This window comes from Chamaea fasciata, unplaced genomic scaffold, assembly GCF_029207755.1.
Source record: "Chamaea fasciata isolate MVZ Bird 193981 ecotype frontalis unplaced genomic scaffold, bChaFas1.0.hap1 SCAF_3, whole genome shotgun sequence".
NCBI lineage: Eukaryota > Metazoa > Chordata > Aves > Passeriformes > Sylviidae > Chamaea > Chamaea fasciata.
In genome coordinates this window covers 2,419,095-2,489,239 of record NW_027094088.1, presented here as the reverse complement: position 1 = coordinate 2,489,239, position 70,145 = coordinate 2,419,095, and the positions used below count along the sequence as shown (strand labels likewise).

Here is a 70,145-nt window from a genome sequence, read left to right as displayed (position 1 = left end):
TCTTTTCTATATACTGTTAATTCCATCCTCTTTTAATCAGTATCTTCTGACTTAGTGCAACAGCTTAGCTTCAGTTCCCTTCTGCAGCGAGGCACCAGGAGGGTGACATGGGGATAGCAAGGCCCCCACCAAACTGTTGCTCCAAGTAGGCGCTTTCTCAAACAATTTGGAACTAACCAGCAGCCAAGGGGTTTTGGATGGTGTGTGATTCTTTGTACAGAGCTAATCAAATCATTAGTGCCTGATGTCTAGCTAAAAGCCACAGGAAAGCTAGCCTATAACACTTCCTATACATGTAAAATTGTTCAGCTTTATCTAAACTCAAATGTTCAGCCTATTCTGTAAATAGTCTCATGTTTGAAAGACCATGTAACATTCCCCTAGTAGTAAATACACCCTGTGATAGTAAAAATATAGCCTAGGTATGTTGTGAGGTATAAACTAAAACTGGTGCAAATATCCTCTGATTTTTTTTTTTGGGGGGGGGGGGATGACTTTGGCTAACAGCTTTCTTCAACATAGTTGCATAAATCAACAGGCAATTGTACTACATAAAGTATTGTCATGGTTAAGTTGAACTCTTCCACTTGAGACCTTCACAAATAAAGTGATGTGCTTTCTAGTAGAGATGTGCTTGTTGGTATAATTCATTATAAATGTGACCTGCTGCTCCTCAGGAGCAGGAGGAGCAGCCAGTGCTGCTGAGGTCAGGAAGTGAAGCAGAAGGAGGTTGTGTTGAGGGTAAAACATCTTTCCCTGCAGAGAGTGCACAAATGAACTTCAATGTCGAGATGCCTGCTACATACTATCCAAACCAATGTTAATATATACAGTAATAAAAGCATTGCAAAACCAGTTGGGCTACACCAGGTGTTTGGTGGTTCTTTGTTTCCCCCTCAGTCATGAATGGGTCACTTGCTGTTCCATGCTGAAGCCTGGGGTTGTGTGACCAGGGTAGAGCAGGCCTAAAACTCCTGGGAAAAGGCACTTTCCTGTGAGCTGAAATACTGCAATACTTTTTTGACACAAGGGGCCAAAAAAAATTTGCCCTTCAAGCTGAGGATGTATAAGATGGGGAGAGTATCAAACCCCAATGAATTGTTTGCTGTTACTGCTTCAGTTTAACTTTGCTTTCGCCTTCTACTTGTGCAGAACAGAAACTTCTGTGTGTTCTGTTCACAGGAATGGGAGGAAATGATGTATTCCGCACAAGAACACAATGCTCGCCCTTCAGGTTAAAGGTTAATTAAAGCCAAGTGCCAACATTCTGTACCCTTTTTTGGCCACTTACCTTACGCTGCTTCAGAGCTGCCCTTTTTCTGTTGGACAAAGGGGTTGGAAGCCCTTGATGAATGTTCTGAGCAGTAGCTGGAAGGGGGAAAGGCACAACTCTCCAGCCCAGGAGACCAGCAGAGCACTCACACGACTCCTGCCAGCAGCAGGTACCAGCAGGTTACACAGAACCTGGCTCCTCCCTGCCCTGAACTCGCTTGTTTATTATTTTATTTGGATTGACTGTTACGGCTTTTTGTGTTTATTAGTAACAAAATCGAAAGTTAAGTAGGCTCTGCTTCAGCAGGGAGTGGTGATTAGAAACAGGCCAAGAACCAGGAGCTGCTATTTCTTGGCTCCTCGCACCTATTTTTGACGAGCATAAACAAACCATGAGAACGGGGCTATTAAAATCACACGGCTTTACTTAGCGAGCTCACGGCACACCATTATGGATTGCTCAGTTAAAAAACTTCCTGACGTTTTGCTAACACAGAACAGACCACTTCAATTAAACAAAACAAAACAAAACAAAACAAAAAAAAAAGGGAAGCTATGTTAAAAAAACAAACCAGAAAAAGGCAGCTGTGCATTCCTTACACAACTCTGGACACCCCAAGCACACCTTTCTCAAGCCATGGCACAAACCCACGCTGCAATCAGCCCCGTGGGCAACTGGACACAGATTTTGGCATCTCTGGAGAGGTGATGGAGCTGGTTTGGTGCCTGCTGCAATTCTTCTCGGCCCTTCCGAGATGGGCTAACGCAGCCTAGGTCTGACAGAGGCAGCACCTGGAATAAAATGATTGGTGCTGTGCTTTGCCTGCAGTCTGACAAAGAAATTCCCATGCTCTACTCCCCCATCCCACCAGTGCAGAGGCAGCAATTCAAAAACCACAACAAAAAAAACACTGTTTAAGACACTGTTTCTCTCTTCTAAGAGGCTGGCACCCCTGAAACACTGGCCTCCAGTTTCCTTTGAAGGGAGATGGTCAAGAAATAAGCAAACAAGTTTTCTAGCCCCCGTGTTATACCTGAAATCACTTGCTTCCCTTCCCAGCAACCAGAATGTTTCTGAGAGAATACAAAGCCCCTGTGCCGTGCAAGGGATCTGGGGAGAGCAGGTGTCTGTGCTGGACGGCTGCCCTCCCCCAGCCCTGAGTGACAGGGCCCTGCCATTGCTCCCCTCGTGCTCTTGGGTTTCATCAGCCGGGCCACCAGCACTGCTCTTTCCCTGCCACGGTTAAACACCACGGGCTGTTTTATTTTGAGTCTCCCTGCCGCCTTCTCAGGCTTTCCAAACCAAAGGAGTAACAATGGAGTCTGATGGTTGGTGTTTGCTAATCCCAGTGTTTTCTCTTCCTGTGCTCCCTCCCCCTCTCGTGTGCCCCTGCTCACCCAGGGAGCAGCCGTGTGCTGCACGCCCCTTGTCCTGCCCCACGGGGCCCACAGCCGCCAGGATGGACTGGTACAGGTGCTCTGCGTGGTTCTCCAGCTCCTCAGACTGTCTGGCAATCAGACCCAGCGTGTCTCTCAGAGCTGGAAAGCAAAAACCGCTGAATGGAGGTGAGGGGAACGTGGTAACTCAGTGTCTGACAGAGCTGGGGGTTCTGCTCGTCCAGGCAGACTTTGGAAGGAAATCAAGTGTTCAAAATCAATAATGTGCTGTTCATCCCATCCCCGTTGTGATGCAGCATTTGCCAGGGGTGGGGACTGACCCAGGAGGCTCCAGGTTCATAATGAAGATGCAGAAAGAGGGGGTCTTAAAGAAAACCTTTGGAACTGTGCAAAAAAGCCCATCCATACTGCAGCACTCGACCTGTGCAGCCCCTCTGGTGACTGCAGCTACAGCCCACCCTTTAGAAACCCCTTTTTCTAAATCACCAGAGCAACCATTCTGCCTGTGCTGTTGTACTGGCCAGGCTGGGATTTTGAGGGCCAGCATCATCTGTGTCCACGAGCAGCCCCACACAAGTGCTCTTCCTCACCTGGTGAGTTCGATGCCATGCAGTCCAGCAGAGCCTCTCCCCTCTCCAGCACGCTCTCAGTCAGGCTCCTGTGCTCGGCCACATCCTTCCTGAACTCCTGGCAAGGCAAGGAGAAGAGCAGCGTTTCTTATTTTTGAAACACACACACACACCTGTGGCAGGTTGTCCAGCCAGCAGTTTCCCTCCAAGCAGGTTCCTGGTGCTCCTAAATTCGGCTTTGCACACCCAGTGCACTGTGGAGCATTCCAGGGATGCCTGGCTTGCTGCCAGAAGAGGGGAGGGAGCAGAGCAAGGGTGACACCCACCAGGTATCGGTGCAGCGACGCCGACAGGCTCCGGGCGTCCGGCGAGGGCGGCACCCAGCTGCCGGTGACATCGGCCACGGTGTACAGCCAATGGATCAGCTCTTCCAGCTGGCAGCAAAACATCTGCTCAACAGAGCATAAAAAAGGGGTCACACAGATCTATGGAGATCTATTTCTGCAGCAGAGACAGCGCAGGGACACGGAAAGGTGAGCCAGTGGCGTTTGGGAAAGCAGCTGTTCCCTGTTCCTCCCCAACCCCAGCACACAAACATCCCTGAGCATGGGAAACCAAGGAGCAACGGGAAAAAGGCCAAAATTAAACTCCTGAACAGCTCCAGCACTCACTCTGTGGCAAGAATTGAGGAATGTCTGCACAGAGAGGTGCTGGAGGCTGGTAGCACCCAGGCTGAAGGAAGAGGTTGGCCTCCACCACCTCCCAGCCCAAGCGATCTCCTCCTCCTCAGCAGAGCCATACAGCTAATTTGCAGTTGCTTTTCCCCAAGGGATTGTCTCGTTCAATTAAGTGCTTTCATTTATTTTTAAAGCGTCTCGGTAAGGGATTATTTTTGTAAGATGCTGCAGGAACCCCAGAGGGGCCTCTGCTAGCACCAAAATCTGCCTCAAGACCTGCTCCTGCTCCTCAGGAGTTTGCCACAAAGCAGTGCTTTTCCCTGGCACTGCAATTTGGCATGACAAATACAGAGAGAAGACCCTTTTAAATCAACAGAGTTATTTCCATCCCAGAGGAGGGGATGAGTTTGCAGCTCTGTGCATGCTAACACTCTTGTGCAAACAGCCTAGCATCGTTTCCAAATTTGTCCCAGCACTGGGGTGGGAAGAAGATGGAGAGGAGGGTGGGAGCACAGTGCTGGGACAAATTTAATAATCCACAAAATAATCAGGAAACCCTTCAGAGCTGCTGCAGCTCCTGCCTGGTGCAGCAGCACTGCAGGATGGCTGGGCTGGGGGACCCAGCCGAGTGCCACATCTCCAGCCAGCCTGGCCTGTGACACGGAGCCCCAGGGAAAGCAAGATGGGCTTCTGCTCCATCAGAAGGAATTATCTGCTCTGGTGAGCCCCCCTGCATAAATTACCACCAGCTGCCAGGCAGGACTCATCCTGCAGAACAGGAAGCTTTAATTAATTAATTGTGCCATAAAGACAGGCACGTTTCATGCGAGATCTTCCCAGAATAAACTTCATTTCTGCTCTCAGCCTACCTTAACACACTGGATCAGGGACTCGCTCTGCTGGCTCTTCTTTGGATGTCCCTTGAGCCGTGGATCATTCAGGCACAGCCCATCCAGTGTGTCCCTGAGAGCAGTTGGTAGATGGAGCCCTCTGGGAGGATCCCTGTGGATCCAACCATCTGATTCCGTGTTTTCCCAGCTGGGCTTTGGGGAGCTGCCGTGTTGCCACAGCCCAGCACAACCCTCAATATTCCCTCTGTCATCCCCGCCTCTCATTTCTCCCAAAGGAGCCAGCCTGGAGGAAAGGGGCTGCTTGCTGCTGCTGTGATGTGGGAGGTTATGGTGGTCATGCCCAGGCATCCTTATAGTTAAGGAAAGATTGGACAAAAACTGAGCCAGTCTTTCCAGCTCCTGCAGTCTGGGAGGCAGGGGAAGAAATTCTTCGTCACCCTCCCACTCCTTCCTCAGGGGGAGCACTCCTGTGGTGGCTAAAAACCTGCTGGTGCTTTTCACCTGCCCTGTGTAGTTTGGACAGGGGATTCCTCTGGAATCCCAGCTTCTTCCATCGGCAGCAGGGCGCCCAGGTGAGCTTGGCCTAGATGATTCCACCCTTACACCTTTAGCAAAACCTCTGGAAGGATGAGAGGAAGGACTCTTTGCAAATGATGCTTTGGCAATAGGTGAAGGTTCATAGTACGAGCCAGCTCCTGAGCAGCCTCTTTTTCCAGGCCTCGGGGTGGAGAACCTCTCTGCAGAGGCCACAAACTCCCAAAGTCCGTTTTCTCTGCTTCCCCGAGCCTGCCCAGCTCGGCCGTAGAAGCTGGTGCACCTGGACACGCCCTCAGGAGAAGCAGAAAAGCTGTCCAGACCTATCCCCGAGTCATGGAGGAAAGGCTCCGGCATCCTCCCCAGCCTGTACCTCGGCTTCAGCGGGTAAGCATAGTCCAGCAAGTCCTCGTACTCTTTGTGGGGGTTCCAGTGGGGTGAGCTGCGGTCCGGAGACGGGGGCAGCGAATCCGGGACGGCACAGGCCCAGTAATCGGCCTGGTAGGAGGAGATCTCCCGGACTCGCCCCACGGCGCTGCGGTAATCGAGCAGAGGGCCCGGGGGCTCCCGCCTCTGCAGGGCCCTGCATTCCGCTCCCCATCGGCAGCACACGTCCTGGGCAGCCGCAGGAGAGGGGACATCCGTGCTGGCTGCCAAGCTCCCGGAGGGCTCCTCGGAGGGGCTCGGCACGGAGCGGCTCCGCGGGGCGCCCCCGGCGCTGGGCGGGGTTTGGGGCCGCAGGAGCTCCGGGGTGGAAGGACACGGGGATGGAGCTCCCAGACTTTGTCTCCGACGGCCAGCACGGGCATCGTGGCGGCTGCCAGCGAGGATGCTCTCCTCGGCGGAGCTGCACCAGCTGGGAGGGCTGGACGCCGGGTCCCAACAGCCCGGTGCCTTCACCTGCTCAAGGACGGGATGGAAAAGGAAAGGGAGAGAGAGAGAGGCATGAAATGAAGCCCAGCACCCAGACAAAAGGCTCCTTTGTGCCGGGATATGGAGATAAAAGCCCAACCCTGGACCTGCCACGAGCTGAGACTGGAAACAGAACTCTGTTGCTGCAGCTGCTCAGAGCAGGGCTTGTTTTTACGGAAAGGCATCTCAAGGGCTTGGGAAGCTGCACGAGTCATTTGGCAGCAAGAGGCTTATTTAAAGAGCACCGTCCTGAGCAAGTTCCCAGCTCTGCACCGGCAATATGGGAATGGAAGCAACAGCTTGGAGCCCAGGCTCTTCCCCATCACACCTCAGCCTGGGCAGGGGTGGGCACACCCTGGCTGGGAGAGATGGAAAGCCCTTGCTGGGACAGCCCTGACAAACACGTCCCCACCTCTCCTGGGACCTCCCCGTGGTGCAGCAACAGCTGCAGGTACAAACCCTCTCACCTGCTCTTCTTCTGAGGAGAGGAAGCAGTGGCCAACTCGATGACCGTCAGCAGCTCTATCCACCAACACCCCCTTCCCTGAGGGGTTTGCTCTTGCTCTGGGAAATCCGGGTGCAGATGCTGAAGACGCTTCTGGGTGGCAGCCTGAGGCTCCCTGGGTAACACCAGTGGCCATGTGTGTGCTCAGTGCCACGCTCTCTGTCCCCTGCAGGCTGGCCTTGGCTCCCTCTGTCCCCAAGAGCCGGTGCAGGCTCCCTGCCAGCTGCGGGAAATCCGACTCCGTGTCTGCGCTGTTCCACCTCCCATGGCCCTCGGCATTCCCGCTCAGCGACTCCTCGGAAGGGGATTTCCCCACACCCACGGCCATCAGGACAGAGCTGAGCCTCGGGGTCTCTGCAGCACACAGCACACACGGCAATCTCAGCACCCCCCTGGTCTCCACGCCAGGAAACTGGGCTTGACAAATAACAGAGTTTAGCACGATGTGGGTGAGACCCCAAAATTCCTGAAGGAGCATCAGGGACAGCAGAAAGAGCAAACCCTCACATCTCAGCTTCTGCTTTCGAGGATGTGACACACACACAGGGAAAATCTCACTCCAGCCCTGGCCACCCCAAGAACAAACCTGGGCTTTACACCAGGCCCCAGAGCCCTGCACTGATGGCCAGTGCCACCAACCCGCTGTGCACCCAGTGAGGTCACTGGGCCCGAAAGAGACACCATTAATTAGGACATGAAGCACCTCCTGGCGTGGCTGAGCCCTGGAGGCTGCTGGGGTGGAAAGCTGAGTGGTTTTTAAAGACACAAACCCAAAACCTTGAAGCAGAAGCCACCCAGAAGCAAGAAGCCGCAATAAAAATTTAGAAGGGGAGGTAGGAGGCTGTAAAACTCCAACCTGGCACTCAGCTCTTCTACCTCAATCCATGAAATTAACTCTTTGGGAAATTAATTAATGGAAATACTTGCACTGACTGGGCTTGGGTGAGGAGCTGCTGCAGGACAACCCATGAGCCAAATGAAGGAGACCCAACACAGCCTCCTCCAGCAACTCCAGCCCAAACCAAAGTGCTTAAAATATATATACAAAAGGAAGAAAAGTTTAACAAGGCACCAAAGCATCCTCTAAAGTTTCAAAGCGAATGTGCTGTAACCAAAAGTCAGGACAGCTTTGTTTCTAAGATGCCATGTTAAATTCAAAGGGATTTGAACATCATTACCTCCACCAGATTTAGTGGTTTGAGTCAGGTGTCAGCCCAGTAAAAACAAGTGTAAAAAAAACCATCAAAGTTTGACCTTCAATCTGAAAAGCATGTGTTAAGCAATATAAAATAAAACTTAACAGGCCATGACCCGTCTTTTATTTTCCCAACTGTGGTGGAGGAGGGCAAATATTTCGAACTTAAGATCATTTGTTATCTTATGGAGGCAGCACGCAGTGATTTACATTTCTACGATGCCACTGGTCTTTAAAAAAAGAGCAAGTGCTGGTTCACAGGTTCATTAAATCTCCAGAAGCTAATTGGATGCTAAAGAGAAACCAGGAAGCCTGCCAATACACAGGAGTGAGAGTAAATCTGCTTACTGCGGGATTTGTAAGGGTATTTAAAGGGACACCAGAGAGCTCACCGCGTTCTCCAAAGTCTCTAATTCAGGCAGCTGATTTCAATTAACTTCAGAGGGAGCTGGATATCCAAACCACACCCGGACACAAACCTGACGGGGGATGCCACACACACACAGAACAATCAGGCAAAACGTCGTATTTAAGAACAGAGAACACTACTGCCACAAAGGGCAACTCCCAGCTACACCAGCGTCCAGAAAACAAGCTTTCTCACCCTTTTCCAACAAGCCCCCAAAACAATTCAGAGGTCAGGTTGCCAGCGGCAGCGAAGCATCCAGATTAAGCAGCAGCAATCCCAAATCCTGGGGCAGGACTGAGGAGGGATGGATGCACGGCCACAGCTTTAGGCACGGTGGAAACTTTCCACTGGCCTCAAAAGCACGGGAAAACAGCCCAAACTCCCAGCTACACCCGAGCCACCAATTGTCCCACAGAAACGATACCCGTGGCCGTGTTTTTAGATAACAGAGGAAGACAGTGGGACCCCTTCATTCGTTTCAAAGGGAAGGTCCGCGGGGATCTCGCCTGAAAAGCGATCCCTGAGCTTTTTTCACGCCGTCGGAAGGGACCTGGCGGCCGGGGCGCCGCACAAAGGCCGGCGGACAAGGAGGGCTCTATCCAAGGAGCGGCTCCCACCGCCCGTGGCCATCGCTTGGCTGATGGAATTTCCGTCTCCCGCCAGCTCCGCTCCGGCCGGGGAGCATTTCTGGGGTTGTTTTGGGGAAAAAAACACCCGCACCGCTCTCGCCCCTCAGGCCTGCGGGATCTGAGGGTTGCTATTTTCCGCTCCTCCCTTTGCCCACTTTCTGCCCGCCTCTAGAAAAAAAAAAGGGCAATTGACCAAAAAGACAAGAAATAAAAGGCAAAGAGGCCGAGGAGGCGCCGCACCCGGGGGGTACGGGGATTCCAAAGGGAACGTGGCCCGGGACCCCCAGGACCCCCCCGGGACTCCCCTCACGCCGCGCCCCGGCCCTCACTCACCCAGCGCCGGCCCCGCCCCGCCCCCTCCGCGCCACCAGCCAATGGCAGTGCCGGGCGCGTCAGCGCGCGCGCCCCCCGCCGCCAGGCGGCCAATGGGAGCGGAGCTCGAACGCGGCCCCGCCCCGCGGCCGGCGCTGACCCCGGCGCGGGAAGGGCGGGGGCGACACGCGCCGGCCCCGCCCCCTGGGCCGCCCCGGTCCCGCCCCCTGAGCGGCCCCGCCCCTCAGGGCCCGGCCCCGGTCCCGCCGGGCACCGGGATCCGGAGCAGCGCCCGGAGGAGCTTGTGCCGACAACAGGGCGGTTCCTTGTACCCCTCCGCTGACCTTCATCCGGCTGAAACTGGCCCTGCGAGAGCCGCCTCTGCCCGCGCCGCGGCCAGGGGATCCCGGTGTCCTCCAGGCACAGCTGCGGGTGATCCCTGTGGGATGCCGGCCGTGCCCTGCCCTCGGGGCAGCTCTCTGGGAAGATCCCCAAGCACACTTTAAAGCAGGCTGCTCTGGGGTTTGTACCTGGCCAGACCCTCTGTGGCTGGAGTGGACAAGTTCCCATATCATGCATATATCCCATATATCCTGACAAGTTCCCATACCGCGCAGAAATACGAGCCTCTCTCCTTCTTGCTGTCCATTGGCTGATCTTGGTTTTGTGTCCGTGTCACCTGCTCCTAGAGATTATTTCTTAGCTAATGCTGAGATTTTCTAGAGGTCAAGTGTCTGATAAAGCGCTTTATGGACAACATTGTTCCCAGCTTTAGGCCAGGAAGGATTTGCATCCTGGCTTTGGTTATCAGTTTGGCAGCAGGGCGAGGGGAAGAGGACTAGCCAAGTTTTTGGCTCATGCTTTGATCCTGGCCACACTCCTTGGCCCTGCAGCCCGCTCCAGCTCTGCCATCCCAGTGCCGTGGTCTAGATTCCCGGTGGCTGTGAACTGGGTTTATTCTGCTGCACCCAGTGGAGCCAGCCCCATTTACCTCCTGGAGGATATCTTGCTTTTTCTCCCTAGGGAAGCACAGTGGGAATACCTTCCCAAGGGCTGCTCCAAGAAGCAGAGCTGTAATGCTGGTTACAAAAAGAAACATGGTGGGTGCTCTCAGAAGAACTCACAGCCAGGAAAAGTCCAGGATCATCTCTGTTCCTGTGTCATGTTTCTGTATTTGGAGTTTCTTTGATGAATGTTACTTACAGCAAGTCTTCTGGCAGGCTGCACATCCCTCACGCCCCGGATGCACCCTTTCTAGAGCTGGCTTTTTATTGGAATTCACACAGGCAAAGCCCTTGTGAAAGAAAAGCCCTTTAAAATGTTGTTTATTGCTCATTTCTCCAGGGAGCCGCTCGCCTGCCAGCAGAGGCCGCGCTGATTTCAGAGCTCGGAGTGGAAAGGCGGAAGCAAACGCGGACGGGTCATGATTCATCCCCAGGCTGCGCTGTTTTTAGCCGCTTTAAATGACTCGGGAGCTGCCAGGCATTGTTCTGGGAGCTGAATAGCAGCCGGCTGCGGGCTCGGCCCCGGCAGGAAAGGTCTGCGTCCTGTTCCGCCCCCGATCAAACAAGTGCCAGGATGTCTGCGAGAACAGCCAAAGTGCTCAGAAACCTCGTCCCTCCCCTTGGGTGTCAATAAACCAGGGGGAGAATCCGCTGGTGATCTAAAGGAAAGGCTGTTTGAGAAATTCTGGGGGACAATACCGATTTGCTTGTGCTGGCATCTGGCCGTCTTTGTTAGGGAACTCTGCTGAAGAGAAGCTGGCTTATTTGATCTATATAATACAGGGTCAACCTGGCCAAACTCCCGCCCAAAGTCACTCAAGGCTGGCACAGAATAACAAGGATATTTTCTTGCTGATTTAGGACCTCAGGATTCTTTCAAACTTGGGTTTTTCCAGCAAAGACAATGGGTTTCTCTGCACCTGTGGATGCAACTCAGCAGTAATCTCGATATCTATGACATGAACTAGACCTTCCTTATGATAATCAGATCTGAGTGCAGTGTACTTCTGATATATGAGAAGTTACCTTTTTTTTTTGATGAGAATATGCATGTTTTTTGCACAGAACTGGATCCATCATGAACACCAGCTGTATGTATTCAGAGTTTTAATTTCCCCCTAACTGCAGTGACCTGCAGCTATGCTGTGTCTTTGGCACATCAGTGTGTTACTTCTTTCTACCCTGAAGGGTTTCACGCTACAAGCCAGACAGTCAGCTCTGTGGGATGAAACCTGAAGCCTGGAGGTGCACCATATGTTCTTGCATAGCATTTGCTCTATCTTCAGCATCAAATTTCAGTCTCGCAAAGCAAATGTTTGGGATGGATGAGACGTCAGCAAATGCAGGGCTTGGACCTCACCTATCTGTCCCCCGACTGATAACAACATTCATTGGTCTTCGTACAAACTGCTCAGGACTCTGGTCTGCCTAACCCTTCTGAAAGGTGTTTGCAGATGTTTGTCCTTCTCAAGGCTAACAACCCTTTTCCTTTCCCCAGAGGTCAGGATTTCCACATTCTGGACCATCTTCTTTGTTCTTGTCTTCATTCTTATTCTTCGGGCCACGTTTCTTGGAAACCTAACACTGATCCAAAGCTCCAGCACGGGCTTGGGCGTTCTTAGGCAGAACTGGTGTGGTAGTCCGGGCTGTGATCCTGTTTACACACCCTGGAACAGGATCTGCCTTATTGACAGCACAGGATTCCTGCTTCTGGCTGCCCATAACTTCCTGCTCCTGCTCCTTCACCTACCTTTTCCCACCAGTATAAGTGCAGGTAATTACTCTTATCTAGATTAATTCTTTCCAGCCTCCAGCTTCTTCTCCGGGTGGGGCTTGCAGATGTTCTCTGCTCTGACATTTGAAGTCACTAATCAGCTACTGGTGGTCCTGGAATTACAGCAGGCTCCCAAGGAATCCAGTCATCCAGCTGGACAGCAGCTCTGGTAATGCCAACATAAGCAGGTTCAAGCTCAGCCATGTTGCTTTAGCTGCTTTATAAAGCCATGAGAAGAAGACTTGCCTGAAGCCTACACACTTCCCATCTCTCCTCTAGATCATCACTGCACTATTACTGAATATTTCCTTTAAAAAAAAAAAAAAGGTAGCTGCTGCTTTTTCTTCCTGACTTTGGAGAACCCCCTGAAAACACGACTTAAGCAAACCCGTGGCAGCTGACAAATGAAATTTGTAAGGCAGGATTAAGGGAGAACAGAGGGAAAAACTGGAGTGACAAGTATTTTAGCGCAGTTGGGTGTGTTGTTCTGCGCTAGCAGCTGGCCAGTTTGAGTCCTTTTACCACTTGTTTGCACAGCTGGACCGAGTGGCAGGATTTAGCTCCGGGAAAAAGGTCAAACAGAAGCTGCACTTCTCCTTTCTGGCCACACGATGTGCCCATCACACCGCGAACACAGCCCGGCAGCAGCAGACGTAGCCACAAAGGCTCCAGGGGTTTGTTTTCCCTCCTTACCTCCAGCCAGGCCCCCTAAAACACTCACACAGCTGCAGACCAGGGCCAGGTGCCGTGGAGCAGAATGGGATGGAGCTGGTGTGGTCCAGATGCTTTGCCTTCGAGGCAGGTGACAAGTTGCTGTGGAAGAAATAGGAGCCAAGTGGTCAAGAGGCAGTGGCAACTTTTCATCTGTGTGAATTATAATGGCCAGTGAATAATTGGAATTAAGTTTACTCACTAAATGTGAGATTTTTCTTCTGCTTTCGGGGGAGGAGGAAATGTGAGCAATTTGTTTTTCATTCTAATTGCTGGGATGTCTTGGCCCTCTGTCATTTGTGTGTTCTCCTGAGCAGAACCAAGAGGTTCTTCAAAAGCAGAGCTGGCATCTGCAGGAACCAGTCATCAGCACAGAGATTTGTAAAAGAAATACTGGGATTAGTACAAATTAAAATCTGTTTATGCAAGTGCCAGAAGGATAGCAGAACTGGGGGCCTAAGAATGGCTTGAATTTATAACCAATGACACCAGAAAAAAAAAATTGGGACTGATAATTTAAGCCATTGCTATGACCACAGGATACACAACTCTTCAGGAAGAGCTTCCTCTCTGAGGACAGAGATTCCTCTCCACCCTCCCTTGCAGCCAGGCAGGAAGAGAGAGTGCAGGAAAGGATCATCACAAAACAACTACTGATTGCTAAAAATTATTAAACAACTGCCCCGAAACTGGGAGGTTTACTGAAGAATTCACAGGAATCATCCCTTGTGGTGCGTTTTGCACACAAGTGATTGGGGCTGGACCAAGCTTGTTGCTTGAGAGTGAAGGAAATCTGTAAAAGAACCAGTGCAGGTGGCTACAAGGAGCTTAAAATGTAAATAAATCCCACATTCCCCTTCTCTAAGATCTCCTAGCATGATTCAAAGATACTTCAAGGCTCATAATGGGGACATAGCAGAGATCTGACTTTTAACAAACCTACACATTTTTAAGGTGACCGGTTAGTGCAGCTGTGCCGCACAACCTGCGTGAATCAAACCGTTCATTTCAGGGCAGAACAAATGGTATTGTCTTCTGTTCAACTCACAGAGCACTTCCCTATAATTCTATCTACCTTAATCAGACAAACTGGGGATTAAAAAAAAGGACTAATCTGCTCGTTGGCCATAATTGCATTTCCTCTGCAAATATTAAGTTAGAACAATAGCAGTGGCTTTTGTAATAAATTTACCTTTGAATGCTTTTCAAGTGAATGAGAGAAATGTGTGGTGCCTGCCTAGAGCTTCGAAGAAAGAAGTGAGGAACATTTTCCCCAAAATTATCTTTTTTTCCTCTTAAAAAAAACCCAAAAGCAAAGCCCCCCAAAAAACCCAACAAAACTAATAAGTTGTAAAGCAGGTGGCCAGATTTGTAGGTGGTGGTAAAAAAAAACAGAATAAAATCATTAACCTTTAATTAGAACTTACCCAACTTTTATCTCTTTGTTGAAATATTCTAGGAAACTCTCTCTTTATCCATAATAATGCCTAACAAGTGCTAATAACGTCTGGCTGGAGGCAGCTGGGACTCAGTCTAAGGCTTAGCTCAGCTCTCATTAAAGACAGGCAATCATTCCACCTTTTCCATGGGTCTCACAAAGCTTCATGGGTTTCAAATGGCAAATCACTATGGCTCTGACAACCACCCCAAAAGTCAGACAGGCTTTTTGGAAACCACCACGTTGATGGTTTTGTAAAGATTCACGTTCCAGGGCATAACAGCAGTCACAATTTGTAAGTCATAAATGGGTAGGTCCTTCAATTTCTGCTTCTTTCTTTTGGTGCTTGCACTTCTTGCAAATTTTGCCCCCTTGTTTATTTGTTCTGGGAGTTTAATGCTTGAAACTAACCAACCTACAGTTACATAGTAGATGTTTTTCCCTGGATTTGTGATGTTATGTGTGTGCATCTCAGGACAGACTCCACCCTCTGCAGATATATAAGCTTTTAATGGAAAAGCTGTATCAAACCCACTTTAGATGGCAAACCCAGCCCTCAATTCTGAGACCAGCACACTGCTGGGATGGGCTGTGTGGCAAATCTAAAATTACCCTGAACTTACCAGCCCGGCTGCCTACTGAAAAGCATTTCCTAATGCAGGATGTCCCAGTGCCTGTGCAAGGCTGATCCAACTGAAAAGGTCAGGTCTTCTCCAAACAAAGATGGAAACATGAATTCTGTTTGGGGTGGGTTTTTATTTCAGATTGAGAAGCTACACAAAGAGAGAACAAATATACATTTCCATGAGAGAAGGGAAAATGAGAGTGTCCCATTGTGTCACCCTCCTAAATACAACAAACCATCCCAACCTGAGGCACAGGACTGGCTGCTCCCCGGGTAGGCGGGGAGTTCTTACTCCAAAGGGTACACAACAAACATCTGTAACATCTGTAACATCTGCCCCGGGGTCACACACCCCCAGACACAGCAGTATGGTCTTTTTTTTTTCTTTTTTTTTTTTTTTCTTTTTGCATATGTGCACACACATCTGCTCTTGGGAAACAATGGAAAGGCTGATCCAGAGTCACATGGGTGAAACTCACAGCTCTAGAAGAGGAACAGCTACTGCTGTGCACAAGGATCAACACACCCACATGGCACAAACATTTCCTCAATGGAGTGGCTACTCTAAGAACAAGGTTTTAACCCGAAGGCAGATGTGTTTGTATCAGTGATACTGGATTGTACTGGAGTGGATGGCAGTGAGTTTCAGAGTTCATCACTCTTTTTATTAAAGTAATTAATAAAAAGGTTTAGCATATAAAAATACAATAATCCTCCCTGCTAATTAGAGCAATTTATGTTCAGGTAGAAATAAAAGCACACACACACATACACACCTCAGGATTGCTGGCAGAGAGCTCACAGGATAAAGAAAAGAAAACCATTTTCCTTGTCTCACACCAGGACATCACATTCTCCCTCCTGTCTCCAGGGATAATGGAGTCTTTCAGCTTTGGTGCATAGTTATATCTGAAAGCCAAACAGCAACTTGGAATTTGTCCTGACAGGAACCAGGACAAGGCACCTTTAAGGAGAATAAGGCAGAAGGGGACTCCTCACGTGCAGGGGTGGTCCTGCTATCCCTGAATCTGAGCAATTAATCAAAACCTAATCAAAGTCTTCACCCTCACCAAGTGTGAGTGAGTCAGTCTCAGTTTGCTGTAAGCAAGAAGCAGCTCAGGAGCAGAGGCCCATCCACCTCCCACATGCAGAGGTTGCAGAGCTACATGTGGTCTCCAACCCACACAGCACAGCCTTACAAGAGTGCAGCCAGGATAGTCACTGAGGAAGTCTAAATAAGATTGTGTTCTTACAAGAATGGAATTCCCATGGATGGCAAACACATCACCTCCACAGTGGCCTTCAGGGAAGACAAGTCAACAGAGCATCTGTTGTGGAGCAGAGCAGGGAGGCAGCGATGGCTGGGCCACCCTGGTCACAATTATTTGACTAATTAAGTGTAAAATGTCATTAAGGTATTGCCTTAATGCAGCAGGGTTTGTTCAGTCCAGATGCTCTCCAAAGCTGAAACCATGTGTTTGTCCCCTCCTAACAGGATAGGAAACAATCCATGTCCCCACATGGGGCCAGAATATCTTTAAGTTTGATCTATGTACTATAGGAGCCTGATCCTGCTGGGATCTGGGCAGACTCCAAGGAGCACAACAGGCTCTGCAGGAGGGATACAGAGAAGGCAAACTGAACAAAACATGAGGAAGTTTCCTTCTGCATCAACACTGACCACAAGGAAAACACTTTTTCATTAAAGGCACCACATCATAAGAATACTCTGAGCATGTAAAATGCCTTTTTAGTTACAGCCATGAAGTTTTAAAAACATTGCTTTACTGCTGCTTTGCTGCTCATGATCATCTTAAAAGGCTCAGACCATCCCTCTATGCTACTGCAGAGGCATCTCCAGCAGAAATCCAGAAACCACAGAATGCTCTGGAAATTACATCAATGCACATCAGTGAAGGCCCTGGCCTGTCCTTTTTGCAACATTCCTTCTGGTTCTTAAAAAAAAAAAAAAAAAGCTACAATCCAAACCAGTTAATATCTGGACTCTTTTCCATGGGTAAGCATAACTCCTTCTGTGGGAATGTCATCTGGGGGATTCAGACATGTGTAAACAGTTCCTTGAGAGAAGAGTTCCCTCAGCAATTTCCTACTGCAACATGTAACTGCAATTAAGTTGCACGCACATGCCATATGCACTTTAGTTTCAATTACTAAATACATGCTTGGCAAGGAACAGCATTACTTTCTCAGTGTTGTTTCACCAGAAGGAGCAAGTGAAAGCTACCCTAAGGAACATCTAATACCGAATTTCTTGGTCTCTGTGGCTTAAAACCACACCGTTAGCTTTGCATGACAACAGAGCTGGCTCCAAATCCATTTCCTCATGCTGGTTCCACTTGGTTGCCCTGCTTGCCTTGCAAGCAACATCTGTGGCCTTGGGAGACAAGTACAAATGTTTCTTGAGCAGAATTTTACATAAGAGCTGTTGGCCTGCTGAAATGTCCACAGTCCTCCCCTCCTGCTGGCACCGAGATCTGAGGTTAAATTCAAATGAGATTTCATAACTGTTAAGGATGATGCATGCATCTTCTGACACTGAGATATCATTTGATAAGTAAACACACTGTGAACTCTTGAATGAGATTTTTTTTCCCTCTTCTATTAAAATCTCTGTACGGAATCAAATGTATTTATAAACCCTCAGGTACGGATTTTTTTTTTTTTTTTTTTTAAGAGGATGATAGTTGTTAGCTAACATAGAACCTGGCTTTGGGACTCAAGAGTCTGCTCCTAGCTGGCTTGGCAAGTCTTCATGTGACTCAAGAGAGAGCTCTTTCACCTTTTTCTCTACTCATTCACTTATACAGCTGTGAAACGATGCCTGCTGGTCACAAATGTCTGTGAAGACCTCATGCAGAGAATGAATTCTGCGTTAACATTAACTTCCCAAGACAGTGCTCAGATGTGAAAACCTACAGGTGCCAAACAAGGCTCTTGATCACTTATTGTCAGAGTTGAAATATTCAGGGGCAACTGTCTCAATGTGTTGCCCAAAGCCTGAAAAACGTTTTAGACCATTTGTCAAACCCTCTTCCCTCCTGCCAGAAACTCAAGCAGCAAGTGAGCATGGCTTTCATCAATCTGCTCCCATAGATAACAAGTCAGTCTTTGTCCTCAGAGAATAATGGTCTCCATGCATTTATCTGAGGAGCATTTGTCCTGGCTGTCCTGCAAGGAGGAATGTGGGTCAATCCCTGATCCAGAACTGTTCCTCTGGTCGTGGCCAGCAGCCAGCAGCAGCTTATCAGAGCTCCATGCTGGCCCCTCTGCATGCCGCCTTGCTGCATTTCAGAAACTTCAGCACTCCTGCCTCTCCCCGCAAATCCCACCCAAGCAGCAGGCAGGGATTTGTGTTGTGTCTGCTACATGCCAGACAAATGCCTGCAGCCTCTTTGACCCTATCCATATCAAAATGCCAAGAAAAAGATGCTTCTTTATCCTCTTGCTCACCCTGTCTTCTGTGACAGTGCCCCTGCAGCCTTCCAGCTCTTCCTCCTTTTTCTCCATCTTTTTCACCCTTACTGACAACAAGACAACTTGTTCTTTGAGCTGAAAAGCTCTTTCTCCCACTGAAACTAGTCAGGAACTAAGCTGTCAAGACTTCCAATTTAGATGTCGAATCCATGGTGATGTCTGTTAATTCACCTGAGCCTGAGCTTTCATGGCATGTCAGCTGGAGATGGAAGGAGGCAGCTAGAACAGGGCACTGTGCTGCCCTTGACTAAGTCACATCCCTTTTCTGAACTGCAGCTCACACTGACACCTCAGCACTGACACTGCAGCTCCCCTGCTCCCCCTGAATTAGCCCAGCGAATGCATCCACCTGATCCCCTTTCCATCAGTCATTCCTCCTCTAGCCCAGTGCAACTCCGCGTACTTGCATTATTTGATTCCTTTCAGATTTTTGAAAAGTTCATTATTCTTCAAGATTTATTGCTCTGTGTCTTAAGAGTGCTTTCCAAACATTGCAACTCACTGTCTTCCACACTGTGGCCTGTGAGAGACACGTAAATATCTGTAAACCTGTTTTAGAGAAAAGGAAGCACAGGTACAGGACTTATGCAACCCGCCTAATTCTGTGCTGTTCATCTGTCACCAGATCAGTCATTACAGGCAGCTCTGTGACTATGAACTGCCAAGGCTCTGTTAAAATCAGTCAAGATGTGACAATTTTTCTTTGGTGAGAGTTTATATTTTGCTCTTTTGACTTGGTACCTGAGGCCCACTGCTCACCGCCTGTGGGAGGGTCAGGATAAAAAACAATCATTTCCAACAGGATGATGCTTTACAGTGGCTGCAGAAATGCCCTGTGTTAGCAGAGGACCAGAGTGAAGATTTAGCCCAGACTGTAGAGCAATGCTGCAAATCTTTGCAGAAGAGGTGGTGGTTTTGTCCATTTTGCAAGCTCTTGAGGACACAACCTACAACGTATGGCTGGGTGGTCAGTGACAGAGATGACAGGGACTTTGACTTGACTGAAAGAGGAACTGCCTAAACACCTCAGATTTCATTGTTCTTGCTGCAAAATAAGGAGGAACCACAGGAGAACAGGAATGGTGACACTGGGTCATGACCATATTCTGGCACCGGCCACAGCAAATGCCCAGGGAAGAGTATGGGAACAGAGGAAACAACAGGAAACCTTCCTGCCCCTTCCAGCCTCTCCCCACCTCCAGCTCAGGGCCATTGCCTCCTCAGGGCTGCCCAGAAAGACAAAGCAGAGATTGTTTCACCAACTGATGTGGTACTTTGGCCGGCTCCACCTCTCTGTTCTACCCCAAGGACACAGCCCCGTTTGTCACATCCTGGCAGGGGAAGCCCTGGGAATGGCTCTAGTCCCTTCCCAGCACAAAAGCCTCCCTGATTTCAAGAGACATCCCCAGAAGGGTTTAAAGCCCTTTGCAATTACTGAGCCTTGTGGTGCAATTACCAACACCAAGACTCAGCTAAAGCTCAGTTCTTAGGAACACAAGATCTTTACTAAAAATACCATAAAGGCAGTCAATCCTGGCACCTTTCACTGCTCACTACGATTTTTCGGGCCCCTACAGTCACATCTCAAAGCATAGAACAAGCACCTTCCTCAGTGTGAGAGACAGATACTGCTCTGCACTCTCAGAGCAACTCTAAACTACCAAGGCTCACAAACCTCTGCTGAGTTCAGGACAGGAGCAAGGCAAAATGCAAACAAGAGCCCTCAAAATTCTATCCACTCTCCCACTTATTCCTGAGCCACTGAAACATAAAAAGAACATAAGGTGTTCCAGGGAACAGGATGAGATCAGGCAGTGATAAATACAGCATGGAGTGAAAAGTCAGTCCTAGAGAAGAAATAAAAGATGGTGCAAAATGGTCAAAGAAACTTCACTGAAGAAAGGCATGCAGACTCCTCAATATTTCATAGAATCCACTGAGTTGGAAGGGACCCACGAGGATCATTGAGTCCAACTCCTGGCCCTGCACAGGACACCCCAAGAAACACACCATGTCATTTCCATATCTTTCTCTCAAAAAGCAATTCCTGTACTAGAGGGTAGGACATGAGCTGAGGACAGAACGTGTACCTTCCAGAAAAAAAAAAACCAACAACAAATAAACAACCTAAAATCAAATAGAAAACAGCGTTTTCTACATGGAATTTATTTCCTCTTTAAAAAAAAACCAACCAACTAAAGGTTTCCAATTTACAGTTATGTCAGGAGAACAGAAATACATGTCTCCAGCCAGGGGACATTGGAGTTAAGTGCCACAGTGGCACCAGATTTGTGGAGTGCCGGGGTGAGAGCAGAGCAGGTACCCCTGGCTGCACCTGCAAGGCTCCTGAGCACCTTCTCAGCCCACAGCCTCCTGCAACAGGCAGCTCCCAGTGTAACACATTACACTGCAGGTCAACAACAGCATCTCAAATGCACATCCTTTAAATGTCTTTTCATTTTTTTCCCTTACCTGAAGACCCTGAGCACTTAGAGCAAATGGCAAGTGTTCTATCTCATCAGGCTTACCACCAGGATCCACGTCATTACAGTGGCAGTTTTTGGAATGTATCACTTTTTTTTTTTTTTACAGTCTCAGAGAGTGAAATACTGCATCTTTCATATTCCTACCTTAAGAAAACAATCCAGGTAGAGAGTTCTAGAAAACTCAGAAATCACAGAAAAACTAGAAATGTAAATTCTGACACAAATGATTAAAAAAAAAGACCAAGAAGATGTTCTGACAAGCAGTAGTTACCCAGCACTCCTGCTTCCATTGATCCCTCTTGTTCTGCACAAACAACAAAAGAACTGGCACATTTTTAAAACTAAAGTATGGCTTTTGTAAGCCTACAGATTTCTGGCAGGTTTAAGAGCTGAATACTCCTGATTCATGTAAATCCTATGATATCTGTTTCCAAGAGAAGGAATGTCAGGTTTCCATTATTAAATTCCTGCTATGAGAATGATCTGACCTCCTTAAATCCAACTGCTCTAACAAGCTTTACACGGGACTAGACATTCACATGGATGCAAAACATGGCAATCCATTAGTGGGGACTGGGAGAGGTGTTCAGTGAAGACTCTGAGCCACTTCCTGGGATTCCCTGCCAGGAACAATGTCCCACAGCCTATGGCACACTGCTACAAGGATGAAAAAAAAAAATTAAAATTGAGATGTGTTCTTCTCTGAAGTGGTGCTGTGATGCTTCATGAACTGTCATTTTAGTGCTGCCACCATGTCCTGATCCTAGCTGCATGTGTCACAGTGAGGGAGAGCATCATAGAACCAAAGAATGTTAAGGGGCTGGAAAGGGCCTTAAAGATCATCCAGTCCCAAGCCCCCTGACATGTGCAGGGACACCTTCCACTAGACCAGGTTACTCAAGGCCTTATCCAGCCTTGCTTCGAACACTGTCAGGGTTGGGGCATCCACAACCTTCCTGGGCAGCCTGTTCCAGTATCTCACCAAATTTCATCTCTTTTAGTTTGTATCAATTGGTCCCTGTCCTACCACTACAGTTCCTGACAAAGCCCCTCTCTGGCTTCCCTGTAGACCCCCTGCAGATACCGGAAGGTTGCAATGCAACCTTTTCTTCTCTGGGCTGAACAGCCCCAACTTTGTCAGCCTGCCTTTGCAGGGGGTGTGCTCCCATCCTCCTTGTGGCCCTCCTCTGGACTTGCTCCAACAGTTCCATGTCCTTCTTATGCTGGGAACACCAGAACTGTACACAGTATTCCAGGGGGTCTCACAAAAGCACAGGAGCTAAACTGATGAGGAACAAAATACAACTACAGAACCCAGCCAACAAGGGACAGTCAGGATTTTCAGCTTCCTTGAGACATCCATATACTACTTTAAAATCAAGGTATTTGGGGTTCTGGTGCATTCAGATATTTCAAAGAGATAATTAGACTTAAAAATGTGCTTTTGGTTTCCTGAGTCTAAAAGAGTCAGGAAGATTCTAACAGGAAGAAATACAAAGTCGATCTGCTGGGCAAAAGACATCCCTAGACACTTGTGTTTGTCTCCTTCCATTTTGAAGACGAGCCAAGGAATGACCAAATTCTGTGGACATGGTTATAAATAAACTGGCTAAGAAGAAACTCCACCTGCAGTTTCCCAGAGGACTGACTAATCCTTTCCTACTTGGATTGCCTGCATGGCTCCAGTGCACAGGACTGACCAGCCAGTCATGACACACTCACTGTGCTCTCCCACAGGGGTGGCCACGTCTCATCTCACTCTGAGCATCTCTCTGCAAAATTCATTGTGTCCCTTCACCAGGGAAGGATGCTTTGCAAAGGAAGGCAGCTGCTTCAGTTGGAGTTGCCTCTTCCTAGTGCTGATATCTTTCCAAGATAGATTCCTCTGAAGCAAGAGAGGAGAAAGAAAAAGGGAGACTTTAGCATTACTTTATATCAAAGCTAAGTGTAAATATATATTGGTGAATTAACAGTGTGGAGATGGACCACATGCAACCTCTTGTTGAAGTAGCCAAGGGAAAACATGACAAGTCCAGGCAAATCTTGGCACGTGTAGTTTTTAACTATTAGCATCCAAAGATCCAAGATAAATCAACGGGATCTTTGTAATGAGTTTGCCAGACTTCGTTCAGGTTTGGGATGCAAATTCAGGAAGGAGACTGTAAAGGCAAAAAGGAGGAGTAAGAATCCAGAAGCATTTGGATGAGCTCCAAGCAAAAATTACCATCTGCCACTAAAGCATTACCCTGACCCAGCATCACCTAGAACTACTAAGAGTAAACTGCTGCCAGAAGAACATTTATGGCAGGACCAAATCCTAGCAGGAACAGGTAGCCAGCTCCCACACAGAGATCACTGGGGTTATAAACTCACCTCTTCTCTTCCCCTTTCAAGCCAAGACTCAGACTTGCCTGTCATCAGTTTCCACATGATCTGTGCTCAGAATTTTTCCTATCCCTACTCAATTTTGCTGGAAGAGAGTATGACTAAAGTCGTTTGGATTGAACCATTAAATAAACATGAGCAGGACCTGGAGTGCTAGCAGAGGATGGTGTGTTTCATGAAGGAAACTGACTTATGGATTTATGGATGTTGTCACAGGCAAGCCTCTTTCATGCTGGAACAGACTCTACATTTTTTTTCCAGCCCCAAAGGGATTATTACTTTAACAAAATTTGTTCTTCCTCTGGATTTTTTCCTTAACAGCTTGGTTAGAAGAAAGGAGGAAACCAATCCTTGATCTGCACAAAGATCTCCTCTGTTTGGCCCCACAGTTTGGGGGTTACTCACCAAAAGGCAGGAAAGCTGCTCTGAGCTGCAATGCAGTGGGAGAATGAAACAAGTGCCTATAAGCTATTAATTTAGGTATGAAACAAAAAAAAATTAAAAATAGAAAACAGCTAGTTTTAAGGACATATTCAATGTTTTTAATGGATCGGAGAACATGAGAGGAAGGGGAGTGGGAGAAAAATGTTGCTTCATATCATGGCTGTAATGGTCAGTAAGTGTTTCCAGGCTAGAAAACAAATTTAAGCAACATTTTCACCCACTCTGGAGTTTCTAGACTGCTCCTCCATTCAAACAGCAGCAAAAAAATTTTCCCTACAAATAAGCACGTACTGGGTTTGTCTACCCCCCTATCTTTAACCCATCTGAGCCTTCACTAATGGAAGTCTTGTGACACCAGAAGCCTCAATGGCAGTTCTCATATACATGTACACAAGAAATGTACACATAGAAACTATCAAAATACTATTATAATGCGAGTGTTCCTTCTCAAAACCCCTTCTCTGCCCACCCCACCTCCCTCCCCCTTCCCCAGGCCAGCATATTTGAAAACAGACTGGAACTGAGCACGTCCAAGAGCCATCCAAAGAGCCCCTGGTCGTGCTGCAAATGTCTGGGTGCGTTGACAAGTCCCTGGGCCATCTCTAGGACTGGTCTTGACGAGCGGCCTCGAGTTCACAATACTGATTCCTTGGATTCAGGGTCTGCTGTACTGCTTGTGTTGGAGACTGGGTTTTTGTGGGTTACCAAAGGTGACGTTTCCGCTTCAGACTTGTTGTTGGCCACTGCTTCCACGGTGACTTCCTTCAGCTCCTGCTCTCTCTCTTTCTTGTCTTTTTCATTCAGGTAATTAAGGATGCCCGCTCCCAGGGCGTCCCCTTCCACATTCACAACCGTGGTGGTTCGGTCCCTGGTGAAGATCAGAAACAAAAACCAAAGCAGCAGGCTTTTAGTTTAAGAGAGTTGCAAAACAATAAGGGGAGCTGATTGACCCCTGCTGAACCACTAACATCAGTGGAGCTAAAAAGGGGAGATGTAGTTATCACAGGTGTTTTCCACAGAAGCATCATCACTATTTAAGAACTAAAAATGTGTAGCAGAGCAGGTTTAAGGTCAGTCAAACTGTTACTATCAGCTGCTTCTGGTATCTCTGTGGGTTGCAGCAATGGTACTACTCTTTCTCAGGTATCCTGCTTTTCACAGCTCACCTCCTTCCTCTTCGCTTTCCGCGGGCCAGCATTTTTCAAATGCAAGTTCAGAGCAAGAACTTATTTTGGGCTTATCCAGAAAGTGACTCAGATCACCCAGCTCTTCTTTCTAACTACAGTGACTTGTACCTTAATCCAAGCACGGAGTTTAAGGGATCCTTCCAAAAGCAGGCAGAATGACTTGTGTTCTCTGCATTTGTTGCCTGTAGCACCTGCCCTAACTTTTGGTCCTACTGCACCAAACTGGTGTGCCAGGGTGTAATGGAAGAGATTTATGGGTCATAAAGATGAACAATGTTTTCATGTGGCTTTTGAGACTTGCTAGTCATTCTGCAGCCCAACCTTAACAGAGGCTCTACTTGTAATTGTGGTCCTCTCTGGTAATTAAACAGCTGATGTTAAAGCAAGACATGGGACTCCTTCCTCCCTCCTTCCCCCTTTCGTCACCACAAGGCTGAGCTCCTTGACTAGAACAGTGTTGGCCACAGAGGGTTGCTACATATTTTGAAATGAAGGCAGCCAGCACAACACAGGCCGAGAGCAGCCCAGAATGAAAGGAAGGGCAAGTTTTTCCCTTTTGCCACCAATCACTTGCAAGTCCAGGTGTGGAACACCCAGCCACTATTGTACTTCCTTAGGAAGACAGGATAAAAGGGCTAGACACTGCTTTGCCTGTATCTCCTGTCCTCTGGAGGTGGCTGTTTCCCAAGAGGTAACAGTAAGAAAGAGTGTGATGACCCTAAGGAAGCTGTAGAAATATGATTATGCTCCACAGACACGTGCTGTGTGGGAAGGGAAGGTAATATAGCTGCCACCTTCTCCAGTCTCTGAAATTCCAGGGTGTCCTCAGGCATCCCGATTTCCACATCTGCTGTGGGAATGCGACATCCATCCAGAGAGGCTGGTGTTTCCAAAAAGCAATGCTGAGGCATTATGTGCAGTCTAAACCAGGAATTGTCCAATAACACACCAACTGGAAACTAATTACCTAAGCAGGATTCAGATCACTTGACCCATACTGACCTCTCACTTCTTTCCCAGAAGATGGAAAAGGAAAGGTGGTAATACTGTCTACTAAACTTGTGACACTCAGCAGTGTGTTCCATGCCCACAGCAGTGACAAGTGCCACAAACCCTCTGTGTCCCTGCCCTGCCAAAGGACAGCACCCCTCTATGACACTTGTGGTGTTGGTGCTTTGACCAGTCTTGAAACTACAAAAAAAGTTCAAACAATAGCTGACAAGAGCTTCTGAAGGAAGCTGCTTCCCACATGTGACCAAGGAAGCTTTCCACAACTGATGTTCAGACTCAATTTCCTTTGTCCTCTCCTGCCCTTCTAGTGCCCAATTAATTTCCAGCAATATCAACACCTCCTAAACGGACTTTTAACAACTATTCTAATGGGAATTGAAGCCAAGAAGAAATACATTTCTACAAAGGCTGAATAAAAAAAGCTGGAGAGGGATTTCAGCATACTGACTGCTTTAACTGGGAAGTCACCACCTTTTCCATTCCCCATCACAAGTTACCTGTTCTGCAGGCAGACATCTTGTAGGGTCTTATTTTCTACTGGGTAATATTCTGTATTTTGACCAAGTTTCTGGCTACAAGGATGAGTAGTTAGGTGGATGTCACTCTCTTCTCCTGTCTCATCCCAAGTGACAGGATGAGAGGAAACGGCCTCAAACTGCACCAGGGGAGGTTCAGATTAGACACTTTCCCATGGAAAGAGTCAGAAATCATTTGAACAGACTGCCTAGGGAAGTGGTGGACTCCCCATGACATGGCTTAACGGTGAGCGTGGCGGCAGCGCTACGCTGGACTGGACAATCTGAAGGGTTCTTTCCAACCTTAGCCATTCTGTGACCCCTCTATGCCTTTCAAGAGCAGGTGGGTGAGGCCTGCAGTACTCACACAATCCAGTCCACAGCCAGGATGAGGGACAGGTCGTTGGTGGGCAGCCCGATGGCCTCCAGGATGATGGCGATGGTGAGGACGCCTCCGGCCGGCACCCCGGCCGCTCCCACGCTGGACGCCGTGGCCGTCACGCTGAAAATCAACATCCATGCCTGGTCAGAGCAGCTCCCAGCTCCCCCCTGCTGCACCCTGCCACGTGCTTCCCCGCCATGGGAATTGTCAACAAACGCTCCAGCATGGGATACACGGAGTGTTTGCTTCCCAGGCAAACCCCTTCCTGCCTGCTGGTGCAAAGGAAGGGGTACAGAGGACGGGGGCTCAGCAGGGACCCGCAGCAGTTACCGTGGTGATGGCTCTGGGTTCAACACCAGGACTGCCTTCTCAGGGTAAGAAACAACCAACACAGCTGTATCCTGCTGCCTTACTAACATTCCCAGCTCCAGTATGCTGAGTGACTTACACCTCCTGACCCCGCATGTATAAAGGCAAACTCTGTCATGCAGGGCACAGCACCGTCTCTGTGTCTCCTCTGCATCCCAACACAGACCCTAAATCAGGAGCTGGAAACCTGCGGTGCAGGTGCTCAACACACCTTTTTGTGTGCAGGTGTCTGCAGCTGAGCTCACCTTGGCCTATCACTGCATCATCCTCAGACCTGTCTTCACACCTGATTCACTGAGATGAGGGCACCTGAAAAGCTAATTTGGCTACCCACCAAAAAAATCCCGATGCCCCAGCCCTGCCTTAAACAGACAAACAACGTATTGGGAAGCACAATCAAGGAGGAAATAAAACTTGGGTAGGAAGGGTAAAAAAATGCCAGGAACCAGCCCTAAGAGGCATCTGGTGGATGCAGCTGTGGCTGCTGGGCACAGTGAGGAGCCAGAACTGTTTGTGGCATCCTCATTTAAGGGATTTTGAGGAGAGAAATGAAGATAATGACTCCATGGGATATAGGACATCAGAGGATATTCCAAGAATAGAGGGGAGAGTCTTAGAGAAGGAGGTAGGACTGAGGTAGTGGAGGGGATAATGGAGCAGTTAGGAGGGGGACAACAGGAGATCTGATCAGGAAAGCCATCCCCAAATGTGATGGTAGGAAGGACAGAGGTGAGCAGGAGCAGAGTCTTTAGTACGAAACAGATGAACCAAATCTTTAGTATGAAACAGAAGGAGCTGGCAGGAGAATTTTCTAAGACATCCAGAGGGGGAATCCGGGGCTACTTTCTGGGCAGTGCAGAATGCCTCAGTTACCCAGCCTAATACTGACTGGAGGATGGAGGAGTGAGATGCTTAAGGGAAGAGAGGAATTTCATGTGAAAAAACAGCTTTAAACAGCTAAAAGTCTGTTTCAGAATTCAATTACTCCTCCCAGGTTCCACCTTCTATTAAATCGAGACTCTGGCAAATCTTGTAAAGGTTTAAAGACTCCATCCTTTAATCACCCTATAATTATGTTACATAGCAGTTTGTAAGCTTTAGGTCAGAGCTGTGGAATGCTAACTGTTAGTTATTAACAGAGAGACCACAGCTTGAATGTGTCTGGGGGCCAGAAGGATGCGGTTGCAAGCAACTTACAGGATTGTGAAGATCTGCCCGGGGTTGAGGTCGACATTGTTCAGCTGAGCAATAAACACAGCTGCCATGCACTGGAAAATAGCAGCTCCATCCATGTTTACAGTGGCCCCAATGGGGAGGATGAACCTGCTGATCCTCTTGTCGACTCCGTTGTTCTCCTCAATACACTTCATCATGGACGGGAGAGTGGCTGAGCTGGAAACAGGAGAGGGAGGAATGAAGCCCTGAATGCCCCATCACTGTCTCATGGCTTTCATCTTTCTAGCATGGACCGTCAAGAGTCCTGTCCACAGCATGCTAGAGCCAACTTAAAGTCCCTCTCTGTCACAATGGCAATGAGGGACCCTCCTCGTTGAGTTTTGTGCAGAGGTATTTCATAATCTGCTTTCATCCAGAAATAGCTGATAAGGACTTTAATCTCCCAGAAGCAAGAACTCATGACTCAACACAGTATGCAGCATTGCAAGGCTGTGGAATGAACGAGTCTCAGACTACAAAAATACAATAATGTGCAAATACAGCGGGTTGGAGCTAGATGATCTTTAAAGTTCCTTCCAACCCAAACCATTCTATGATTCTACGATAATGCAAACACAACAGATGCAACAGCGATCTCTGTTTATCCTGTACTAGTACCTTCTCAAATGAACAGAAAAATAATTAAAACATCACTCCTGGATTTATTTCTGGCACTACAAATCACATGGTTTTATTCATAAACCTTCTCTTACTATGCAGAAGGAGAGAGTTTACGAATAGTGTTGCAGCTCCTTTGACAGACATGCATCTACTTTTGGAGATGATGAAAATGATTTTCCATGCATTTAATGATTTTATATATATTTTATATATATTTAATGATTTATTTGTTCGGGTGTTATAGATACATTATTTGATCAAGCGTTTGTACTCGAGAATAGTGTATATGACATGCTCAATTATTTGGTTAGGACAAATAAAAGTTTAAAATAAAATCAGGCCAGATCTTTGAAATAAATAATGTTAAATGCCTTTACACTAGCAAACAAGTCTGCTTTGCCCCTACAAAATTAGTCTAAATTTGTTCCAGGTGCTTCTGAACTTAAAAAGTAAACTTCTGAGGACAAAGTCACTGACTACTGACTTTCACTTCACTTAAAATTGAAAGGACAGCTGGCAGGATCATTTAAAGACAACAATTTTAATTTTTTTTTCCCCCAAGATATTTCCAACTCAGCATCATGCCACAGCCTCAATATTCAGAGGAATTCTTTTCAACAGCTGATAATCAGCATGTGCTGTGTGGCAGGCTGACGACAGCAGTGAGACTCTCTATGCTCAGAAGACTCTTTTTGCCATCTCAGGAACAACATTCACACCTAAAACTAAAACTGGATATAGGCAGTTTAGGGTGACAAACATAACCAGGCTACAGTCCAAGAAGCGGCACAGAAACCCACCTGGAGCAAGTGGCAAAGGCAGTGGCAAAAGGTGTGATAAGTCCTAAGAGAAAACGATAGGGATTTTGCCGTGTGGCTGCAAAATAAATAAGTGGCAGAATGATTCCTCCATGGATGACATGGCCCAGGATAGAGGCAAAGATGTATTTCCCCAGACTGGTCACCAGAAGCACAATATCTTCCATTTCCACGATCTTGCTCCCAACAAGGAACATGATGCCAATAGGTACATACCTGTGTAAATTAAATATTGGTTGTCATCAAGTACAAACAAGAAGCCTTGGAAAACACAGTATTTTCTGTCCTGGAGATAACATTCTGCTAAAGAATCTGCTGCTCCTACTGAAGGGTGGTTCCTTATTCACCACACACTCATGCTAGGCAAATTTGGAAGGCTTTTCTCTAACCCTCTTGTTTGGTGGATGATAAGCAGTCAAATTTCAAAAGGTCTGTTCACAAAGCGGAAGGTGAGTGGGGAGCAGAAATGCTGCCAGGAGCTACCAGGACAAGACACCGGTGGGGAAGGGAGGGGAAAGGAGCAGCATCACATCACAGGAGTAGAGAGGGGTCAAAGAGTTGAGTCTTACACATGCAGAAACTCCCAGCACAAGTACAGAGTCAGGTCATTAAAATCACAGACACATTTGGGTGCCAACTCCGTGGAGGTTAAGAGAAAGCTGTACACATACCAGAGAGCTCAGCTAAAGGCTGCTGATGCATGTGCCAAAGACAGCAATTAACTCCGCTATTTGCCTAAAAAGGACTAAGTTAAACCATCAGGCTCCCAGAGTTTCCCCCAAGCCAACAGCCAGGCACACACACACATCCAAGTCTCCTATCTAGAAACCAGACAAATGCTGACGTGGCTCAAGTTTCCTTTGTCAAGAGCACCCGGAGCTGCTCCAGGGGAAGGGCCATCTGCAGGTCACAGCCACACCTCTGGTCCCAGGAGCCCTGAAAAGACTGAACTGTCCTTGCACCAACAGCACAGCGGCTCTAAACAAACTCTGTGAATCACTGCAGGCCCAGGGCCAGCTCCTTCCTAAGCTCTGCTGGGATGTTTTTGACTGAGTACCTCTGCTGATGCTGTCCACACTTCATCCCTTTCTTCTAAGATTAAGAAATACTAAAAGATCACCTAAAAATCCTGCCCCAGGAAAATGTGTGACTACAGAAGATTTGGCTGTACATCTCAGGAATAAAGAATCCAACGCCCATGTTCAAAGAAGCTGATTTGTGGAGTCAGGACAAACTTCAGAAGGTATGGCTAAGCATGCAAAGGTCTGGAAAGGTGGGCAAGCCTTCAGGCTGCTCAGATCACTCACTTTTTCCTGGCCTGCCTCTCCCTCAGTGTTTCTGCAGCTCCCCTGTTCCATGCAGGGAGCATCTCCCTGTGTCCCAGATCCACGTGAGCATCCTCTATCCCTCCCTTGGCCAAATCTCTAGGGGGGGGGCGCTGTGGAACATTCCCCACCCAGCCTCTGAAATTCTGCCTTTGAACTGTTTTTCTGAGGATCCTGATTAGCTAGATCCAGCTGAGCCCTGATCCTGCACAAACTCTAAATTCCTCCCCTTGAAGAGGGAGGCTGGAGAGGAAAGAACTGAAAGCTGAGACCCAAGTGCTGCTAAACACAAGAGTGGCTCTTGAGCAGGACCGGAGACGAGTTTAAACTGCCATTGCTCCTATGATTTCACCATTCCCAAGTATCCCTTGGGAGGCCCATGCAGCTTGACAGATTTTGAATAAATACCAGGACTACACAAGACCCTTAAAGAAGGAAAAGAGAACAAGTAAGGGCTTCACTGTTAAGGGTCAGCAGTGGTCCCCATAATCCACAAAATAAAGGATTACATACCAACTGATTGGCTTGAAGTGCTAGCACTGTAATAAGCTGAATACATGAACTGCCTCTTATCAGTATTCAGTGTCCAAGGAATTACACTCAAGAGAAAAAGCTTAAGCTGCTTGGAGACTGAATTTTTCAATCCCTTATGATAGCAACTAACACAGAGATCTGCCTGTGTAAAATCAGGTGTTTTGTTAAAACCCTTCTACTTCCTAAGAGAGAAAAACAGGAGGAATGAAAAATGCAGAATGAAGGAAGAAAAAAATGCTTCTGCTAAGGTACATTTACCACTTTTTCAACAGCTTTGGACAGGTAGTGAGAAATGTCCCACTGTTAATTTGTTTGCTAGCTATCTTTGTGAATATTTTTAATTTTCTATGTGAGGTATTAGTACTGCTGGTTTCACAGGAGCAGCCTAACTCCATACAGCTACCCAAGGATAGCTGTGACACTGCTCTGTGGCTCAGGTTCATCCCACCTGATGGAAAATCCAGCCAGAAGGATGCTCCTACCCCAGCTTAGGTGGCCTGAGCCACTCTCTAGAGCTGCCTGCCTCTTTCAATGCTGGTTTCCTGCCTAATGAGAAAGTTCCCTGCACTCCAGTTCCTAACTAACAGACTTTTTTTGGCGTCAAAAAGCTTCATGGGATCAATCAGAGCAATATTCAGCCCATAAACTTTTCCAAGGAATTAAGTGAAATAATGTATTTGCTCATTGACAGGCAAGAGAAAAAAGAAAATCAGCCTTAGGAAATACTGAGTTTTCTTTCCACTAAATAATCAAAAAGGAGTCCTGGTGAGGATTTATAGGCAACACTTTGAAGTTCTCCAGCCTGATACCTGAAGCTATGAGTGACTGTTCTCATTACAGGGCACAAACAAGGAGAAAAGACCCCACATGGGGTGTGACATCCCAACATTCACTTTTGCTGTGATGATTTCCCACAGGAAAATGCTGGACAGGGAGATGAAATGTGAGTTTTGCTGATCTGAGCACAACACTGCGGTGCAGATGTACCTGCAGCCACACACTCACCACATAATCCAGGTAACCAAGACCATAGTTGCCTCATTGAAGGAGTTAAAGAAGCGAATGAGATCTTCCCCCTCCTGGCCAAGCTTTTTCAGGGCCACTCCTAAAACCAGAGCAAACAGCACCAGCCCCAGGATGTTCATCCCTTCGATCTCAGTACCAAAAGGGATCTGCAGAGACAAAAAAAAGAAGGCTTGTTACATGTGAGAATAGGACCAGAACCTAACAAAAGGGTCACCTTATTTTGTAGCTGTTCTGATTGATCTGAAATCAACAAGCAGAACCTACTTTGGAAAGGAAGAGCCTATTTTGTTGAAGGGAATCAAAGAGATCTGGACTCAGTTCAGGTACAAACCTGCCTAGTTATGAGCTGGCATGGATTCACTGGAGAAGGAAAAGGGCTGCTACTACTTCTCCATGTGCCCTTCAATATAATAGTTGTGTTCTCAATGACCTGAACAAGAAAACTCCCCAGTTTACTCAGGACTTTAGTGTAATGATGATACCAAGGTGAAAACCATGAGAAAACAACCAGTGAAGAGCAGAAAGAGGGGAGAAAGGCACAGAAAGGCACAACAAAACTGTGCCTGGGAAAAGTAAGAGGATAAAAACAGGATCCACCTATAGACAAAAACTAGTCTACCCACAGGTCTGCTCTGTTAGTCCTTCATGGTTTGCTTCTCAAAGAGAGCCAGAGCTCTCTTTGGCAATGTAGTATCATAAAAACTGAATGAGTGCTCTTGTGGCTCCATAAAAATGTAATTGTTTTGACAAACGGGTTTTTTTTTCTCTCCAACTTGGCAGTACAAACATGTCAAATTGTTGTTTTATTTGGAAGAACTTCCGTAACAGATGAGGTTTGTGTACAAGTTTTGGCCTTTTGGCTAGTTTAAGTGGACGCTAGCTCAACACTGGGAAAGAAAAAATACATTCTGAGCTCAAAGTTTGAAATGAATATTGACTAAAGAACTCAGGATACTGATCTGCTAAATCTGATAAAACCAGGCTGCTTAAGATGGATGTTTTTGCTGGAAGTACACTGCTGAACTGGACTGTCTCTCAATGGCAGGTGGAAACTAAGTCCTGCAGGGAAGGGGATAAAATGTAAATTATACACCAAAACAGGAAGGTTAAACCATTAAGTGTTTACAAACAGTGAGGGTGCTGACTTTTTTTATTCACTAGGTAAAAAATAATTAGATATGGACTCTGCAATTTTTTATGGTAGTTGCTTGTTCAGGGCGAGGCTGCCACTGTTTATTTGATTCCTGATTGAAAGAACCGAGATCAAGGACAGATATTAAGCATGAAGCACAGTGATATCTCCAGAGGTATCCAAAGAAACATGCTGTCACACACACTAACACTTTTCTGTCTGGATAGTTTTGACTATGTTCTGATTTTTGTGACTGAAAGCTCTAAACTCCTCAGTGTTAAGACAAAAAAATACACCCTCCTATTAATTAAACAAACCATCTGTGTACATGGGATGTAATTTTATAATATATATCATTTTATATTGGATTCATTTGATACAGGGGTAATACAAAAAGTTCAGCTGGGACAGAATTTTACCATAATGGGCTCAAACCATTCCTCCAAAAAAAAGTTCTAAAACCAGTGAATACTCTTTTGTTTTGGCTTCCATTTTGGAAAAAAAAAAAAAAAAACGTATAAAACTTTGCTGTGGAACAGAAATTCAGTGTTTCAGTGCTGTAAGAGCCCAGCATTCTGACCTGGATGTTGCTGGAGAAACTCTGTACTCTCCAGAAGGACAGGACATGGTCTTCTTTCACCCTTGGAGAGGTCTCTGTCCACCTTGCTCCCAGCACTGTGGTAACTGCTGCTGCTGCTGTTCTCCACGAGCTCACACTCACCAACCCTTCAGGCCTAGATTTTGTTACCTGGGGACTCCCTGACCTCTTGGTGACCAGAAGAATGACAGTGTGTGCCACTGCCAAAAGCTTGTGAATTGTCTCCCTCGATTTGCTGCCGTCTTGTCCCCACTCTCAGGTCTTGCTTCTCCCCTTGCTCTCTCTCTCTCTCACCCATTTCTTTACAACACACAACATTCACCATCACCTCCCAACGCTGCAGATGCAGGCAGAAGATGCACCACTTGCCTAGAACAGTAACTTATTGCAAGGAATTCCTCCCTGCAAATCCAGGGGACGATCTGCAGCGCTCAGGGAATTCCACCTCGCTGCGACACAACGTGGAACGAGTCCAGCAGAAAATCTCCAGCGGAAGATCCTCACAATCCCAGCCTCTAAAACTGGCAGATGCTGAACAGCCTTTTTGTGCTCTCACAGAAGAGAGCATCACCCCAAAGGGGCAGCCAAACCAAGCAGCATTGTGGACACCAAACAAAAACAGCTTTAATGAGGACTTTGTTTCTGGACAAACTATGGGACGTGTTATTGTTTGCCTGAAATTATGAATTCTCTTAGGAAGATCCATGGAGCTCTTCTGGTCCTTGAACCTTTCTGAAGATCCCATTGTTTTTTAGCTCTTGAAACAAAACCCTTATCAAGGAAACAACTGCTGACATTGAACAGTCCCAGTAGTAGGTGGCTGAAAAGAAAACGCAGCCATGTGATGTGAGGAAGAAGAGCAACCACTGGTTTGTGTATTTTTACTGCTGTCCAAAGAGGAACTGAGCCCCCCCAGGCTCCCTGTGCTGCAGATGGTAAAGTGAGATAGACTGTGCCCCAGGAAGTCTTGCTGCCAAAGAGACAGAGAGGATGTAGCCATAAAAGCTGGGTAAACATGAGGTGAGCATGTGAAACAACAAAAAAGGACATGGCTGAGCAAACAACTACACGTTCCACTATTCACTTCATCAGCAAGAGAAGACTGGGCCTATTAACCAGTGGGGGGAAAATATAATCAATGGAAAATTTTGCTCTACGCTATTCGTACGGGAAGTTGAAGGAAAACACTTCTCCTCTTCACTCAAATATTCTGCTGATGAAAGAAGAAAGTAGATAGGAATATGATCTTATTCCCCTGGAACCAAACTTCTGTCACTGTGATATCCAAAAATCACACTCTTCTTTCCAAACCTAATCCTCATCTATCCATAAATACTATGGTCAGAGCAGCACTGAAAGTGAGCTAACAAAACTGAGATGATGCTCTCTTCTTGTTTGGTCTGTTCTTCCCTAGAGACAGTAGGGCGTCTTCTGGAATTAAAGAAGCTCAGTCTGGTTTTACTCCAACAACTTAAAAAAGATTTTGGAAAATAGCAGAAATAACCTTTACATCATCACAACTGTTGGCAAAAACAGACACCAGTGGCATATTCAGAATATTATTTCTGATGATACATAGCACAGGAGACTGATAAGCAGGAAAAAGAGAGAGGAAAAATGAAAAAAATAATGCTGCATTTTAAAGGGCCAAAAGATGCATTCTTATCTCTTAGGGAAACGTGATGGTGTTGAACAAGCATTAACAAATACTTGACAGCCAGCACTCTGTCCAATGGATATGGATATAGCCTTAATCCATGCTTGGTTGCTATGGAGCCCACATCAAACCTGACAGTGAAGATAAATAAAAGACTTACTCCCCTTTTCACTTACCCTTGCTTAAACGTCGAATAACTGCAACAAACACACAAATCTAAGTGCACTCTGCTACAGCCTTTCATCCTGAATGCGTTTCAGCAGCACAAAGCTGCAGGGCTGAGGACACAAGGGCACAGAGGGAGAAAGTGCTCTTTTGGGATTCCGCAGTCACCGACTGCATCTGTGTCACACGGGGTGACGAGTGGATCTGGGCTAATGGGATCCAGCAGGCACAGGGGCAGGGGGAGCTGCCTCCTTCCCCAGTGGAACTGCTCACCCTGTGATGCTCCCAGGCAAGGCACAGCTTTGTCCCTGCTCAGTTCGTGCGTCATCCCTGCCACCCTGCCTGCAGGGCTGCTGAAAGTTCAGCCCAGGGCTGGGAGCAAACACTCTGCGCTGCATCACCTGCTCACACCTCATGCATGGCAAGGAAAAGGTAATGTGCTCAGGCACAGGCTCCAGAGTCCCTCTGGGTGAGGAAAACCTGCTTCTTCCCTGATTCCCAGTTTTACAAACTGCTGGGCAAACCCCAGCTGAGCCCTTCCATGACAAATGCAAACCTTACAAGTCTCTTGCCCCAGGGGAATCCATATTAAAAACATAGAAACCCAACATCTGATACTGAGCTCAGACAGCCAGAGTGAACCTGGGGAAGAGAAAACCACCTTGAAAGTAATTCCTCAGACCAGTCTCCCCAAAATCCCATGGTAGCACACAAGAGCAAGATGACACCTCACAGGCTGGGACCCTGGGTCTGTTTCACAGCATGCTGCTTGTAAGACAACTGTAATTATTGCTGGGCCTGCAACATGTTTGCTCTGGCCAATAATAAACATATTTGACAGCCCTGTCTGCTGGAGCAATGACATTCAGTGGGATCCAGAGCATTTCTGGAAGTCCCACCATCCACATACGGAAGATACCACTCTCTACTTTGTCTACACCTACACATCAGCTCCCTTTTTGACACCATTGCAACAGTAGCCTATTTGTAATGTTCTGTCTGTAATTTTTACTCCTTCAGACCACTTGTTACTGCTTCAAACAAAATTTCAGCAACGAGAAAAAATTCTCAACCCAACAAAACTCTTTTTTTTTTTTTTTTTAAGAGCCTTGGGTAGAGGGAAAAAACCCTCATTTTCTCCAAAGTCTTAATGAAGAATAAGGTTTAAGGGACATACTCAGCCAGCCTGATTGCTATTTAGTTCCAAGTCTACAGAAAGTTATTTGGAAACATTAGGCAGACTGACTAAAATTTACATCAAGTGAGACCAAGTCTAAGAAAGCATGGCCTAAAAAAATGAAGTGTCAAGGGTCACTACTGACAACAATTTGTTTAAAAACCTGAGAAGTGATCTTACCTTTTCCTTTGTGGCATTTCCAGAGGTAGTGTTCCTGAGCACCATCCTATAGTCTGTCGCATACTGCAGGTAAGAAAAAAAAAAAAAACCACAACCAAACAAAAATGGTGAGGCAGGCATTAAAATTGTCAGCAAAATACCTAAAATCTAGGGCAACAGTTTACTTTGATAAACAAACTAGACACCTCACAAAAGCAGGGCACTTCTTTGGGCTTGTTTTCTTTAAATCTAAAAGGAGGGAAGGAAAAGCTTCTGTCCTTGTCAATTGCCTGTGACAACAGCAGCACAGAGGAGAAGAGGACTGCTTTATTTCATCCTGGTGCACACACAGCCCTGACACTAGAGGCATCACAAAACATCATTTTCATAGGGTTATTTTTGTACTGCTTCTGGTTTTGCTCATGGAATATTGACTTGTGCTGTATTACATATTCACGCAAAATGGAACTTGATTTTAAGAGTTTGCCCTTGGTTTTGATACAAAAGCAAACCAACAGAACACCATGAAGGCAAAAGCTATTATTCTGCTCCTGTATCATAAAGATTCACTCTGCTCTGTGTCAATATTCTCAACATTCCCTATCCTGACATATAAAATTAGCATTGAGAACTAAATCAAAATCTTTTTTGGAGCCCTACAGCTCCTATCTATCAGTTTAAACCACGCTATGTTCTGGTGCCAGTTACCATCCCACCACACATAGTGTCTGTTGGAAGAGAAACCAGGCTGAGTAATTAATCCAGCAAGGGATACAGTGGAAACTACTGAATAAAAGCATCAGGCAACAGGTAATGCTTACACACATGGGAGCCTAAAGGTCTTCAGCCTTGTCAGTTCTGAGCCCAGCTCTGAACTACATAGCCAAAGGATTCTCAAAGCCAGCTCCTGCAAAATGGTAAGCAGCCTGGCACAAAGCGGGACTGCCACTGCTGCCCAACGTGGCACCCAAAATTTAAAGAGCATTTTTGGTGAAGGTAGAAAAGATGGGCTTTGAATATCCTTTTGTTTGAAGAATATTTTTCAAATCATTTGCCATGGAAGTCCGACTATATCATGTGTTTTTAAAAACCCTACCTTCTAAATTAACTCCTGGTATTTTCTACACCATCTTTCTAGTCCTCTTTCAATACAAGTGCCTATGCACTGTAGCTCATGTCCAAAGTCCACACAGATCTTACCGTTCGGAAAGCCGCGGCAACAAGATTTGCAGGAAACAGGTTCCTGGAAAAGACAAACAAGAAAATTAACTAGGTCATGGAGAAATTCTTAAATGACTGCACCAATTACTCTCAGAATTCCTTTTCCAAAGGCAAGCCCACTGGCACTGGTGAGGTGTGCAGCACAGAAGACACTCCAGCAGCGTGGAGCTCGCTATGTGTGCAGAGGTGTGGATGCCACCTTCCTTGGCACACATGAAAGAGATGACAGGTGCCACACCTCACCCTTTGGGCAGGGCCACCAGAGGCAATCACACACAGTGCTGGTTACACACACCCATGGCCCAGTGGCTACAGAAACTGGCTCAGCCACGCCAGCTGCAGCACCAGCTTATGGCCTCCAGCGTCAGGCAGGTTTTTAACATTGCTCATGTGATGACACTTCGCTCACAGCATCAACGTGAAGGACAATCCAATCAGCAAAATCCACTTAGGAGAATGGCTTAACCCTTCAGCACAGCAAGGCAGCTTCCCTGACCACCAAGGCAGAGCAGAACAACATCACTGGCCAGACTTCTCTGCAAGGGCTTAGACAACACAGATGGAAATACAGGCAACTCCTGTGGAACATCTGAATCCAGCACTGCCTTCACACAGAAATGCCAATCCAGCATCAGGTTAGTGCAGAGAGGACAGCATGCAAAGTGATGTACACTCTTTCTGACCATCCAGTATGTATCTGCATACAGGAAACCAAAATAGTGAACTGGGCCAAGCAGGGCATGCTCCCAAGCTTCTTGTGGTATCTTATAGTTGGTTTTAATGCTGTAATTCCTTTTTCCCCTTTATGGGCAAAGAGCACGTGTTCCCCAAGCCAAATGACAGCTCTTGGTTTTCTGTGTCAGAAAGGAAAACGGGAACAAAAGCTGATCTCTGGGGTTATGGCAGGAGCCCAGTTTGTGAGGGCAGGAAAGTGATGGGTATGAGCTGAAAGTACTGCCAGTGGAAGGCATCGCAGAGACACAAGAGCTCTTATGGTGAGTAAACCAAAGACCTTACCCAGAGCCAGTTAGTTAGCTCCCCATCCTTTGTTCTTTGCACTGCAGCTCCCTCCAGGCTGTGCCCTGCTAACTTCCCCTGATTTTTGCCATACTTACCCAGGCAAACATTAAACCAGGCTGTGGTCATTCCACAAACGCCCTGGAACGTGCAAATCCAAACCAGAGCAAGAAAAGGAGCAGCAGAGTCAAATCCTTGAAAGCAAGAGGGAGATTAAAATGTGGCCCAGATAAGGACTTTGGCCTTTTTGGTTGCATGGCTCCGTTCTCCTGCCACACAGGGAGTTTTCCCATAGCCTTGACAGCAACTGTAAAGTTCATGGAACTTATCAAACACCTGTCTGCTATGAAATACCTCAGCCTCTCTCTCTCTCTCTCTCTGATGCACTTCAAGTGTATTAGGAGGACTGCTCCAAAAATAATTTGTCTTCTGGAGTCCCCATTCCACCAAGCATGAAAGAAACAGCAACTTTTTCTCCTCAAAAGCTGACAGTACAGCTGTGTGTGTCTGAAAGCAGGAGATCGAGCTCTCACTCCGCAAAGACCTTAAAGAATTGGTCAAATGAGATCAATGGAACAGCTAACATGCTTCAGTTCTTGCACAGCTGGAACTCTCTGGTGAATAAAAAAACCTCGAGTAAAGTAAAAGCAAACTTGCTTTTATCAGGAGTAAAATATCACATATACAAATGGGCTCATGCTGTTGGGAAAAGAAGGATATTTCTTTCCAGCTTTTCATAGCAGGATGATTACGTTTTTTAAAAAAAGAACTGACTGGACTTTGAAGAAGCAAAGAGATGAAAAAAAGACTGAAAACCAACCAGAAATCAATTCTTCTTTTTTTATTTTTTCTCTTTAAATCAGCTTTTCCATCTTGATGAAAACAAAACCAAAGGAAGCAATCCTAAAGCCTAAACAACACGATTCTCCAATGTTTAAATGTGGCCAGGAAACCAAACCCTCCATAATTTGCACAGTATGTCAGGCATGGGCCTCAGTAACTAAACATTAACTTATCTCCAAGCATATACTTAAAGCACAGTTAAGTGATGCCAGTAACTCCATTACAGCAAGGCAAGGGGCAGGTTCTTACTTCAAGTGTGAATAATGCTAAAGAGCAACCAAGAGTAGACACTTCTTTATTCCTCCAGCACCAGCTGCAAGACTTGACAATTTGCCAAGTAAAAAGTTTGGATCTTAAGCTCAGAAGGAGTTGTATGTTCTGTTCAATCCAATCTCTAAGTACACCTGACTGCAAAATACCAAAATCACATCAAATAATGTTTTGCTCCTGTTTCAAATCCCAAAGCTTAAGACCAAAATGTGTCGGGTCATAAAAAGGAACCAATAAATAAAATGGGTTACCTTACAGACACAAAGTCTGCACAGACTACACTTTACTGCTCACCTAAGATTAGTCAGCATGTGAATTAAATTCAACTTTAATTACAGGTGGGTTGGATCACAAGTTCTTACCTTGGGATGGATTTGTGCAGGAACACCACCGCAGTGCCTAAAAAACGGGGCAAGATGCTGCGTGCGTCGGGGAGGGATAAAAGCTGGCTGGTGACCTGCCTGGGCCCATCAGGGACTTGTGCCTGCAGGGTTTGCTCCTCACACCTGCTGAGGTGAAGCTCACCCACCACAGAAGCCCAGACACAGCTCTGTCCCTGTGGGCAGAGGAGCTGCGTGGGCGAGTGTGGACATCCCTCCTGTGAGGGTGAACCAACAGAAGGGAAAGCTGATGAGCTGGGTAATTGGGCATGCAAATGAAATCTGGGCATCTGCCAGCTGGCTTTTCTTCGAGGACCAGAAGTTTAGAAGGTTTTTGTGCTTTGAGTGCCTGTATCAAACGTGAAGGTGGTTGGATGGATTGTTGGCTGTTTCTGACGGCCCCGTGCCAGAGAACACAGTCACCCTTCTGAAGCACATGTGGATTATCACAGGAACACGGCACTGGCCAAACCCTGGCTCTGGGTGATAAAGAGCCCTGCACAGCAGTGTGGGATCAGACAGCCTTGGCCCCAAATGCAGGGAGACAAAACTTGCTGCATGTGGCACAGATGAGACAGGCCAATAACACACCGTGGCAGAGGGACAGCTGTGCTGCCTGTACCCCAGGTGCTCCCACTGCTGCCAGCACCTCGCTCCACACACACACACCCCCAACTCCTTTGTGCCATAAATTGAAGCAGGTGGCACAGAGAGACTTTACTCCTCTCACCAAGCACCTGCCAGGAAAGCCTCTCTCTGCCTGCTGCAAGTTGCACAGACAGTCCCCAAAAAAAGCCATATCAGAAATCCACTGGACAGCTGCCAAGGGGGACAGCTGTGTCCTGGGGCTGAAGCAACAGCTGGTTTGAGCCAGGAAACCTCCATGCAACTGCACAGCGTGAGAAAACACCCCTCCCTCAGATCCTCTTAAAACAGAAACAAGAAAGTAGCAGCACCAAGGGCAGGTGTTACAGTGTTTGCGTATTTCCGGCTTGAAGACCGTGCTGATCACACCATCTCCCTGTGCACAGCTGCATAAATGCACCTTTCTTCCCTTGAAAAGCTGCTCCTAACCGTCAGAAACAGACCATTAGTCCCCAGGAAGATCCCACTGCATTTCTGCTGTAACAGAAATCTTAGTTTAGCTGCAGCATCCACTCTTGGGAATCCCAGACGACTAAGGGAACCCGGAGCTGGCAGAGGGAGACTCTGTAACTCTGCTCCTTCTCCATTTGCATATTATGGTGGAACTGCTCTCTTCTTTACGCTCCTGTATCTTTCCAGCAGTGGGATGAGGATGACACAGGAACTCCTCCATTGTATGTGCAAGGGATTATTATTAACAACTGTTTCTAAACTATTCGTTTGCTGGAGCTCTGGAAACAACCTTGCCCTGGCAGCAAAAGTGTGAAGGGAACTCCAGGCAAATGGAATGAAACCCTAAAATACTATGCATTCCTCTTGCATTGCTTCTTACAAAAAGGTTCCACTTCTGAGGCCAAAAACCTTGCTGCCCAAAACCATACTTTTTCGGGGAAGTCTACAAAAAATATTCTGTGTTGGTTATCTCCAGTTTTCAGGGGTTTTTCCAATGGTACAAGTCCACCCGCAGCAGCTTTATTGCCATCTGTGGCAAAATGCCAGAGCCCAGTTCAAATTCCTCCAGTACTTTCATTTTTTCTTTCTGTCCCAAGATTTTCATTCAGTATTACAGAGCAATTTTCCTCATCTGATTTTTGGTATGTGGATGCACAGCACATGCCCTGCACATACTCTTATTTGTGAGTGCGTGCGTTTGTTTTAGTAAAGAGAAACTTGAAAATGTATTTACTTATAGCAGATATTTGATACTTTTTTGCCTTAATGGTCCAGTCTATATTTTTTGATGCTTGGAAAGTAAAATGTAACTGGGAGGGAGTCAGTAGTAAAAGGTAACAAATATAAGGAACAAATTAAAAGAGCAGAAACGTTCAGAAAAGCCCTGCCAGAGAGTGCAGCCACATGAATGAAAACACTGAGAGTTCTTCCCACAAAACTCAGTCAGCAATCCCTGCACTTTGAGAGAGATTCCAGACTCAGAAAGTGACACAAGGAAAGTGGGACAGTTTCCTTCACTTTCAGAACCAGCCACCAGCTTCAAACCCAGAGGTCACCCTGCCTCTTGGTGTAACTGCAGCCACTGCCTGGACACTTTTTCTTCTACTTATGAATTTCAAAGGTGGCATCTCCCCCCCCCTCCTCTTCTAACAGTCACATTTTGCTGTCTTTCCACATTGGGATTTCAGGGATGGCCCTCCATGGCTGCTGGTTTTGGGTGACTGCCTTCCCTGTGGATCTGAAGACACTCAGAGCAAAGGCATGAGCTCGCTGTGGGTGCTCCCTGTGGCAGCTCAGCAGGTAACATCTGGCAGAGAGACAGAGAGGGCACTGAGAAGCAATAAAATTTAAACAGTTTTTGCAGATTTGCCTGGCAAACTGGGAAACCCTGACCTTACTGCTTGGGGCAGACGTGTGGACCTCTGTGCACTCTTCCTATAAAAAAAAAAAACAACAGGGATTACCTCCTTCCCTTCCCGGACTGTTACAGCTAGGGTTGGATTAAAAGCAGAATTCCCTTCCCCAAAGCCAATTCCACAGTTGCAAAACATGTTTTCATCCCAAAATTGGGCAAAGATAGCCTGTTTCAGATCCCTTTTTCCACTAAAAAAAAGAACGGAGTGTAAAATACCCTGTTGAAGTGTTCCTTTTTTGATGAGTGAGATTTTCTACTTAAGTCCTTTGTAAAAAATGACAGCAAAACATTTGACCCCGCTGAAATGAAACGCCACGATCACCCACTGATAGAAATTTTGACAGGATCAATAGGCTCCTGTGAAACTGTTCAATTTTGTTGAATCAGCAAATATAAATCAGAGCTAGAACAAAACTCTGACCTTATTGAAACATTCAGTCTTGACAATTGCCCATCGAAAGTGTTAACAGATCAATAGATTCTTGCAAAACACTTCATCCTGCTGCTTCAACTGCTTTCCAACGAGCGGCACAAGCAGAGCTAACCACTTCACAATCAAGCTCACGAGCTCTCTTTATTCTCTGTTGCTTTATCTTCTCCACCAACTAAACGAGTAAGGGAAAAAAAAAAGTAAGGGAAAAAAACCCCAGAAATTCTAAATTTTTCTTTCACTCCCCTCATCTTCTGCTGACAGATTTTAAGGAATTTTGATTTCCTGCCTTGAGTTCAGGGAACACCGCACTTTCTGGGTGCTTTCTGTAAAGCCATCAGCCTTGAGGAAGTTGCTGTGAACCCTTGCTTGATCCCCTCCCACGGTGACTGCCTTGGACCACGCTCCTCTTTAGGAAGCTCCACACCTGACAGAGCTGAGATGAGCCACCAGCATCCCTGCTTTGGGGCACAAAAACACTTTGTGACATCTCTGCTGTCCCCATCCCATGTCCTGAGGCAGAGGACAGTGTGCCTAAGCCCTGACCAGACATGCTCAAGGCTGGCTTGCCTCTAGCTCTTGCCAGAAGGGAAACCAAGAGGGTGCTCCAGCACTTCCAGCCAGACAAATCAGACCTGGAGGTTATGGCCAATGGACAAAATAAAACAGAGACAGCCTTTGGGTTCACCAGTGAGTCATCATTCATTTGATCCCGAAGCCCAAGATAAATCTTTTTTCCAGAGGCTGTTTCTCCATGCCTTAGACACATGTTTGCGGGGAAGCTCTAAACTTTGAAAAGGAAAACCAAGAACTAAGTTGGCTTCCAGACATCACTGCAACCATGAAAAGCAACATCTCTGGTCATTCCCGAATAGACTTCCCAAAGGCAGAAGTGACCTGCAGAACCAAACAGTGACACACAGCTGTGATTTCATCTTTGCTGTTTCTTCCTTGGGTCATGTTTTACATGGGTTTTCAGTGCTGTAGGGGGACTCAGTTTACCCATTTGCAACTCATTTTTACCTTTCCTGTGAAACCAAGCAGCAGCGAAGCCTTGAAGGACACAGTCAGTCTTGTGCCACAACTGAAACCAGAGTTTTCTTGCATCTAATAGAAAGTTTCATGGCCAAAGGAGATAAAAGGAGAAGCAAAGAGCAAGATGCTGCAAGACCCACCCATGCAAAAAGCAATCATTTCAACCCTCCAGGCACTATAGAACCAAGGCTTTGTTATCTCAGGATGAGGTTACTCTACTAAGTTCCATCACAGCAGGGACCAAGTTCAGTGCTCAAACCAAAACACCCACGTTTTCAAGAACAGTTAAAAAAATAACAGCACACGGCAGAGAGAGAGAGAGAGATCTTATTTCCTGAAAATCACACACTCTCTCCAGCCCTCAGTCTGTCAGCGATTTGTGCTAAGACTGAAAGTTTTAGTGGTGGCTGTGCCCAAACTGGACTGGGTTTCACTGTCACTGCTGTAACAACTTGACTGTTCAACAGTGTGGCTGCAACAGCCCTCCCCTGGGGTTCCAAGAAAAAAAAAAAAGTGTTCACAGTTCCCCATACACGAGTTGTGGGAAAGTTCCTGTCCCCTCTTCTCCTGGAAGGAAATTCGTCTGCAACCCACCAGGTTTTGCCCAAGCCTCATCATTATGAGCCCTACTTTGGAACCAGGGACTCAATCCCACGGCCATCATAACCCCTTTGAAGATGAACTCTGGACCTGCATTTACAGACCAGACCAAGAAAGAGCTGTCTGCTCTGACCTTTAAATATTTCCCACAGCCTGAAGCTCACCAGAACATCCCTGGCCTCTTCCTCAACTCCATCCTGCTCCATGCAGCCAGGTGACACAGGGATGTGACACCAGGTATAGCAGCCACGCCAGGATGTGCTGGATCTTTCCAACTCTCCCAGGTGTCCCTACTCCTTTTTTTTTCTTTTTGGGAATTTTCCTTCACCTCCCTCCCCTCCATTCAACAACATTATCACCACCACAGCCAGACTACCTACTCCCCGTTGTCCTGCTATTCCTTTTTAACAATGCTGTCAGGAATTGCTGGTCCTTAAGAAAGATCCTTAATTGTCAGTTCTTAAGAGGGAGAGGTGAGCTGAGGACACTGAGTACAGGGCTGCCAGTGGAACAAACCAGACTTACTCTCTGTCCAAAGGGAACATACTTGTCTCAGGGGGAGAAAAGGACATTAACCTGAATTTGTAAATACAGCTCTGGGTTTGGGGTTGGTTGGTTTTTATTTTTTTTAGAAAGTCTTTTTATCTTTGTTGCCACATCCACTTGTCCAGACAGAGAAAAAAAAAAAAAAAGTATCTCAGCTGAAAAACTGGACACATAAAAGCAAAGCAAACAATCAAAATAACAATAAAAAACCCCACTCGGCTTTGTAACTACCAGGATATCCACTCAGCTCAACTTTTCAGCCACTTCACTGTGACACAGGTCACCTCCCTTATTCTTGTGTTTGTACCTGGGCGCAAAGCACAAGGAAATGCAGTTGGAAGCCCAATGCTCAAAGCACCATCTGGATGCCCGCCTCGTTTGTCTGTGTGCTCTGATCTTATTTAAAAAGCCAGACAGATCTCAAGAAGACACGGGCTTTGAGAAAAACAAAAAAGGCGAAGCTTGCGACTTTGCAAGGAGGAGTAAAAATACACACAACCACTGTCATCTGACTAGAAGTGGAAGCTTTGTTTCCAGACAGATTTTGGGGAATGCAAGTCTTGTCTTTGCAAGATGCAGAGGTGGGACGGGAAGCTCACGAACCTACAGAGCAGCCTCACACTGGATGATGTTTAGGCCATGTCCTCCATGGAATTACAGGGCTGTGTTTCCATGCCCACACCTACAGGAGGGCACTCCAAGAGGCAGGCAGGCATTTGGGTGAGGAGACTGGGTAAAGTGTTGGAGAATTCAAGAAAAAGGTGTGTGTGAGTGATGAGCAGAGCTGCCCAGCCCTGCCCTGCCTGCAGGAGACAGGCAACAACAGGCAGCAGGGCAGGGGAAGGTGCCAGGCAAAGCCTGCCCTGCAGCCAGCGCCCAGGAGCCGCTCTCCCTTCAGGCAGAACCAAAAAACGGGCCCGGGCACCCAAAACTCCGAGCAAGCCTCGACTCATCCCCGCAGCCACCCGGGCAAAATTAAAAACAAAGCGGGGAGAAGCCAGAGCACCATGCAGCCCTACAGCTGACCGGGCTGAGGGTACCTGGGCACAGAGCCCTGCTTCTGGAGAAGCCAGGATAAGGATGAGGAGGATGGTAAGATGAAGAAGATAAAGAAGATAAGATAAAGGAGGAGGTTGAGGAGAAGGAGAAAAACGAGCGGAAGGTGCAGGAAGATGAGAAGATGCAGGAGGATAAGATGATGAAGGAGGGCTCCCCAGCCTTAGCTGAAGCGTGCAATACTGCCGGGTCTGTCATCATCCTCCAGCGGCGGGAGGGCGGGGGAAGGAGGGGAGCGGGGCGGCCTCACCTGATGAGGTCGAGGAAGGAGTCCACCGTCTCCTTTCTGGTGGTGGGCAGCGCGCCCTGCAGCTCCAGCTGGGTGTTGAGCGCGGACGCACCGGCGCCGGGGCGGATGATGAAGCCGAGGGCCACGGCCAGGCCGGAGGCCAGCAGCGTGGTGCCCAGGAAATAGGCGACCGCGATGCCACCCAGGCGGCCGAGCGAGCGGGTGTCCAGGCTGGCGGCGCCCGACACCAGGCTGCAGACCACGAGCGGCAGGATCACCATGCGCAGCATCCGCAGCAGCAGCTCGCCGGGGAAGGCCAGGTAGGCGATCTGCGCCGGGCCCAGCGCCGCGCCGCGCACGGCGGCCCCCAGCGCCACGCCGGCCACCACCCCCGACACCGTCAGCAGCACCAGCGCGTTGCGCCGCAGGAACCCGCGGCAGCCCTTCAGCCGGGCCCCGCCGCCCCGCCGCTCCTCCGCCGCCGGGCCCTCGGCGTGGCCGTTCCGGCCGTGGCCCGCCTTGCCCTCACCCGCCGCCGCCTCCTCCATGCCGCTCCGAGCGCCGGCCCCGCGTGTGCCGCTACCGCGCGGCGCTCTAGGCGCGGACTGAGCGGCGGCTCCGCCCCGCCCCGGCCCGGCAGCGGTGCCGGCCCCGCCCGGGGGAGGGAGCGCCGAGCCCCCGGCCCGCCCCGTGCCCGCCCGCCGGGCCCGCCTTGACTCCGCGCCGTGGTCCCCTCAGAGCCTGCCTTGCACGGCTTGGCTCCGCGCCATGGTCCCCTCAGGGTCCGCCGGGCCCGCCTTGGCTCCGCGCCATGGTCCCCTCAGAGCACGGCTTGACTCCGCGCCATGGTCCCCTCAGGGCCCGCCGGGCCCGCCTTGACTCCGCGCCATGGTCCCCTCAGGGCCCGCCGGGCCCGCCTTGACTCCGCGCCATGGTCCCCTCAGGGCCCGCCGGGCCCGCCTTGACTCCGCGCCATGGTCCCCTCAGGGCCCGCCGGGCCCGCCTTGACTCCGCGCCATGGTCCCCTCAGGACCCGCCGGGCCCCCCGGCCCGCCCCCGGCCCCTCCGTGGCCTGGAGGTCCCCTCCGTGTCCCACGGATCGCGAGTGTCTCCCCACAGTTTACACGACACCCCTCGGGTGTGACAGAGTGTACAAGGGTCCCCGCCTTCGTGTCGCTGTGGGTCACACTCGTCCCTCCATTGTCCCCCCTCAGTGTCCTCATTGTTTGCACGCACCGCCGTAGTGTCGCACGCGTCCCCTCAGTCACATCCCCTCGGTGTCCCCGGGCTCACATGTGTCCCTTGTGTTCGCCTCCATGTCCCCGTGGCTCACGCGTGTCCCCTCACTGTCCCCCTTCAGTGTCATCATGGTTCGCACACACCCCTGCAGTGTCCCCATAGTTCACCCATGCCCCCTCAGTGTCCCTACGGCTCACACATGTCCCCCTCCGTGTTCTCATGGTTCAATCACGTCCTCTTCCACGTTCTCGTGGTTCAATCACGTCCCCTCAGTGTCCCCGTGGCTCACGGGCATCCCCAGCAGTGTTCCCACAGCTCACATGTCCCTTCAGAGACCTCCTCAATGTTTTCACAACTCGCACACGTTTGTCCCCTTCGGTGGGGTTCACATGTGCCCTCGGCGTCCCCCTCTCCTCTCCAGGAACCTCTCAAGGAGGTTCTGTGTCCCCTGTCCGCACAACCGAGGACATTTCGCAGGTCCATGGGTTCAGCAGGGACAGGGTGATGTGGACACAGGGACTCTGAGCACCCTTCCTTGAGGAAACCCAGGTCCGACCCCACAAGCTGGATATCTGAGGAGCAGACAGCTGTAGATAGATGGATCCTGGTGGCTCATGTGTTACAGCTCGAGGAAACGGGATATGAGAAAAAATCCCTACAAAGATGAGAAGTTCTGGTTTATTCAGATATCAGAGCAGCTGCTTTAGTTTCTCCGTAGACAAATGAGCCACAGGAATTAGATTGAGCCTTTTAGATCTTCTCATCGCTTGGGTCTGAAATGGCCCTGACCACCCTGATCAGTACCTGGCGTGACACCCGGGATGTGCCAAAAGCGGCAGCTTTTTTTCTGTGACAACACATGGGGCTGATAAAAGGGCGCGTGGGGCTTTCAAACCCACAGGAGCCTCGTGGGCGCAGTACTGTCGTGTTTGCTCACAAGGGCACTTCCAGGAGCTCCAGCTGGTGTTTGGACACTGTCAGGGGCTCCATTTCACTTCATTCCCTTGACATCAGCAAAGCACAGCCTAGCAGAAAACACGCTGTGAAAACAACCAGCCGTACATCTGCTTTTCGAGTAGACTGCACTAATTAAAGGGGCTGACGGGGTGTGATGGGACAATAATCCTGATTTAATAAGACTTTTCTGCTTCCCAATCTCATGGATAGACCTGAAGATCGCTATACCATGGCTGGAGCTCCTGGGAATTGTCTAAGTAGGTGACAACACCACTGACAAGCAGTTGTGTCCACCACCATCCACTTTTAGAGCTTGATGAAAATTCTTGATTTGCTCTTGCACTAAAATTACACTCGTGATACCAGCAAATTCTTGTTGATTTTGGGGTTTTTTTTCTCCTGATAATTTTCCCTTTGAGTAACACTTGGTTTGTGGAAGTCTGTGAATCAATGTCCCGTCAAATCAGCGGAGATAGGAAACAGACTAAACAGGAAAACAAGTGCCTGCAAACACTTTTAAAGACGTACAATTCTACAAACCTCAAAAGGAACAAAAAAAATATGTAGATCATTTAAAATCAGGTTTGAAATTTTTTCTGCAAATAGGTTTGTGAATAATAAACAAGTTATTGTTCAACGTAATTGTTTCTTTCTCCAGAAGATGGAGATTTCTAAAATGGTTAGAAGAATTTAGAAGATTTCCAAAACTGTTTTTAATTAATATTTTCAGAGCATTCCTTGTGAAAATGTCATGCTTCATTTTTTCCTTACATTTTTCCCTGCCATTCTCTCCTGATCTCACCCTTTTTTCTTTCCATTTACGCATGAAAAGGGGAAGAGAAAAGCAGAAAAGAAATGACAACACAAAATTAGAAAATAAACATAAGAATATGGAAATCTATTCCGTGTTGAGAAAAGATTCTAAAACCAAACAACGAACATAAATGCTTTTCCCTTGTGCAAACTGAAACCAAGGGGAGAAATTCAGGGAAGTGTCAACAAGAAGAATGTATTAAATTAGAAAACTCATGGATAGCAGCGCGTGTATGAGACCAGAGCAAGATCTAACACAGAACCTTTTCCACCATATGGCAGTAGACCCCTTCTCTCTTGGAGTATCCTCCCATGTTCTTGTGGGACTGACCTTGACCCCCTCTTAATTTTTTTGATTCAAATACTGATCCAAACAGTTATCCTTCCTCTCTTGACACATCTCCAGATGACAACGCTTTTGCCAACAAGAGGATGACAGAGCACGTGAGCCTCCCACCATACAAATGGACATCATCCCAAAGAAGTTCTAGGCAAAGCTTAACTGTTTTTCCACCCCGTGAGAGTTCATGGATGGCTGCAGTGATTAACCCTGAAGCCTGCTGGCTTATTCAGTAGTAATTGTTGACTGATCCATTGTGTCATGTTTTCATTTCAGCGCTTGTAGATCTTGGGAGCTTTCCAGTGAGTGAGTCTGCATGTTTCCAATGTCCACCCCGCTGGTGCTTCTAAATTAGGGATTTTGACATTCCCTGTTGGAACCTGAAGATTCTTTATTTGGCTTAAGTGGCTTTCACCTGCACAGGGCTCGGGTGCTTCCTCCAGAAATCAGCAGAGGGATCATGAAACAACAACAACAACAACAAAACAATCAGAAAAAAAGCAAAAACAAACAAACACCCCACACAACCAGTTACTTTTAAATAAAATTTTAAATAATCCTTTTGCTTTCAATGAAAAAACAGGCAATATAAATAGTTTTCACCACTGGCCCAGGAAAGAAGATGTCATGTTGTTTTCCAGTCAAATCCAACCTGACATCAGTTTTTGATGGCAGGTATTTGAAATTCAGGCCGCAGTGGAAGGAATGAAAAAATCTTAATGGCTCTAAGGGAATCAGGTCCTTCCCTTCTATATTTCACCTCCACATCAGTGCAGATGGATGCTTATAATAGGGTCTATGTAATCTAGCTGTGGCCTCCAAGAAATGAAGGACTTTAATGCCCCTAGGAAACAGAGGTGATTGTTTTCCACATCTATGGAAGGTCAATGCAAAGACTGGAAGAGATCAGATTTGAATTTCTTTGCTAGGGGAGGAGAGGAAGGCCTTCGAAGAGCTGTTTCCAGCTTCCTGAGTCTCCTGCCTGATACATACAAGTCTCAGCACTTGGCACAGGTTAGAGTAGCCCTCAGGCCACATTTCCTACAAACCTGCATAGCAGCAGAGAACACTCATTGTTCCACCTCCACTTCCCTGTCTTCCTGCTGCTATTTCCCTCTCCTAAGACTGGCCAAGGTTGTCTACAGCTTTTTCCTTGGGTCTGGCTGCTGTTTGCTCTCTGTTCTTGGGAGACCCAATAGGAACATCAGCAATAGGAACATAGGCTTGGAGATAATTCATCCATCAGTCATCTCCTGCAACTGCTTTGATCTGAAGTAGTTTGAAGACTGATGCCTCAAAGGCATGGTGGAGAGGAGGGAACAAGATGAAAGGGATAAGGGCAGGAAGGAGTTGCATTTTATATTCATGTTTTTCACAAGAAGCATGAATAAAGGTGCTCCCAAACATCCCAAAGGAGATGTGCTGGACAGCCTGCAGTGTCCTAAGGGGCTGTACTACAGTGTGGCCTTCTTCTGAGGAGGATTCATGAAGAGCACGTGGGAGACATCTTGTTTTCTACTGAGCAAGATGAAGTTCTCAGAAGAGCCACAGCATGTGAGCTGTGGCAGGAAGACCTGGAGCACTTTCTTGGTATGCAGACTTTAGTTTGGCAAGAAGACTTTGTTGGGCCTGGGATGCCAAGCAGTTTGGACAGACTCCAGCCCCTCTGCAAAAATCCTCTCTGCCTGCATCTGGGAGGAACATGAGATGTGTTCCTCAGCTCTTCCCAGTGCCCCTGGCCTGCTCACTTCATTGCAAGCTGGCTGTGGGACCAGCCACCCATGCATAGCTACCTGGATTTACCAGAAGGAGCCAGATTTCAAGGCACCTGAAACCGCAGAAAGAAACTCCCTGGCCTCCTGTGATGGCAGAGCCAAATAATATTGCTCTGCTCCTGCTTCATTTCGGTTCCTGGTCAGCAACTGAAATAGCACAGTCCCAAACACAATCCTACCACAGTGTCACATGTTGATTTAGCATTTCTCCAGGCTGGCTAAGTGCTCACATCTGATCAAAAATATTCTGAGTAGGAAAAAAAAAAAAAAAAAAAAAGTTGTCTGTAAATGCATTTTCCAATAGCAGTGGCAGGCAAGGAATTTTGCAAATACCACTTGCTTGCCCAAACTCCAACAAAATATAAACTCTGCAGACAGGCATGGTTGACCTAGGGTAAATATTTAACTTTATCTTTCAAAGGCACATGCAGGTTTACCAGAAAGAAGATGAAAAATATAGAATAATACTCACACACATGTACCCTATTTACCCTCAGGATCCTTTGATGGCTCTGGAAACAAAGCCACACTGAGGCAGGAGTAATTTTAAAACTGTGTGCGTTGTTCCCTTTTTCAAAACCATCAAAATATAAAAGCATGAAGAAATACCAATCACCCTCCAAGAACAGTAGAATTTTCTCCTTCATAGGCTCTCCCTGAGGTTTTTCCTTGAGTTTAAAGCAAGGAAAAGCAGGGAAAAGTAGGGGGGAAAAAGGGCAAGAACAAGCACAGACATTCAAGATCTTGGATATGTGACAACCTGTCCTAGCAGGGGACATTGCCTCTAGCTGGTGGAGGAAATTCAGGGTCAGGCTTTTCAAAACAAGCAAGGGCTGATCTGAAAACAAGCTGTGTGATCTCCCCTCGCAGTGAAACTTTGCTACTGAAGAAGTGAGAGAAGCGACCAGAGCGTCTCAGCCATGGGAAACATGCTTGAATGAAGAGCTTGAAAATGCTCCAGGTGCCTGCAAGTTTCTCCCATGGCAGTGGGTTGATGGAGTGCCTTGTCGCTGGCAGGAGGTGGGTAAGTTGGACATCTGAGGGTTTGCCTGGCAGTTAAGGATCCATACATCCATACACATGCATTGATTTACATCAGTTGTATGGGATATGCTATAAAAAGCTACACTGGGGGGGGGGAGTGTGAGCAATTTCTGAATGTTGATTGTGATTCAGTGGCTAGAAGCAACAAGGGGAATCTCTATCCTTACATATTTTATCCCTGATTAGGAGATGACAATGAATACTGTATCCCTGATTATGGGTGACAGTAAACTGGGATGACAGCGAGCAGGAATGACAAAGCTTCTGCCAAGGAACACAGAGGACTGGGCAGCTGCCCTTTACCCACTGTAGGGCTGTCTTCCCATGCCCCCAGCTCGCTGCAGGATGTGACAGTGGCCACACCAAGGAGCTGTGGGAGCCAACACATCTCTGAGAAGTAACTGGAAAAGAGCATGAGGGTAAGCACAGCAAGAATGTGCTATTTTCGGAGAATGCTTTCCAAGTATCCAACAGTCTGCAACTCAGATATTTCCAGGTGGTCCTTTGATTTAAAAGCCTTCCATTAACTTTCCACCTGGAAATTCATCTGCTGTGGTTTTTAACCCCATCATCTCTTTTCCAGAGACGTGGTTAGTTCTCTGCAGAGCTCACTGCATGCTTCTGTCACCCTCTGCACCTCTCCTGGTGGAGACAGGTAGCTACCAGAACTGCATCCACTAAAAATCTCTATATCTGCTACCATCTCTGAGATACAGATTTAAGAAGGTGTTACAGCCTTTTGCCTCTGTCCTCCAAGGCTGCTATTCAGCCACCAAGTACAATTCCCTCCTTCATGAAGAAGGGAATTTGGCTTTCTGGCTCAGGAGATGTTATTAGGCTCATGAGTCTAATAAGGCTGTAGGTCTCTGAGGCTGTCAGTCCTTGAATTTCTGCTCAGAGGTAATCTCAGGCAGCTCCTCAGTGGAGGTTTCTCTTCAGCCAACCTGCCTATTTTTTGTGAAACTCACAGAAATACACTTCCTGTGAGATTTCCACCCTTCAGCAAATTATGGAATTGCATGTTGGAATCGAATGCTGTTAATGAGGGAGGGGTTGGTGGAGTCAAGTAGAGACACATCTCCCAGTGCACGTGCCAATGTACCTAGCTAAAACTTACCTTTGTGTTTACTGTTGTCCCAGTTCTCCCTGTTATTCACAAAGTAGTTCTGATATGGGAGAAAGGGCTGATGCAGATTTTCTCTTTAATCCCGAAAAGAGCCATAAAAATGTGTGGAAATATGGGGCAGTGGCATATATCTAAGGAAAATGGTAAATGCATACTCAAAAGGAAGGAGAAACACAGAATTGTGTGTGATGAGTCTGCAGGTTAGTATGAAAATAGCCTCAAAGTCTTCGAAGTCACAGCAGGGTGTTGCATTGCTGCTCTCTCCCTTTTCTCCCAACGTGTTTGCATCATGGAAAATGAGCTTTTTGCTCTTAAAGTCCACAGTTTCAGACACATTTCTTAGCTGAGCCTAGGAAAGTACATTGGTGCCTGATGTTTTTCTGGGGCTTGTATTTCTCAGTGATCTCAAAGCCTTTGAGAATCTGAGCTTACTTTATCTATTGTGCAATTTTCAAAGCTGCTGCCTAGCTACTGTAGGTATGTGAGATACCTGCTGGGAGCTCCAAGGGCCCTCTTACTCACCTGAACTGATTTTAGCTCCCTAATGAAGCAGCATCATTATGAAAACCAGGCAAAGCAAAACAAACAATGACATACCTGTGCAGAGTAGATTACACACCGCTGTGGCTGTGTGACAGTCCTGGGACTGCAGGTTTTGGAGCAACAGCCCAGCTGGGAATTAAGATGAGAAAAACAAGGCAAGAGGAGCATGAACTTTCCACCTGCCTGAGGTCAGAACCGAGACCTCCTGCATCAGGGAGTGCAATTCACCTCTGGCACAGTGCAGCCGCAAAGCAGGGAGTCCAGCCCCAGGGTGAAGCCCCTGATCCTGCACCGGAGCTGCTGATCTGTGGCACACATGTGCTTCTTTGGGGGCGGGTGAAGAGGTCCTAACTCAGCCTCGTTACCCCCAGCTTGCAAAGGAGCTTTGAGAAAAGTGAAGAGAGGCAAAGCCACCCTCCACCCCTCACTCACACGCCACCTCTTGTCAGAGGTGGCTCCACTGGCAGCAGAGGATATGCTGAGCGGAGGATATGCTGAGCAGAACCACCACATCTTTCTGGTGGATAAGGAGAGGCAGCAGAGGCGGCTGCTGGAGCAGACTGAAAGTTTTTTCCCGAGTGCCACAGGAAAAGAAACCATTATGAGAGTGTGCTAAAAGCCTATTCATTGCTAAGGAAAGGGCTGCTGAAGAATGTGGGATGCGTGCCGAAAACTGCCAGCCAGAGCAACAGAGAGATTATTAAAGCCCTTTGCAAAGACCCCCGTCTCCTTCCTTTGGCAGTGGCAATTCTGGACCTGGAGTCGTTTCGGCCCTACCCATTGAAATCCTGTAAATAGCTGTCTGCATGGAGGAAGGAGCTGGGTTACAGCTGAGGGGTGTTCTCGTGTGGGAACTGTAGGTAGCAAACGTGGCTGTTCTCAGCTGTGCTCCTCAGAGGAGCGGTGCTGACCCTCTCCAGGCTGGCTGAATTGTGCAGGGGCTGTGCACACAGGAAGCTGCGGCTAGGAAGATTTTCTTCCAGTAGGAATGTCTTGCCCTGAATCAGCAACTACCTGAGAGCTGTCTCCTGCTTTCTCTGTCCCACTTTCTGCTTTCCTTTCCTGCCTGCTCTTAACATTTCTTTCTCTCACCCCGCCTTAGCTTTTTATCTCCTCGGTGTTGTTTGGGATGAGTGGCTGTGAGATAAGCCCTAGCCAAGGGGAACCCATCGAAGGAACAAAGCCCCGCAGCAATGACTCCTACAAGACAGGCTGTTCCCTTTGCTCTCTAAGGTGAAGCTGATCCTGTGAGATTGCTGTGCCCGTTTGCTATTTTGTTTTAGGACCTGGTGCACTCCCTCCCTGCACGCTCAGCCTGGTTGGAATTCTGTAGTAAAAGGTGCTGTACAGACACATCAGGGAAACCCCCAGCCCGTCAAGGGTTTCTGTGGGATGAGTAGAGAAGTGGAGGCACAGGAAGGTGAAAAGACATGCCCAGGATTGCCCAGTACACCCAGTTCTTAAATCTGCTTTGTCCCATGCCGTCCCCTCTAGCACCTATATCTCATATCCAGACTCAGCAGCGCAGCTCCAGGCTGGGAGCATTGCTTTCCTGCCTCTAGGAATGGCATGGCAGGGAACCAGCAGGAAGGAGGAGGTGAGGCTCTACCCTCCGGGCGTTGAGATGGTCTATTAACTACTCCTGGCTCCGAGGAGACTCCAGCATGACCACTTCCATACCCCAGGGTTTAAAAGTCAAAAGTCAGGTCCCTCCAAAAGCATGAGACTTTATGGTTTCAAAAGCATAAGGTTTGAAGGAAAAGTAAGTGCATACTCTTAATTTGCCTTTGGCACTGGAACTCTTGGATCATATTTTTGAGTTTTTAGCCCAAAAATCAGTGTTTATTCTGCCTTTTGGTTAGGCAACACAGAGCACCTTCCTTGTCTGCTCACTCAGATATATTCATGAGGCTTTTCAGAACCTGAAGTCTTTGAGCCCTCTGACCCTCTGCCCACCTTCATTAAATTTGGTTGATGGGTTCAGGTTGTGAGGGAGTCAACAACAATTTCCACACATAGTACCCTTAACTAAACCTTGTGTCCTTTGAAAATGGGACAGGACTGGAGATGTCCAAGGTTACTGCTACCTTTTTAAGGATACAACAAAATCTTCTTGGAGTGGAGGAAAGACATGGAAATGATTCATGTGTTGAAAAAGCAGCTCAGAGCCTGGACCAGGAGTCCCCCTGGAAAGAAGAAAGCACATTTAATAACCAAACTCAGCTGAAGCAAAACCACCAAAAACAAACTGTGCCTGCACCAGGAATTTGGGGGAAGGGCCAGTGCTGGGAAAGGGGGAGAAAAGAGCACAGAGTATGATTTAGGTCAAGTAAAAACAGAGCAGCGCATCTGAAGAACATAACAGGGAGGTGCGCATGTTACAACTGGCCAGGATGAAAAGAATCAGAAAAGAAAGAAGGAGAGGCAAAGACAGCTTTAGGAGTAATGACAGGGAGATCAGATTTTCGGGCAGAGCTCAGACATGTCAGTTAAGTGGAGCCTTGTGAGTGCTGCATGAGGTTTAATCCAAAAAGGCATCCAAAATTCCACTAACAATATCCACTTGAAGCCAGCAGATGCACTGCTTCACCTACATCCTCGGGGCTCAAAAAAAATACTGGCGTTTGGAGGTTTGCCCTTCCTTCCCTGAATCCATCCCAAATCCTGACTTGCCTTTGCAGGGGCCACAGCCCCTAACACGACAGGAAGGGAGATGTTCAGCTGGGCTCAGTCAATGTATGGTCAGAGATCTGCCTGCAAAAGCCTCGTGGCATTTTCACCCCAGTGCAGCCTGGAGATGAATGGTTGAGATGGGAGTACAAGTCATTTTGATCCCTCTGGTTTACCTCCCCAGAATTAAATGATGATGTTCTTATAATTTCTTCTCCAGGACACCGTGTGCACTGCCAGGAAGGGTTCGGATACCCCCAGGGCTGCAGCACATTTATGCAAGCGGTGGCCGGGTGGTACTTGGTCCCTGAATGATCTGGTACTGAGCAGAAAGACTGAGGAGCAGCAAGGGTACTCCAGGATCTGCACAACGATGAATTATCACTGTGAGTCCTGTGATGGGAGACTGGCCACCCCTTGCTCCCAGCTGGAAACAGAGAAAGTGTTCAGGAGAAATTTTGAGATTTCAACATTTTGAGAAATTTGAAATTTCGAAATTTTGAAAAGGGGAAGCTAATGGGGACAGGAGGTCCCTGTGGTGGGTCTTGCAAGGTAGGTAGGAGGTAGGAAATCCCTCCATGGTAAAACACCACTTCCTCCAATTTCTGCTCAATCCAAAGTGCAGCAGGGGTGGCCGGGCACTGCCGTGTCCCACCCTTGGCAGCACAGTCGCCTGTCTTGTTGATTCAGTTCATTCCCAGTGGGACAGATGGGGCAGGATTTGGCCCTTTGTCTCTAGATGTCTGGCCAATCTGTGGGCTTGCAAGCAGTGAACCGTAAAAAAAGAAGAGTTGACAATTAAATGCTCAAATTCTACTAGGACTTTGTCCAGAGTGGGCTAAGCAAACAAGTACAGATGGAGCAACCTATGATCTGCACAGTTACATGAGCTGTACAGTTAAGGGTGTACTCTACACTGCTTAATTTGCTTTAATCATACCAATTTATGGCCCAGGTTTCTTGCTTAATTAGTGAAATGAAGGATGAAAAGTGAATACACAGAATTAAGTCTTGACTTGTTAATCTGGCTTACAACCTCCATTACTGAGCGGGGAGCTCTGTGTTCGTTTGGTGTCTGGATGTTTAATGTGGTTGTTCACATGGTGCAGAAAATGGTGAGACACCAGCAAAGAAAGGGACTGAGCTGATCAATAGCCCCTCAGCCTCAGGGCCTCTCAGTAAAGGCTGAGTCAGTGACCATATGATGTCCTTGGAAGGGCCATTTTGGGTGAAGGGGGGTGCAGACTTTTGAGATACTGCTGCTGTGCATCACACAGCACTTGCCTGCACGCCTGGAGCAAAGTTCCCACTTCGTCCCCAAATGGTTCCCCCAGAACTCAGCATCTTTCGTGGCAGAGCATCACCAGCCAGCTCCAGCGAGTCCTGGATGCACTTTTCTTCACAGGACATTGACCACTGCTGTTCCTGCTCATGTGGAACAAGGCAACACCACCTCTTGTGCCTCCAGGGGCCTGAAGAGGACCTCAGGGAAAATGGCACAAAGTCTTCCCCGCATTAGCATTTTCAGACAGGAAATTGTTTTCAAAGAATGAATTCTAGTGATGAGGCAGGGTTGTTTTTTTCCTCCACTTTGAAAAACCAATCCATTTCTAGCTGTAAAGGGTTGTTCCCTCCACACTATCAAATAGGAAAATTAATTTTAAAAAATCTGAGGCAAATGCCTCTGTTTTCTTTTGTCCTCCCCTCTTTTTTTTTGTTTCTGCTGCTTTTAATTTTTGGACTTATTCTATTATTGGATAATTGCATTGGCTAATTGCATTTCAACAATTTTAGCGAGATTGGGTAATTAAATTCAGAGCAATTGGGCTGAAAATGCACAGAATCTGGTAGAAGCATTTCACAAGAGGCTGAACTAGATAAACAAGAAGGGATGTGTTAGTTTGTGTGAGGGTACACACACATTCTTAAGGTACAGGCGTCCAACTTCCAGGCAGGAAATGCCGTATTCATAGCTCTGGCCCCTTCCCCATAGAATCTATGGAAAACAATTCCAACTGGCAATGGAGGAAACTTGTAAATATATCCTAGACTTTCATTAACATCAGATAAACCAATTCCAGGAGTGAAAACCCCACAGATATCTTAGGAGCTTCTCTTGTCACTGTATCAGAAGCCTCACTGGTAAATACAGCTGTTATTTCTAAATACATCAGGCAAAATTCAAATTTCCAATAATTCAAATTTCCAATGATTAAACACTTGCAGCCAGGTGTGCAGCTGTACTCTTGGCTCTCTTGTAGCCAGCAGGAAAACAACAACTCTCTTTTGACCTTGTGCATATTCTGAAATCATTTCCTGGGAGCTTTTCTCCTGCCATGTGTGAAGCAGGTATCCAGCATGAAGGGACACGGGACACATGAAGTTTTACCCAGCTTCTTGTTGCTGCCTCCTTCCTTACTCCTCCCTGTCATGCAGAGTTTCTTCCTCCAGATCTCAGACAGGTGGGAAGGCTGGTGGGAAATGGAACGGATTTTTGGTGAAGGTTTCCTGGAGCCCTGTACACTTCTCATGGCCGTGCTGCTTCTCAGGCCCCCACAGCACACAAGTGTGAGGAGTCATTTTCCTTTCCTAGAACTGTGCTTTGGTCCTGCTGAGGAAGTGAAACCCTCTCATTTTCTGCTCAGAGGGAAGGAGAGGGAAGGAATTGCTTGTCTAAAAGCCCACCAACAACCCCTCTAATGCAGCTAAAGCAATTTGCAGAGCCTAGAATGAAACTTGCACCAGTCTGCCTATTTACCCATCCTTCCTCTATCTCTCGCTCTCATCTGAAAGCCAGACACAAGTTTGTGAGTCACAAGCAGCCTAATTTCAGCAAAGCCACTTCTGAGAGCCTCTGGCTCCTGGATGAGACACCAGCCCTGCTGGAGCAAACCTCCCACCAGTCCCACCGAGGCATCCGACCGAGATAAAACAAGGCAAAACACTTCTCATTAAATGTCCCTGGCAGAAATCGCTTCATAAAGGGCATCTTGTTGATAGCAAGGACTTCAGGCCAGGGCTGTGACTCCACCACACCCACCACAATGTCCACACTTGGCGTGGTGAGGGGTAATGGTGAGGAGCAATGCCAAAATGACAAGTCTGAGCCGAGCGCTTCAGCCTTGGGCTTTTCTGAGAATTGCAGTCTGTGTGGGCACTGGACAGGCACAGGTCTGGGCAAAGCTTGACATTTCCCAGCTGCAGAGGCTGAATTTAATTTTGGCACTCCAGGCACAAGGAAGTGAGGCAGATGCTGTATGGGACAGATCTTGGGTGATGAGCTTCTGCTCCCATTGGAGTAAGATGGGAGACTGGTGGGGGGAATGCCAGAGGAAACTCTAGAAACTCTATAAAATTACAAGACACCTCCAGCTCTGACATAGATGACAGGGCCATAGTTGCCTGATTTTCCATAAAACCTCACAGATTTCACTGCCAGTGCAGATTTTGGCTTTTCCAGTAGCATACACAAAATCCATAACCATGTGGACAGCAACCACAGCAGCAGGTGGTGTCACTCAGTGCTCCCCTGCTATTGCACTGCCCACCCTAGCAGAGAAGATGCTGTGAAGGAGAGGGTGAAGGTCTGGCCCATGTGGTTTGTACCCCTGAGCCCCAGGCCCTCTGCAAGAGGGAGCAGAGGGGCTGACATTGCGTTGAGGTCTTTGCCAGTTCGGATCCTGAGGTGTGCAGAGTCAGTGTGCCTTGGGGGTACTCGTGTTTTCTCACACCCAGGCATCTCCCCTGGGACAAGAGCCTCTTGTTTTCCCCTCCAGTCCCACTCAGATGAACCTTGCTGGAGCTACACTACACCAGGATCTAGACATGATTGGTGTATAGACACGGTGGAATCTGAAGTGCTGCTGGCATAAGGCCCACGGAGTCATTTACTTTCAAATAAAGCAAAGCAGGGTTTGACTGTGAACGGAGACACACACTGTGTGCACAAAGGGTTTGGGATTGGTCACGGGCCAGCATCATAGCAGCTGTCATCCCCTGAGGTGGACACAGTGGTACCTAGAGACAACAGTGACCTGCTCTAGCCTGCAAAAGTGGAGTGTGCTTTGCAGTTGCCGAAGAAGTTTCTTCTGGAAGTGGAAAAAGCAGAACTCTCCCAGCACAGGCATGTCCTTTTGGTGGTGGATCTCTTCTGGGGTGTGCAGTGGATGCCCACCATGTGGCACCAATCCTGTGTATGCTTGCCCAGCCTCTCATTGCACCTCAGAGGGATTTGATGACCATCTGCTACTCTCCCTGCATGTGGGGACTGGGTTTCTGAGTGCTGTGAAAGTCTTTTCTCTAGTGTGGGCCCTCAAAAGAAGCTCTGTTATTTTTCCAAAGGTTCCCTCCAAACATCTAAGAGAATCATTAGCTGCTGCACAGCTCCAAAGTGAACTACAGCTTTCTGAGGTCCTGGGGGTGCTCTCTCTGGGAAAAGAAGTTTGACCACATGTCACCACCACAAGCAGGGCTACCCTAAACCCTCCTGGCTGCCAGCACCTGCACAAGCCCCATTGCGTGACATTGAGCATTTCCAGTTCAGCAATCTCACTTGGTTTGCATTTTACTGCCCAGGCATGACTTATATCCTTGCTGACGGATGTGTCCACAGCCAGTGTGCCAGGCTGGGCACGACCTGTCCTCTAAACTGAGCCCAAGGTGCTGCAGGCACAACCAGCAGCTCCTGGGGGCACACAATATTTTTGGCTCAGAACTTGTTCGTGCTGCAGTTTCCTCACTCGGCTCCTCATCTGCCTCAGCAAAGCTGAACTGGCCAAGGCTGAAAAGAGTGGAAGGGTCCTCAGGTAAATACCCTCCAGGGAGATGATGCATTGCTGTTTTGCAAACCCTCCTTCAGCAGGGAACCACATTAACTTGGGCTGCCTGACTAAAGTGTTCTGCTCCTATTTAGGGATCATTTTCACTGGGGAGAACCCAGGACTTGCATCCCCCTCCCCAGGTGGGTATCCCCCTGTTCTATCTGAAGGACCAAACGGAACTTTAATTCCCCTACTGACCCCTGTAAACTCTGCTGCTGTTGAAAGCTGGTCCCATTCCTCTGCTTAAGGCAGGGGCAGCTTTCCATTGAACAGATCCCAGAATCCCAATTGCAAACTCTGAGCAGCTCCTACTATAAACCCCCCCAGCCAGCACGCAGAGCAGAGGTAGGAGACACTGACACCTCCTGGTGTAGTTTATCACCGGGAAATGGCTCACCAGCCATTGCCTGAGAAACTCTGCTTTGGGGGATTTACTCTGCTGCATGGGCCACCTTGGAACCTGCTCTTGCTTTGAGGTGTCAGGAGATTCTGCGTTTTCATGGTTGTTTTCTCATTGTTTCTTTATCAACTCGTGCCAAGGTGGCCGTTTAGCTTAAAACAAATCCATTCGGCTTTTAAATACAGTTTGCCATGCAGCTCAGTGTTTGCTAATACTGCAGAATTTTTCTTAATTTTTTTGAGAACAGCATTTTCATACGAGCCCAGCCCAGCTGGTGAGCCCAGCAATCTGGGCAAACATTTCTGTTTCCCCTTTCCCCTCATGACAAATCTGACTGTGCCATTGCTCAGGGACTCACAGACCACACCGTCTTGCTGTTGTTCACTTGAGGTCCAGCTGGCCCGTGACCAAATTCAATTTTTGCAATGGGAGTTAATTAGGGAGAGCTTGCTGATGAGAAAATACTAGGGCAGATGAAAGTCAGGCTCAAGTGCCTCCCTTGTATCTCTAACAGAAGCGAAACACAAATAAAAATTATTGCAACAGATGCCAATCAAGTTCCACATCTCTTCTTATCAGCAGCAAGTCAGGACACTGAGTCTCAATATTTTGAAGTTGTGCGTAAGAGAGGGAGTGTCACAAAATAACAAAATCATCCTGGAACAGTAGAGTAGAAATTATTCTCTGCATTTTTCAAGAAAAAAAGGGGAAAGCAGCAATCTTACTTGATTTATCCTTATAAGTACTTACTAAATAATAGAAGAAGCAATGAAGAGCATAGCTCAAACCAAGCTCAGCCTTTTGGAGTAACTTAACCATTTCTGGTTTCTGTAAGGAATCATCCTCCAGTTCCCGTCCTACGAACCTCAGCTTAGAGATGCTGTCGATACTGAACCCCCTTGTCCCTCCAGCGCCGCAGGGCTCAAACGCCAGCGGGCTGGAGGATGAAGGCAGCGGAGTAAAAGGAAAAGAGAAGCTATTTTGATTTCACAGTGCCACCCACTGTCGGAGAGACAGACGGCACCGGGGCCGGAGCTCGGGATGGGCGGCGCTTGCTGCTCCCATCAGTAACAAAAGAGATTTATCTGAGAGAAATCCTTCTGATATCTAAGAGAGACAGACGTCTATAAGGCAGCTCTCTGCGTGCGGCAGGATATATATACACACAGATATATACATACTGCTGGGGTCAGTTGTATATTGCATATATATATATATATAAATATATATATATATATATATATATATATAAAATATATAAATATTGTCTACATCAATCAATATCTGTGAACCATTCTGAGTCTCGATGGGTCACAGAAAACTGAGATGAAGTGAGTGGAGATCCAGCGAGGGGGAGAGAGTTTTTCCACGCTGGAAAAACTTTGGATGAGTCTGGAGGTCACAAGTGTGTGGGAAAACACATCAGTTGGGTGCCAGCCCCCCTTGGTGGGCAGGTGTAGAAGGGATGGTCAAGGAGATTGGGAAGGGATGGAGATGTGGTGGTGCAGGGAAACACGGGGTTCCCTGAAGATGCTTAATTAGTCTTTTGCGATAGATACACATTTTAACTATCAGCTAGTTATATGTATCAGAATGGATGGAATGACGTGATGAATTTCCTCTGTCCGGGCATCGGGTGGAAAATATTTCACCCAAAGCCCCACGTCACTCTCTGGGTTATGCCACTGTGCATCTACAGAAGGGAAGACATTTCCAACAGTTTTATGAGGAGCTCAGACCAGAGCATCCCAAGACCCTCCAAGCCTGCGAAACTGTGTGTGCTGGGAAAAAAAAACTGTGTTTTTCTATACATCCACCACCCATGGCCAAAGGCAATTCAAGCAGGGGTGTGCTCTGGTGAGCTGGGAGCTCTTGCAGGATGGTGTTCTTCTGCAGAGACGCCCTTGGAGAAGAGATCTTTCATTAAGATTGTCATTTGCTACCGTTGCCATCCCTGCAGAGGCTGCCTCCTCCTCACAGGCAGCATCCCCGGGGAGGGAGCGCTGGTGAAATATTCATACATCAGAAGAAATTACATTTGTAAGCGTGGACTGCGAAGCGACAACTGGCTGGAGGGCCGAGCAGGGAAAAACAACAGGAGGGAGGGAGGGAGGGGGAAAAAAAAAGGCAGAGTGTGGGGAATGGAAGGTGAGCTGTGATTTCTCCCTGCCAAAATGCAGCGAGAAGCTTTGTGGGCTCTGCTGGGCCTCATTTATGAGGGCATGTGGAGGGAAGAGATTTTCTCCTCGTTTGGGGATGTCTAAACAGCATTTGTGTTCGTGCTTCTGTGAGACTGGAGAATAACCTCACCCAAGCATGGACGAAGGACAAAAACCTTGTCCACTGGCAGATCTGTGTCACAGGTTCGAATAGTTTGGGCATTTCTGCAGGGCCTACTCCAGTCGTAAAGAATGCACAAAAAAAATCCTCATTTGGGAATTGTTGGTGAAATGGGATTGAACGGCAGGGAAAAGGCAAACCCAAGCCCATTTAGCCCTGCATGCCAGGAGACTTCAGGCCCATGACAGACAGGAGGCAGCTGAGTGCTGGGTGCAGCCTTTGGGTATCTCCAGCACACAGCTGCAAATCTTGTACATCCTGACGGACCACTAATGCTCCACAAGCACGTTGCAGGGACTCCATGAGAAATACATGTTCCCTCTTAAAAACCACCCCTTTCATTTTCCTCTTCTCTCTGTGTCTCCCCCTGGGGACTGGATTCCTTATCAAGATCCAGTGCCTAAGACCTCTAGCAGTGGCAGTAACAGTGAAAACTGGAAGAACCATTGATTTTTAATACTGTGATCATTAAGATCCCCCAATTGCTGATGCAGTCTGTTGCCCATTGCTGCTTAATTTATCCAGATACCCTGTAGGTACAGGAAAGGAGACAGAGAGCATCCTACAGATGTTTTCTCGAGAGGATGGTTTCCCTCCCTGCAGAGGAAGGATCCTCACAGCCTCCCTGTGCCCTCCTAGCTGGATCCTCACCTCCCTCGCAGGAAGCACAGCCACACTCACATGATGCAGGAGCAAGTTTTGACTATTTTAGGGCCTGAAATTTCCCTGTCGGCATGGCAACTTTCAACTCCTCACCTCTGACGGAGGCTGCTGAAAATAGAAAATCCAGAAAGCAGGCATTGTGCTCCATGCTCAGCAAGCCTGGCTCCAGCATGGCAGGCAGGGCAGGATCTGGCCTCACAGGGCCAGAGAAATGCCAGGGTTAAGGGAAATGACCCATCAGCACCCGCTGCTGCAGTTTGTAAAACATCACCTGAATCTTCATGATCTTTGCTGTCTAAAGGTATCCCCTCCCTATCCAGCCTTCTTAGCTCAGGGAAGCTTTGTCTCAATCTTCCCAGAGCCACTGAGCCTCCATCTTTCCATGGATACTGTCTCCATTTTAGATATATTTTCCCTGACACCTCCAGGGCTATTCAGTGCCACGGGAAGTGCCGTATGAAGAAAGGCTCTCCCACCCTCCAGGCTCACTTTTTATTTACTTCCCCCCCCCCCCCCCCCCTTTGGAAAACCCATTAATTCTTCACACCTACTCTTTTTTTCCCAAACCAATTTTTCCTCCAGCTCACACATAAACAATTGTGATTGCATGGGGTCAAGTGGGCATGTGGTGTGTCTCCTCTAATCCCCGCTTAACCTAATTCATTTTCTGTCTAAGAACAAAACTCGGCGAGATTCATTCAAGAGTCTGGATTATGTCTCTCCCTGCCTACAATGCTCACATAGGATTAGGGAATAAAAAAAAAAAAACAACCCTAGGAGTCACTGGCGAGGCACTAAACCTGCAAACAACCCAAACACCTCAAAAATCCCTTTCTGTGCCTGGATTTGAGCAATGAGCCAGGATGTGCAGGAAGAGCTTGTCCACTGAAATGTCATTGCCAGCACAGAGTCCAGCCCTCAGGGCTATTTTTAGGTCAGTGGGGATCTGGACCTTGCTGTCATATTTTGTGCCTGAGGGGGTTTTTTCCCCCCCTTATTTTCTCCTCTCTGCAACCCAAAGTTTTCTGGGGAGTTCAGCTGGATGGAGCTGGGATGTCTGGGGGGTTTTATTTGGCTTTCGCATGGGAAAAATAAAATCAATCTTCTACATCAGGAAGAAGGGCTTGTTTTGCACAAACACAATCACTGCCGCTTGTTGTTGCTTCTAGGAGAGCTTGTTGACATTTTTCAATCAAAATATTTTCCACTTTCCCTCCAATTGATGTCTTCTTCTTTTCTCCCCTCCTTCTCCTCCTCCCCTTCAGTTTGGCAGGTGTTTTTTTTAAAAAAAAAACATTTATGCACTTTCATTCCTATGTGTTTTTGAAAGGGCAACAAACACCCAAGCATGTTTCTCTCCCTTTCTGCAGGTGGGCAGTGACTATTAACGTAAACAATTTCTCTCTCTCCCATCTTTATTTTATTTATTCCCATCTTTTTCCCCACTGCTTCCCTCCCTCCTGAACTTGCCGAAACTCCTCCAAGCAGGCAAAGGGCAAACCCCAGCACTCCTCTGGAGAGCTGGAAGCACCCCACTGAGCCAGGCAGGGCTTTCCAGGATAAAAATGGATTCACTTCGCTTTTCCTTCTTGATTTGAGATCCACGGGTGCTTGACTGAGGCACATCTAACAAGGAAACTTCTCAAGAGTCTGCTGCAGGCTCCTGGCCCCAGGGGGAAGCAGGACTCAGCTGGGAGGAGAAGTTACCTCCAAGCACGGGGATGAGCTCTTGTCAGAAGCAAGCCTGGGACACTGTCCCCTGCAGTTGTTTGCACCTTTTTCGAATATTGTGACTCTTTTCAAAGCTGCCACTGGCCACGGGGATACCTGCAATTCACCTGACTTGCGTTTCTAAATCGCCGCTCTTAGATTCTCTTAGAGGAAATACAGATTTTCCCATTCCCCAGGCCAGATAGAAAACCTCAGGGTTGTATCTCTTACACAAAATGCCCACAAAAGAGGCAGCAAATCCCCATTTCCCAGGCGAAGCTCCTCCTGAGCTCGTCTCAGGGCACGGGAGCTGCTACAGCCTCCAAGGAATACTGGGAAGAGTGTGGGACATCAAGGAAAAGCAGTCCAGCTGCACAAGCAGGTATCTGCAGCTCATCTAAAGGACTTGCAGATAAGGGAAAAACAGCAATAGAAATTTCAAAAGCAGATTAAGGGAGGAAAAAAAAAAAAAAAGTGCATTTAGTGTCATTTCTAGGCCAGGCCAAAAAAACCCAAAAAACTGTTTGGGGGTGAATTAAAGAGGTGTGCTCATCCCAAACATCAGCTTTCCTGGAGCTATTGAACAGTGAAGCAAAGTTAATGTACTCATGTAAATTTGTATAATGAATTTATATAAATGTCTATGGTGTCGTTATTAACACAGTCAATACCAGGAGCTTTATTTCTTGATTCCCCTGAGGTGGGACCCAAGTCCTGAGGTGCCCTGGGCGTGCAGCCCATCAGCCTGGAGCTGCAGGTGGGCTCCTGCAGGACCACAAAGGGTGCCTGTGCTCCAGCTGCCCAAGCAGACAGGGTAAACACCCTCAGCCCTATTATAGGAAAGAGTGAGCCCACATGTCCTGACTCACTCCCTGAGGGACACCCAGCAGAGGAGCTTGTGGTCACCCATGCATCCCTCCTGCCCCACCACTCGCCTTTGCTGTGGCTGCAGCTGGCTCCCTCTGAACACTGCAGCCTCTCTGACCTCTGCTCCCAAGGGAGTGCTCCCCTCCTTTCCCAAATTCGCTGTTTGTCTCCTGTATCTCCCAGTTTCTCCCTCGGATGCCCCTTCCTCTCTGGCAGCGATGAAGCTCCCTTTGGGGCAGCCCCGGGTTAGGATTAGCCCGTTGCACCCTACTGACGGTGTTCACCTTGCAGAGGTACAAACAACTCAGTGAAAATAGATCAAAGTTAAATATCTAAGCCCTCCTCCTGGTTTGGAGCTCCTCCATCAGCCTCACGGTCTTACCTTGCACGGTGGCCACGCAAACACAATGCTTCGAGCTTTGGCACAGGGATAGGACAGAAATTTGTGTGTCTACAGAGGAAAGGGGGTGATCGGGATGAGGAGAAAGGAGCAGGGCAGCAGATTTGTGCCAACAGAGGACGTTTTTCCTCTGTGACGCCTGCATTCCTGTTTAACTCCCCCCAGCCTCTCACCAGCCACCACCTGAAGCCCAAACCGGCTTTGAGTGTTCAGGCTCTGTCTGAGGGAAGAGAAACCTGCTGTGAGAAGCCCAGATATTGGGATAAATGGAGAAGAAACTTCCTAAAATTATCGCAAAAGGGTCAGCTGCTAAATAATTTAGATATTGCTATTGAGAATTGCCTGGGTTGGCTGTACAGATTACTAGAAAGTCCCTTCCATACCTCTCACTTAGTCTGACTATTTAAAACCCCTCTCTGTCCCCTCCCTAGCTACCCCTCGACTGCCCCTGCTGGCAGGACATCTGCCAGGGGAGGATGATAAGACAAAGGAGGCACCATAAATCACAGCTGCTAATTGCCAAGCCGTGTGTATCCGTCCTTGCCCTTTTGTGCCTTCCCCTTCAAAGCACGGCTTGCCCATCCGATCCATCTCCCTGTCAGCCCTGCTCCTCCGTGCCTCTCTCTGCTGCTCCCCTTTTATGCTCTGAAGCACAGCCTCTGCTTCTTCATGATCAGCTTGATTGCCTGTGTTCTTCAGCACTCCTGGCCCCTTTGCCAGCTTGTTCACTCCTTTTACATTTCTCTTCTTCCTCGAGCATCGTCACCATCCTCTCCTCCCTGC

At 47.7% G+C, this 70,145-nt stretch overlaps 3 protein-coding genes across 5 annotated transcripts in view; 1 reads left to right on the top strand and 2 right to left on the bottom strand.

The window, feature by feature from the left end:
- Positions 1-627, top strand: part of RAB1A (RAB1A, member RAS oncogene family) — a 12,273-nt gene extending 11,646 nt beyond the window's left edge. The window contains exon 6 of the mRNA XM_066177748.1: positions 1-627. This exon is cut by the window's left edge and continues 1,170 nt beyond it. The gene's annotated coding sequence lies outside the window, so the exon portion shown is untranslated.
- Positions 628-1,344: 717 nt separating this feature from the next.
- On the bottom strand, positions 1,345-9,309 carry CEP68 (centrosomal protein 68). 3 transcript variants are annotated; one of them, XM_066177745.1, is made up of 7 exons: positions 9,285-9,309; positions 6,681-8,392; positions 4,786-6,201; positions 3,566-3,688; positions 3,261-3,357; positions 2,671-2,811; positions 1,345-2,064 (listed from the first exon to the last, which is right to left on the bottom strand). In XM_066177745.1, the coding sequence occupies exons 2-7, from the start codon at positions 7,194-7,196 to the stop codon at positions 2,033-2,035; spliced, it is 2,325 nt and encodes a 774-aa protein (XP_066033842.1). In that variant the 5' UTR covers positions 7,197-8,392; positions 9,285-9,309; the 3' UTR covers positions 1,345-2,032. The 3 variants fall into 3 exon arrangements, with proteins under 3 accessions (XP_066033842.1, XP_066033843.1, XP_066033841.1); XM_066177746.1 differs by lacking the exon at positions 9,285-9,309 and having other exon boundaries at positions 6,681-7,072; positions 8,306-9,274; XM_066177744.1 differs by lacking the exon at positions 9,285-9,309 and adding an exon at positions 8,518-9,274.
- A 5,617-nt stretch (positions 9,310-14,926) lies between these two features.
- SLC1A4 (solute carrier family 1 member 4) lies at positions 14,927-48,203 on the bottom strand. The gene is made up of 8 exons (XM_066177743.1): positions 47,677-48,203; positions 38,717-38,759; positions 37,538-37,600; positions 32,608-32,774; positions 29,726-29,959; positions 28,287-28,481; positions 26,706-26,840; positions 14,927-24,493 (listed from the first exon to the last, which is right to left on the bottom strand). Exons 1-8 carry the CDS (start codon positions 48,201-48,203, stop codon positions 24,259-24,261), a joined length of 1,599 nt encoding a protein of 532 aa, XP_066033840.1. The 3' UTR covers positions 14,927-24,258.
- Between the last annotated feature and the right edge of the window lie 21,942 nt (positions 48,204-70,145).

Bases quoted from the DNA above. Each gene is read 5' to 3' on its own strand.
- CEP68 (XM_066177745.1), bottom strand. From the start codon at position 7,196: ATGCTCCTTCAGGAATTTTGGGGTCTCACCCACATCGTGCTAAACTCT. The intron at 6,202-6,680 runs GTGAGAGGGTTT...GTCCTTGAGCAG, and splicing joins TCTCCTCAGAAGAAGAGCAG to GTGAAGGCACCGGGCTGTTG. The intron at 3,689-4,785 runs GTAGGCTGAGAG...TCTGTTGAGCAG, and splicing joins CCCTGATCCAGTGTGTTAAG to ATGTTTTGCTGCCAGCTGGA.
- SLC1A4 (XM_066177743.1), bottom strand. From the start codon at position 48,203: ATGGAGGAGGCGGCGGCGGGTGAGGGCAAGGCGGGCCACGGCCGGAAC. The intron at 38,760-47,676 runs GTGAGGCCGCCC...TGTCTTTTCCAG, and splicing joins TCCTTCCTCGACCTCATCAG to GAACCTGTTTCCTGCAAATC. The intron at 29,960-32,607 runs GTGAGTGTGTGG...TAATTTACACAG, and splicing joins TTGGTTACCTGGATTATGTG to GTATGTACCTATTGGCATCA.